Source organism: Theropithecus gelada, chromosome 17 (assembly GCF_003255815.1).
Source record: "Theropithecus gelada isolate Dixy chromosome 17, Tgel_1.0, whole genome shotgun sequence".
Classification (NCBI taxonomy): domain Eukaryota; kingdom Metazoa; phylum Chordata; class Mammalia; order Primates; family Cercopithecidae; genus Theropithecus; species Theropithecus gelada.
Window position 1 is genome coordinate 88,075,984 of NC_037685.1, and position 72,089 is coordinate 88,148,072.

Genomic DNA, 72,089 nt, shown 5'->3' on the forward strand with positions numbered 1-72,089 from the left:
AGAAACCTGAAAAGTAGTTCCTTTTGTGTCTAAAGACTGGAAGGAAGCATGATGGGGCTTCTGGAGTGATAGCGATGAAGGAAGCCAAAATATTTCATCCCAGAATATACTTCTTTGATAAGATGCCTGTTCCGAGGGTCTGCAAACAGAAGTAGCCCTGCAAAGTTGCCTTTTGTGGGAGAGATTTGCATCTGTAGGGAACCTGCATTGAAGTAGCTGGGCTTTCTCTGAGGCCCTTCCCTGTCTAGATCTAGAAAATATCTGAGTCTATAATCTTTAAAGGCCTGACAAAAACATTTACCATCCATTTTCTCTGACGGTTGCTACCTGTAACATGTTATCTACATAACAGGACCACGTTTCCTAGCCAAGCCGCCTCTTCTCTTCCTCCCATATCGTATCCTGCCCCCACAACGGGATTTACTATCATAATCTGTATTTGGCTCTGCTCCCAGCCCCAATTCTTTCTGTAACTTCAAGATGATATAAAAATGTTAACTATCTGGCCATTTCTTGGAGTTCTGATATTTCGTATGACTCTCATACATCTTAAGAAATTCGTGTGTCTTTTCTCTTATTAATCTTTTTTTTTTTCAGTTGATGTTTCAGTGAACTTTTAGAGGGCAAGAAATAAGTTTTCCCATGGCCCTTTGATATTTTTTCTTTATCTGAGGACTGGGCATATGCGTGCATTCAATTTGTGGAAATTTAATGAGTTGTACACTTACGTGCATTTTTGTCTGTATATTGTAATTTGATACAAAGTAATTCAAATCACTAAAAAACTCTTTATTTAAAAATGCAGAAAATAAGAAAAACAAAAAAGAAGTAATTAATACATAAAACATAGTCCAAATATATCAAATGAATATAAAAGGAATAATTTTCAATTATAATATAGAGATAAAATCTAGGAATTATTTTTAAAGTTACAATTAAATCATAAAATAGCAAAGGGGTGAAAGTAAAATAATGTAAAATTATACAAAAATTCTAACCAAAATGAAAGTGGTATTAACTATATTGGGGTTGTCAACAGTGGTACTATTGATATTCTGGACTGAATAATTATTTGTTTTTTAGTGGTGTTCTTGTAGCTTGTTTAGCATTATCCCAGATCTCTATGCACTGGATACCTATAGCACCACCCCTACGCCGAGTGTTGGCAAGCAAAAATGTCACCAGGCATCACAAAATGGCTCTTGGATTACAAAATACACCTAGTTGAGAACCACTGGGTTACTTTAATACGATACAAAATATATTTCAAACAAAACCTATAAATGCACTTAAAGAGAGCTATCGGATAGTGTTAAAATATTTAATTCAGATTTGTTCTTTAATAAATATTTACTAAGTACTTACAACATGCCAGACACCAGGAATACAACAGAAAATAAACAGACTAAGTTCTGGTTGTCATAAAGCTCACACTCTAATGAGGATCAACAAACAATAAACAAATAAATCATTGATAACAGCTAGATAATAAAGTAAAACATGCCAAGTGAATGGATTTTGATGTAGTGAAATGCTGCTTTCTATGAGGTTTTCAGAGAAAAGATTTCTGCAATAAGTTGACATTTGAAAAGACACTTCCAGAAAGTCGTGGATAATAAACAGTGTTTAGAAAGACGGGAGAGAATGGGTCTAAACAAGGAGCTAGACGTATCCCACGAACAACAAAGAGACAGTGGCTCAAGTAGACTAATAGAGAGGGATTTTTTAAATAACAGAAAATAAAATTAGTGAGATTAGTTGGTGAATGGATTTTGGATTAATTGGATGCAATGATTCTAAGTTCATATGTAACTAAAAGCAAAGAATGAAAGTGCATAAAACTTCTATTATCAGAATTCCAAATAAAAATATACAATCCATAACCACATTTAGAGATTTTAAAACACCTCCCTCTGCCATTAAAACTCTAGCTGACAGAACACAGCAAAGATATCAAATTGAATATAAATAAATGTCTAATTTCATGTAATGGACATATCTCTAACTTTGAAAATAGGCACTTTATCCTTTATTCACTTATACTTCTAATGTTGGTGAATAACATTATATAATGTCACCACTAAATTCAGAAATTTAGTTGTTACAACTATTTTTCTCCTTCCTCATCTCCCACATTCTCGTCATTACTCCAGAATCTCCAGAACTGCACTCATAGGCTTCCCATCTTACCTGCCTGTGTAGCAAAATCTCTCATCATCAATTGCCTACAGCGTGGTTTTTGAGCACAAGCTGGTTTATTTGAATTTTTCCTTTCTACTCCCAAGATAACCTTTTCAAAACACAACTATGACTGTGCAACCTCCCTACTCCATCTTTCAACCAAGCCACAGGATATAGCCCAAAGTTAGAGAGTAAACTCCCTTCCTTCTCCTTAGCTAATTCTGGCCAGTTCTTTCTTATTTGGGTCTTAGTTTAAATGTCACATTGTCAAAAATGACTTCCTTTCCACTCTTTAAATTAGTTTTCTTATGAATTCTTCAACCCATTTTTCTGATTTTTTATTCCTTTTTAAGGATTTTTCATCTTACACATATTAGTAAAATCAATTATTTAATGTCAGTCTTTCACAGCAGACTGAAAATGCTGTGTCTTTAGGGACATTTTCTATTTGCTTACTCCATAAAAACTAGCACACTGACTGAACGAATGATCGCTACTTCCGACAATCTAGTGTTATGTACTCCCAACACTCTTGTGCTCACACTAACTTCTCCCATCCAACTACCATACCATTGTCATATTATCTAAATTTGCCAGATTATTTCTTCCTTGTGTGTTTTTGCTCAGGAGTCTCATTCTCCTTTACCTCAGATGCTTTTATGGCTTACATGGTTAGTCTGACAAATACCTGTAAATTTTTCAAGAAAAAATTAAAAATCATATTTTTAATTAAATCATGTGAACTCTCCTGGCATTCATGTTTTTGTTTCCCTGAGCATATTTGTGCTGTCACTTCCATCATTCATAGTTCAGTCTGGGTGTAGGAATCACAGCAATTACTTTAGCAAAGATAATTTAACTTAAAAATTTGTTAACTAGTTACTAAAATAATTGAAAATACAAAAAAAAAAAAGCACAAGAAGACATTTCCTTAGGTAGGGAAGCAGCTACATTTGTTCTTTAATAAATATTTACTAAGTACCTACAACATGCCTGACACCAGGAATTGAAGGATGAAGGAACAAATGACAGCGGTTGTAATGTTTAAATCTTATGAAGCTTGGAGGAGGAGGCCTTCAGGCTGGAACTCAGATGTCTGACAAGATGCGTCTGTAGTGGAGTCTGTGGTCCACTTTCAAGGATATCATGGAAACTTCTAATAATGAAACAAAGTGACACTGCCAAGATGAAAAAGCTTTGCTAAGGCAATGTTCACAGGAACAGGAAAAAAAAAAAAAAAAAAAAAAAGATATGGCATATCTCTTCTTTCTCCTTCCATCTTCTGGTCTCTGTGTATCAGCCTCTACTGGCATAAACTTAACAGGGAGATATTGAACCAAGGCAAATATGGTTTGTAAGGTCTAAGGGTGTATAAAAGTATGTTTAAAAGACACAGACAATAACTGGCGTATACCTCTATATGATAGTGTAGCTATTTTTAGAAGCTTTTCTCCACTCACTTATTCAACCAGTGATCGTTGATACGGGATCTCACTCAAGCAAGGTACAATGCTAAGTACTGAGGGTAGAATGATGAATACTAATTAAAGATTTCTTGTCTTCATAGGGCTTATGTCCTGAGTTTTTGGTTCCATAAACTCTGTGCACCTTTAGTCAGAGGATGTGCCTTTAAAATATACACTGTGTTAAACATAGACTATTTTAAATACACAGAATGTAATGTAGTAAGTTTTCATGACTATAGTGGCCCTGGTCACTTTTTAACAGTAGTTCTCAACTGAGAGTGAGAATTTTCCCACTCCAAGAGAGACTTGGCAATACGTACCAAGGGTCAGCAAACTATACCTTCCACCACCTGTTACTGTAAATAAAATTTTATTAGAAGGCAGTCACTCATTTGTTATATACTATTTATGGCTGCTCTCATGCTGTCCCAGCAGGGTTTAGTGATTGTCACACAGATCAAATGGCCCACAAAGTCTAAGAGATTTATTATTTGACCCTTTACCAAAACAGTTTGCCAATCTCTAGAAGATAATTAGAACTTATTACCAACACGTAAGAAGATATCCTATACATAGACTGTTGTGTTAGGTATGTATGTATGTACATGTACGTCACTAAAATTAACCAGATTGATTAACTGACTTTTCAAATTGACATACATTTCGTATAAGCAACCAACTTCCCTAGAATATTAAAACATTCTAATTTCAATTTATGATCAAATTTAAAAGATTTTCAACCTTTTTTTTTTTTTCAGGACAATTAAGGAAGGTATAACTCTAAAACAAACTAACACAATTTTTTTTTCTTCCAGTTCTGTATATTATTTAGAAAAACTTATGTCTTCTTAACACTAGATAAAATACTTATCTTTTCCCTTGGGGTAATTGAACTTAGTCCCAGGGGCAATAGAACTTAGTAGTATTTGGCAGATCATTTTTCACTGCAGTTCTAACATATAAAATTGTACTTTTGTTCCTCTTTATGTGCCTTCTACACTGCAAGGGCAATATCTGTTTTATTTATTAGCACATTCAGAATTAATTTATCACAACATAATGCAATAAAAGGCATATTTAGCAAACTTTAAATAGAATTGCCATCCATATAGAATCAAAACTTCAGTATAAGCCTGCTAATTTAACAGTAGCTTTAAATTTATTATGATGTGTTAATCGCCTAGGTAAAATAATTTAAATATGTTTCAAAGTTGATACAAAACCATAAACAAAACTAAAGCAAAAATTTCACAATCTGTGTTTCATTTTAGTGTATAGTTTTATATATTTGTGCCAGAGCATCACTCACTGAAAAATATAACTCTCATATAAATAATTTTTGAAATTATACACTTTTTCTGAATCACTGTATTTAACTGTTGTCTATTTAGTTTGTTTAAAATAATATATGATTATTTTGCCTCAAGTTTTCTCCTCTAACACTTCTATTTACTCAAATGTTATTGGAATGATAACTATTTACTCATACTAGTCCAACAATCTATTTTTTTCTTCACTTTGCTTTTTCTTTTTTGTAAGAAAACAAACCAGTAACATTTTTCTCTGTCCATGAAAGAAATATTTTCTCTTTCACAAGTTGTATGAAGTACATATCATCTTTGCCCTTTCAAACAAGAAAAGGGCAAAACCTTTCAAAGTATTTCTTTCTAATTGCATGCATTTTTCTTTATTTTTCTTTACAAGACAAAAATGCAATAAGCTAAACTGCCCTAAAGCTAAAATTATTTTGTGACATTGACCAAATCAAATCTTTCAAGCCACTTGGTATTATGTCATTTACTTTCACTCATTCAACAAAAAATTAGGCTGTTTAGTATCTACATAGTTGAGAAAACATGATATTGCCTTCAAGTGTTTACAACATGGTAAAGAGCCAGGTAGACAAACAACATGTCATAAATTCTTATGCAACAATACAAGGTCAGAAAAATACAGTGTAAACGCTAGATAACTATTTTAAGAGAGTTAGGGTAGACTTGATAAAAGAAACAATGCTTGCGTAAATTGTTACAGAAATAAAGATTTTGGTACTTTTGCAGTAAATACAGAAGATGTTAGAGTCTGATTGTTTGTGTCCCCACAAAAAGTCATACATTGAAACTTAATTGCCAAAGTGATGGTATTAGAAAGTAGGGCTTCTGAAATATAATTAGGAGGTGTGGGTTGAGCCCTCGTCGAATGGGATTATTGTCCATGTAAAAGAGGCCTTGGGAAACTGCCTTGCCTCTTCACCACATGAGGACACAGATAGACGTTATCATCTCTATGAACCAGAAAGCAGGCCCCAACTAGACATAGAATCTTGCCTTGGTATGGAACTTTCCAGCTTCCTGAACTGTGAGAAACACATTTCTGTGTTTATAAGCCACCTAGTTTATGGTGCTTTGTTAGAGCAGCCAAATGAACAAACAAGGGAGGTTCTTCTAGGACATAGGAACAATATGCAAAAAAAAAAAAAAAAATGTACTTTAAGAGTCCATTTGAAAAGTTACACATTTATCCATGTCTCTGAAATATAAGATGCAATGCTAGGAAATAAAGATTATAAAGAATATATTAAATATGACAACATAGGGCATGCTGAGATGTGATTTTATTTTGAAGATCATGAGGAACTAACGGAACAAAGAATAAATATGACCTAAAATGTTATTGGAATGATACAAGCGACAATGTAGAGAATAGTATACGCACACAAAAAAAAGACAATTAAAAGGTTGCACCCGCATGTCTTATTTCGTGGTCAGATTCAAGAGATGAAGAAAAAGACATTAGAATTACTGACAGTTTGCAAGTGTGTTTCTGGCTTGTTTCTGACAGAAGGAAGCAGTGCCATAATCAAGACATAAGTTTGATGGAGAATCTAATATGATGAATTTGATAATTACATGTAAAGTTTGAGGAAAAGTGTCAGGTAGACATCCACTACAGATTATTTATGAGTCTGCGTTAGCATTAGGTGAAGTCATTTTTGTATATGCACTTTCTCAGGAATGGTTTATGAGGAGTGAAGAAGAGTATCTATGATGACACATTGAGGAATATATATATTTATGAGATCTCAGAGGGAAGGCATTGCATTTTTTTTTTTTTTTTTTGAGACGGAGTCTCGCTCTGTCGCCCAGGCTGGAGTGCAGTGGCCGGATCTCAGCTCACTGCAAGCTCCGCCTCCCGGGTTTATGCCATTCTCTTGCCTCAGCCTCCCGAGTAGCCAGGACTACAGGCGCCCGCTACCTCGCCCTGCTAGTTTTTTGTATTTTTTAGTAGAGACGGGGTTTCACCGTGTTAGCCAGGATGGTCTCGATCTCCTGACCTCGTGATCCGCGCGTCTCGGCCTCCCAAAGTGCTGGGATTACGGGCTTGAGCCACCGCGCACGGCCAGGCATTGCATTAAAGAGAACTAGAAGTAGTCTCTGTAGGGCAAAATGAAGTGTTGTTATGGATTACTAACAGGGGACAGTTTTACAAAGAGAATGGTCAATTGAATATATATAGAGAGAAAAGCCAAACAAAGGAAGGAAGGAAAGATGGAAGGAAGGAAGGAGAGAAGGAAGGAGAAAAGGAAGGAAGGAAGGAAGGAAGGAAGGAAGGAAGGAAGGAAGGAAGGAAGGCAGGCNAGGAAGGAAGGAAGGAAGGAAGGAAGGAAGGAAGGAAGGAAGGAAGGGACAATAGATACTGCAGACGAGAATGTGAAGCAACAGGAATTCTTATCCATTGCTGGTGGGAATGAAAATTGACAAAGGCAGTTTGGAAGACTGTTTGAGTTTCTTTCAAAGCTAAACCACACAATCTAACAATAACAATCATAGTCATTTATACAAATGATGTGAAAAACCTACACATGAGTGTTTACAGTAATTTTGCTCATAACTGTCAAAACCTAGAAGCAGCCAAGATGGATAAATAAATTGTGGCACATCCATACAGTGGAAGATTATTCAGCTATAAAGAGAAATAAGCTATCAAGCTAGGAAAAGAGATGAAGAACCTTAAAAATATATTGCTAAGTGAACAATGTCAATCTGAAAAACTTTATACTGTATAAATTCAATCATACAGCTGTCTGAGAAAGGCAAAACTATGGAGACAATAAAATGATCACTGGTAGCCAGAGGTTCATAATAGGGAAGGAAAGGATAAATAGTTGGAGCACGGGGTATTTAGGGCAGTAAAACGATCCTGTATGATTGTGTAATGATGAACACAAGTTACAAGACGTTCGTAAAAACCTATTGAATGTACACCACAAAGAGTGAAGCGTAACGTTGATAATAGTAGTCAATCATAATGTATCAATCTTGGTTCGTCAATCATAACACATGTATCATTCTAATACAACATTTAAATAGTAGGAGAAATCAAGGGGAGGGGGAGGAAAGGGGAATAATATGAGGGAATTCTCTGTACCTTCCTATCAATTTTCCTGTAAAAGTAATGCTGTTTAAAAATTAGTAAATAATATAAAATACTGTCATAAAAATATTGACAACTATAAAGATATAAAGAGAAGTGCTCTAGATTTTTAATGAAAATTACTGAAGAGAGTCTATTAGATTTATATTTGAAGAGTCATTAATGCTTAAATATAGTGTCAAAAAATTGATGGTGAGTACCCACTGCAATATAATAAAATAGTATATATAGATACATTTCCCTATCTGGGAGCTCGTATTAAAATGTTCTATATTAAAAAACAAACTTACAAAAGCTAAATATCAAAAGGAGCAATGACCCATTATCTATTTTACTAAACTATTTAAAACAACTTATTGAAGATATATTCACTAAGACATGTAAATATTTGTTTTCCATCAACGAATGCCTGTTTAATATTTTGAGCAACTAAAAATTTTTACAATTATGTATAATGACATGACAATATTATATTTTTTGAGTTCTACATTTATTGAACATCCATTCTATGCAAACGCAGGGCTCTTTGTGATGCAACAATCTCCTTTTTCTTTTCTTACTCTGTTTTGCATTATTTGAAATACATGCTAATAAAAATAATTCTACAGCAACAGGATAATGACATATTGTCATTCATTCATTCAAAAACATACACTAAATGTCTACCATGTGCCAGAACTTGTTTTTTTGAAGACAAAGAAAAGGAAAAGGAAGGGAATACAAGAAGGAGAGAAAGAGAAAGAAATAGGAAAAAGAAAATAACTTTTCAAGTGTGACAAGAAGTCAAAAGTTTTAGGATTTCAACTTTAAAAAACCTACATAATTTTATGAGTGCTTTCTCTAAATGGTTTCAGAATCCTTATTATAAAATCAGCTGGTAACATTAAAAATGAGAGAGTTAAAAGCTTTTCCACTTGTTAGTATATTTTATTATAGAATTTGTTTTTTTTTCAAGTAGTTTTTTCAAAACTTATACAAGCTATGGTGTCTTTAGTAACTTTTGCTCATAATATTTTAGTAACATTAATTTGTTTGTTATCTGGTTTGGTTGATAACTAAGGTCTCGTTAAATATACCCACACTTTATACATGTTGTTATCTTTTAAAATTAAAAAAGCAATATCAAATCTCTATATAGAAACAACATGACCAAGGAACAAAACAGTTGTGAGTGGTAAAGGATAGAATTTGATAATACGATTACACTGTGGTGACTTTCACTTCTTCCCCCAGGGATCTAAATTTGTTCATTATTTACAACAAGCATTTCGCTTCAAAAAACACTGAGCCTGGCCAAGTGAAGGATCAACAAATGAAAAAACGAACAGCAGAAGAGAATTTTTCTCCAAGAAGAAATCAATTGTGTCTCTCAACTGAGAATCACTAGCAAGAAACTGGTAAACCAACCAATAAGTGGGAAAAGGAAATGTGAGATTATATAAATAAACACACACACACACACAAACACACACACACACAAACACACACACCATGGAATACTACTCAACCATACAAAGGAAGGAAATAATGGCATTTACATTTGCAGCAACCTGGATGGGGTTGGAGACCATTATTCTAAGTGAAGTAACTCAGGAATGGAAAACCAAATATCATATATTCTCACTTATAAGTGGGAGCTAAGCTATAAGGACACAAAGGCATAAGGATAATATAATGGACTTTGGAGACTCAGAGGAAAAAGTGGGAGGAGGATGAGGGATAAGAGACTACACAGTGGGTATAGTGTACACTGCTTGGGTGATGGGTGCACCAATTCCCAGAAATCACCACTTAAGAACTTTTCTATGCAACAAAACACCATCTGTTTCCCCAAAACTACTAAAATGAAAATAAAATAATATCTAACACATAAAAATGAAAGCTAAATGTGTAACGGATTGTAGGGAACAGAGGCCATGGATCTGTAGATCTCTGTACATAATGATTGGTGTCTTCCAATAAAAGATCAAGACTCCCTCAATATTAAAGATTAAGTAATCCCTTTTGAATATTAAAATAACTACAATAGCTCTTTTATACAAAACTGATACATACAAGCATGAAGGTCCACACAGACATATGCACAACCACATATTTTCTGAAGTAAATACTAATTTATTTCTTTTCATGTAATGAAATATTTGTACTCTGACTTCTGATTACTTCCTTCCCAGATGTTCTGCATCATTGCAATTCATACTCTAGAGCTACCAGCTAACTGAAGTTCCCAGAGCAGCTTACTTCTCATATTTTTTGACTCTTCTTTGGCTCTTCTCTGGAAAGGCATTAATCTTCTTCTCTACCTGGCATACACTCCTGCACATTCATCCTATAAAATACAAAGTAATCATTGTGTACTCCATGAAGATTCTGATTTCCCTTAACGTCTTACCCAATCCTTTGTGTTAGTGGTATATTTTTATATCATTTCTATTGGATAGTCTGTGTGTATGAGTGAAAGTGAATTGCTGGGGGATATGACTGCTTTCTTCCTCATCTTTGAATCATTGTTTCCTAGTGAAACGTACACAATGTAAGGTTCACAGCAAATATTTGTTGAAAATAATTAAGAAAATTTCCCACTGTTCAGCACTATACTAAATGTCCAATCAGATGAAAGAGTAAGCCAATTCCAGTGTCTGACAAGTTCTGAGAGCTAATTTTAGCACTGAAAATATGAGAGAAAATCAGTAATTAAGAATTATAGAAATTTTGCAGATAAGAGATTGGTGTTTCAGAACCACGAATGTTTAACAATTTGTCAGTTCAGTATACACTATTCTGAATATTTTAGATACTTCATTATCCTCTGCTTTCTTTTTATGTTTAGCCACACTTTATGAAGCATTGCTTTGTAATATTGTGGTAATAATTCAAAGCATTATCTCTGATGTCCAATATAGAAGACAATCAATTTAAAAATAGATCAAAACAATGGATAATTAATAAAATCAAGTAACTTAAGAATTAACATTCCTCTGAAATATATCAAAGACCTATTTGGTAATAATTACATAGAACAGGCCAATTTGAAGTATACTATATTTAAGTGATAGTTGTTTTAAACATATTCTCCTGCATTTCAACCCATTTTTAGAAAAAAATTATAGTAAGCTTAGAAAGAACTCTCAAAATGTATTAAGGTAAACATTTAAGTGATTTTGTGTTTTATAAGAGTTATATAATGAAGACTTGTTTATTGATTTCCACTAACCTTTAATTATAAAATTAATAACTTCAATAAATAACTGTGAGGTTAGATTAAAACCCATAAAGTAATGGCTTTTTTGTGCCAATATAAGAATAATGCATAAAAAAATGCATGTCTAAATCTCATTGATAATAATTTATAAACAATAACACTGAAAATATTTTACATTTTCATCATGTCATTAAATATTGCTGCACTCGAATCTGGACTGTAGAAACTTCTTAATAAGTTGTATAATTATTGGTGGACATGAAATTTCTAGATATATTATCCTATCCTTTTCTTAGGAGAATGTTTTTAAAAGTGATATTTTGCTTGGAACTTATAAGATTCATTCAAGTATAAGTAAACGAGTTTTGCTACTTCAAATGCTTCATTATATAAGTACAATGAGATACACATAAAATTAATGGCAATTGTTTGTTTTATATGGTTATTTAAAACATATTGAGAACTTGGGGTAGAAAATAAACAACCCTTTTTGCAAAGAGCTTTGACCTTTGACCTGATAAGAATTTATTGTATTATTGCTGATTTCAAACACCTAGCCCCACATCTCCATATGCAGTATGTTTTTCCAATATAACATTTTAAATCTATTATGAATTTTTAGTTATCTGTCATATGTATTCTCTGAACATATTCTTAAAATATATTTATTTTCACAATAAAAATGTGATGTTACTTAATTCACATCCCCCAAATTGTATTTTTCAATAATATATTTTTATATTATTATTATCATCATCATCATTATTACTCTAAAATCGAATAAGAAACCAAAAGTCAATGTTCCATTTGTCTGTTACTGTTCAGGAGGTACTACAATATGGCCATGATGTATTTTGATTTTTGTATGTCTATCATAACCTTATAGTCACTTGTAATTATTAAAATGTTGAACTTTTACCTTACAAAGCAGCCTTGCAGTTATTATCTCAGGAAATGCAATAATTATCTGAAGACTCTAACCACAAAGCTGGTCAATTTTTAAAAAGTCATTTAAATTCCATTTTCCCAGTTAATCTTCCCATTTGTTTATTATAATACAGTAACAACTTTATAAAATCTGAGTATGTCTTCAACTTTTTCGAAAGGGTAGAATTTGCGTGTTGCAACATCATATCTTCCTATAAGACTCGATTACTATCAGATAAATATTATTTACTAGCAGAAAATGTGCATATAAAGTCCTTTATAACTTCTATGATGATGAAACTTTTAACTTAAAAAATTCACATTATTGTATTCTCTTAAAAACTAATACATGAATTTGAAAATGGAGTTAAAACATTATAGAAAATGCTCTATTTTATTATTGAAAATGCAGTCAACATTTTGGCATAAGACATAGAGAACATTTTCTCACTTGAATAAAATATTCATCGCTAAATAAAAATCACATATGTTATTTCAGTTACCTGAAAACTGTAATATAATAAATATAAACAATGTTACAAATCAAGAAAAATACAATTGTATTAGCTATTTGAAGATTACTTAAAGAGTATAACCTATACTCTTTCCTGGAATCTATTTTTTTGTAACTACATGCCTAGCTAGATCACTGCTTTCTTGAATCTCTTAAAACTTGTCATTTCTTTTTCTTTTGAATATCTGCTTCTGCAAAATAAAATAAACTTAAAAGAAAATAGCATATACCTCTCAATCCACAACCTGTTACCATTTCGTCACAATATCTAGGTCCTTGCAATAACTCTCAGTAGCCACCGTCAAATGCTCTCATGAATCATATGTGAAAGGTTTGTAGTGACTTGTGAATCTATTATCATCGAAATTCTACTAACCAGAACATCTTTCTTTAAATTTGTATAAGATAACACTAGTAACTCAAGTAATAATTTCTTTCTCAGGGCTAGGGTAAAAATACTAAGTCTCCTCTTTGCTTGTTCTGTAGAAATCAACTTGCGGAAAAGTGATAGTTTGTAAGTTTCTGGTAAATTCTAAAGAACAGTAATAATATTAAGAGAATCTAAGTAGGTTCAGAATTTTCAAGGATATCAGCATTCATCAAAAAAGTTAATTAAGTTTTCAATTGAGTTTAAACTGACATTCGAAGTAACTGAGGCAGGGCAACAATTTCTTTTCTCACCTATTTGTAAAGGTAAAAAATTATTTGGCCAAAGATATACAGTGTTTTATAAGAAAAGGAGTCAAATTCATAGATATCATGTAAGAAAAAGCTAAGTTTCCTTTGGACTGTTTAGTGCTAAAATAAGAAAAATCCAGAAATTCTCCAAGAATGCTTCTGGAATGTGCTATCCCAGAGAAGAAACTGTCCACCTCCCACTCCTATCATAAGGAAGTTAGAGTCTGGTTTCATTACAAATCTGCAGACCATGGACAAGATAGAGTTCTGCATCTTACCTACAGGTCTAAGAATCAAATACAAAACATCGCCAAAAATATAACTTGCCTTAGATGTGTGTTGTGACCGTTATTTCATTAAAATAGTGAAATATTTGATGATGTTTGAATATAAAATACTAGCCATAGTTGAATGCATATTTCTCTTCCCTTCATATCTTTAATGGATCACAAAATATAACATACCCCGGATTACATGAGCCAAGATGCCCATCCCCCACAACTAGCATAGATGGTTTCTTCATTTCACAGTTTCCACACTCTGCACAGAACCAGCTCCACAAAGATAGCAAAAGGGAAATACCCTTAGTGTTTTCTGTCTATAAAACATATTTTATGAATAGGTTCAAATTGCTTTAATAGTCCATCTTGATGAGTTTGCTCCTACCCTTTAGAGATTACCCCAAATCATGCTAGACTTTACTATAAGATATATGTTATTTACATAGCAGAGCTCTATAGCCAAGACTAAAGTCAAACAAAGGCAAATACATTTTAACTCTGTTACACTCTAAAATAGCTGAAATTCTGCACTATCATCTACCTTTTCCTGCTTGAAAAATACCTTTCTAATTTTTTTCATGAATGCGACCACCTTTCTTATTCGTTCTTCTCTTGGCACAATCATTTTCTTTTATGGATCTTCAATTTTGTGAATAATTACTATGCTAATATTTAACACATATTCCTTAATCTGAAAACTAAGTTCATACTCTTGGGTTTATTCCCATTACTCAGTTAAGAGGAAGAGGACTTATTACATTCAACTTTTGGAAAAGATTTACTCAAAGTGAGGGTCTGTGTTTAAAAAGTTGGAATTTTGCCATTCAAATTTATCTTTCTCTCATTTTATGTAATATTTCTGTCTAAACTATTCTGTCCTTTATTTTTAGTGTTGGTGGTAGTGGTGATGATGATGAGAGTACTGCTCCTGATGGCAAAAATAGTGATAATAGCAATGGTGATACCTTAAGTGACTTACAGAGATTGAGAAATGGCCCTATAAGATTTGAGTCATTATTCTTGCTTTGCTCAGTTCTCATCATGTCACCATTCTGATTCCTGATATTTCTACTTTCTACCTGCAACCTTTTAAACTTTATCATTTCTCATTTTCAGTGACCTCTACCAGCTTTACTGTGTATCCTTCAATATATTTTCAAACATGAAATATGGCAATACTTGGTGATCAAATTTTGAGAAATTAAAAAATAATAATTTTAAAATATATAATAAAAAGGATTTTATTACAGAAAAACATATTTCTTCATCTAGTTCTGTTAATGTATTTCTAATTTTATTCATTTTGGTCAACTTCAGAATGATAAAATTAAATGGCTGATTTAAAGAGCATATTTTAAAATGTTTTTAAAGTAATTCTTACTATTACCAAAAGTAATGTTTTGTGTATGTAATTATTACCCCACAGATTGATATACTTACAATCAATGTAACTTTTATATTTATATAACAGCATACTCATTAAGTAGTTGATGATAAAAGACAAGTATGTAAATATTACTGTTAGAAGATTTATATTTAAAAAATTCACTGTAAGTAAGATAACCCCTCTAGGAAGGTCAGTCTTCTGGGAAATGAAAATAATTTTTAGAGCTAGTATTCGTTTAAAATTGGAATATAGTGGTCAATCAAATAAACTTTAGAATTTAAATGTAGACATGATTCAATTTCCTACTGTGACACTTACTAGCTCAATCATTTGGAGCCAGTTATCTAAATTCTCCCTCTCAGTTTTCTCACTTAAATGGAATAAGAGTAACATCTCATAGAGTTTCTATGAGGATTAAATGATTTCAGAATATCACAAGACATGTAGTAAGCATTATATAAATATTAGTTAGATACAATTATTTTATATGGGATTATATTAAAAAAGAAAGCAACTTAATACTTAGCTTTAGAAGGAAATAATCAAATATATATAGAAAGCATAATACATTATGTTCATACAAGAAAGATTTACAAATAAAAGTGATATTTATCTCATTTCATGAATTTCTGAATATTCAGACATTTATTCATTATTTTATTAAAATATTTATTAATAGTATAAACATATTTTAATTAAAACAATAAAATTGAGCAAGATGTATGAGCATGGCTATCAATAAAACATTTCTTTTTACTTTATTGATATGATAAAAAATATACTATTGTGCTATTTCTAGAATTTAAACCTTCTACTATGAGCAAAATAGAACTTAAATCTTATTAAAAAGACAGCCCCATTTTCATGTTGTGAAACTGCTTTCTAAGCTATTTTTTTCCATAGGTAGTAGCAAGCAGAAAATTGGAAGTACATGTCCATATTTCTCAAACAAAGAATTAATAATGTTTTACTGGCATTCTTACACCTGGATGCAACCTAAAGAAAAGTCTAATTAAGATCGTTCTTGATGATGCAATGATTTCTTTTACTAATTGTGATGCTAACCTCATTACAGCAGCAGCTTTTCTCTATTTTTCTCTCTATAGACTTGTATATATAACAATTAACAGATGTTTAGGGAAACACTTTAAACAGTTCGCATTGGCATGATCATTAGGTTACAACAAGAAGAATTGTTTCTACTCCTTAAATAATGTAGCTACACAATATTTCCTAATTCTGCATAGAATTTTTTTAAGCCTCAGAGTTGAGGTTAGGCTCATACTTGCCTTCATCTGTAACACTATGCCTATCCTTTGGCAACATAACAAAAAATAAGTTTATAAAAAAGACATTTATTTAGATCAGGTAACAACAGCAAAAGGAATAAAAGTATTTCAGACTATATTTCTGTGTGTTAGTTTCATACGTTTGGAAAACTTAATACCTCAATATATACAATATCCTAGTGTGCCCTAAAAGCTTCGTAGTCTAAAAATATAAAGAAAAATGTCCTGGAATCAAATAAAATGTTCACAAATTATTAATATTGTTATTTTAAATTATGCATGAACAAGGAAGTGAAAGTTTAAGAAAATAATTCTTATAAATAATACATAGTTCATGGCACATTTCAAATTTAAGAACATCAGTACAAGCCATCTTAGCTCCTGTCATATGTTAAGGATCTTAACCATAAAAGGCATGAGAATGGTATTGTAGAAAATTAGAGGATAAATCAGATAAAAATTCTGCAGCCTAGACTTTAAAATATATCATATTTTATACTTTAGACTTAAAACATAAACATTTACAGTGCAGATAACGATAACTAAAATAAGTGCACATTTAAAAATCAGATAACAAGAAGAGTTATGAATTATATCTCATTCTGATTTTAATTTGCAATTCCCTGATATTTAGTGATGTCAAGCATTCATTCATGAACACATTGGTCATTTGTACATACTCCTTATGTCTTTCTCTTATTTTATAATTAGATTATTTATTTTCTGGTTATTAGGCTGTTTGAATCTTTTACTTATTCCTTATCAGATAATTTGAAACACTTTTGACCACTCTAAGAGTTGTCTCTTGATTTTGTTAATTGTTTCCTTTGCTGTGCAGAAGTTTTTAGTTTGATGTAATCTCACTTATTTTAATTTGTGTTTCCTTGTGCTTTTGGAGTCCTATCTGGGACATCATTGCGTATATAATGGAACCTGGCATTGTGTATATAATGGAATTCTATTCAACCATTATAAAGAATAAAATCCATGATAACATGGATGAACCTGGAAGACATTATATTAAGTGACACAAGCCAGATACAGAAAAACAAGTACCACATGATGTAACTTATTTCTGAAATCTAAAAATGTCAAACTCATAGTAGTAGAAATAATAGTGATTACCAGAGCCTGGGGGAGTGGAAAGGATGAGAATAGGGGATGTTTTTCAAAGGCTACAAAGTTCCAGTTAAACAGGAGGAAAAAAATTTTGAGATCTATTGCATAGCAAGATTACTGTAGTCAATAATGATGTATATTTCAAAATAAGCATGTAAATTTCAAATGTGCCACTACAAAAAAGTGATGTGAGATAATAGATATTAATTAGCTTCATTTAATCATTTCATGTTGTGTACATATATCAAAAGATAACACTGTACCCCATAAATGTACACTACTATAATTTATCAGTTAAGAATAATATGAATGAAAAAAATCTGAGTGAGTGCTTAGTATGTGCCAGTCTTTGTTCCATGAACTTCACTATGTATTATGTAATTTAATCCTCACTACAATTCTGTGACAGTTTTGAAAGCCTAAGCTAAAATAACAAATTAATTCCCAACATTTAGTGATTGGAGTATAATAAATTAACTTGTTTTTCAAGTAACATTTCAGGTCAATCAAGGCCTACTTCACAGAGTTTTTCAGGAACTCGATCTGTATCATTGTCAACTGGTGGATTCCAAAGTTGTCATTATCATTTCCATTCTATTTAGCTAGAAGGCAGAAATGAAAAGAAGAGACATTTGGAAGGGTTATGGGCCAGGCCTAGAAGTGGCACATATCACTTCCGGGAGATCCCAATGAATGAACAATCCAGCTACAAACTGTGGTACTGAAAGAACAGGGAAGTAGGATCATGATGTGCATTAAGGGAAAGGGTGGTTCAAGATGAGGCTGAGACAGTGATTGATGAAGAATATATCATTCAGGATGTTGTTAACCATATTAAAAGTTCCTACAAGTCATATTATTGGGCTTTTTATTTTAAACATAGTGCACTACGGGATTTTAATAAATGATTTTCTCAATTTTTTTACATTTTAAAATATTCCTCCGAGTTTCTTTAAAATAAATGTTTCATTTCATTACAGTTCTAGATTTATCAAAAATTCAATATATTAATAATAGAGATCTAGGATATCTCACACCCAGGTTTCTCTATATTATGAACACGTTGTATTAGGATAGTAAATTTGTCAAAATTAAGGAAATCCATTTTATTGATGTCTTTCATGATTGAGCTTTTATTATTTATCTAAACACTCATTAACAAACCAATGGTTACATAGATTTTCCCCATTTTATCTTCTAGCTGTAGTATTGCAATAGTTAGATACCATGGCCAGAAGATAACATGAGGGGAAATTGGATATTTCAGGTAGGAGAAATATGATGATATCTTGGAATAGTTTTTTGATTTTGAAAAATGGAAAAATGCTCATATGTAACATATATTCATTTTCTAACAAACTGTTATTGTGTATCTGTATGTTACACAAGGTAATTAAGTGTCAATATAAGCAGATATTTAATTAGTTATGATCATAGCATATGAATGATGGAAGATGAATATGTAAAATTTATCAGGGCTTGTCAAATTACTGTGTTAATTTTACCTTTCATTTGATAAAACGTAGGTTCCTGGAGGGGTAAAAGAAAAACAACTATTTTCTTGGAGAGCAGGGAATTCATGCTCCCCGAGCAGATGGAGGATCCAGCTGATCATTCTTAATTACCTATAGAGAACTATTTATTTCACTTGATGAATTACTGGAACTCTAGTTATTTTATTATCCTTTTCTAGAATTGCTTCCCTGTTAATATCCTTACTGATAACAAATATGTTAAATTTGTGACTTATGTTTTGTAAAGATAGTAAGAGAGAAAGAGAAAAGCAGGAGAGGAAAGATGAGAAAAAGTAGGAAGTGTGAGAAAATTTAACATTATTGTACATAGGTCGCTTATTCACATTATTATAGTTTAATATATTACAAGAAAAGCATCAGAGATATTCAAAGTTGACATTTTTATGTCTATTGGAGAAATATTTATCATTACTTCAATTAATATTCATCAGGTATATGGTGCCTATTATTTTAACAAATTCATACTCAGAGATAGTATTAAGCATTCAATTATAAACACTGACATGTGAAATAAGCAGAAGTATAATGATATCAAAATTACTCAGGAGGAAAATTAATATAGCAAACTATTGAAGAGGATAAGTTATGAACAGAGAGAGGGTTAAGCATCACCTTGAATATTACAGAGAAATATCCTCCAATTTTCTATAGCAGAAGATGGTAAGGAATTTTAAGTGAGGAAAGTTCTTACTCTTTATTGCTTGAGTTTCTCTTTCTCTTGCTCATTCTCTCACGATGATATTGTATATATATCATAGAAAACTGGTAATCTGGAAATGTGAAATGTCACTAATAACCACAAACTCAGTACTTGAAACTCTACCGTCTCCACACATGCATAGCATTTGACAATGTTGACTGATTACATGGGCTTTTTGAACATTTGTTTTTCCTTTTCTTCCGAAGTGCTAATTTTAGCTATTCATCATCTCGGTCTCTGATCAATATTATTTATGGTTTTGTAATAAATATAAAGTGCCAATATTTATTAGGCATTTAGTATAAACATAAATAATTAAAAATAAAAATGACACTAATTTACTCTTACAAGATAAATATATTGGAATGTTTCTTTCACCCACTCACACTGAGTGGTGTCAATTTTCAACATTTGACAGTTGGAAGAAAAATTCTCTTGAGCTTTAATTCAAACATGTTTATTAACAAACGTTTTACGTCAGAGATTGCTATCTTTATTTCTCCATTTTTTAATTTTTGAAAATAGTAATTTAATGAGAACGTGAATATAAAGAGTTTAAGACAGGATGTGGCTCTAATCCGTCTTATAATAAACACAAGTTTTCTTTCCATTGTGGCAACTAGGAAGAGAAGTTTTTCTTGTAGCACGTTCTTATGTGTTCTCTTTCATACTTTTTCATGGTGGAAGGCATAAAAGTAGGAGTACGCAAAAGCAAAGAATTACATGTTTATGTCCTAAAAATTGTATCTCCATAAGAGTGCTGATATTTTACCTTTGTTGCTAGCATTTTTCCTGTCTTCTTTCTTTTTTCTTTTCTAATTTTTTGCCTATTTTAATTTTAATTTTGTCACATGAATTATTTCTCTATTTTTTTCATTTTTTTTTATGCTTAGAAAATCCTTGCATAGCAGTGGATAAATATTTACCTCTATGTTTTTTCTGTTGGATTGTTTGTGTTGTTAACATTAACACTTTATTTTGACTGTTATGTATTGTTTTACAGTGTGTGAAACTAAGTTATTTTAATTACTCATTAATTTTCCTAACAGTAGCATATAAAGTATCTCTTCATCATTCATTTATAATACTGCCTGTATAATTTTAAAAATTATTTCTAGAATCAAGTTATTACGAGACTATTTCATATTATTCCTGTGATGTTACCTTCACCATTCATTATGTACTTGCTCTGCCATCTTCAAAAATATTATCTTCTCTGGAATTTTGTTCTTTGCTTTGTCCTTAGATGCTTTGTGTTTGTTTACTTATTTACTCCATATCACACAGTGTGTTGGATAGTGGGGAACAGAGATGAAAGCTTCAGATACTAGGACTATAATACGCATAGCTAGAGGAGGAATCCTCATAGTCTCCAATTGGTCCATCTGTATGGCTGATGCCTGAATTGGTTCTATAGCTCCCTTGCTTTCCCAAGAATGTTTCTTACTATTCATTGTATTTCATTATATATCTCTACTTGACCATTATTCTGTATAAGTACCATCACATCAACATGTTTTTAAAAAGCATGTGAAATGTATAGTCACACATTGTCTTGAATTAACTCAATACATCTTTGGGCAGCCAACTTCGCCTCAAGTAAAAACATCATTACTAACTTGGTCAAAAAATATGATACCTGAGGGATGAGTGAACACTGTACTTTGACTCCCTCCAATCATGTTCAATTTGGGGTCAAATTTGGGGTCAAAGAAAGTCATCATATACAGTAAAATTTTAAAACCTATAACTACCATCCCTGGCAGATATCTGGAATTCATATATGTCAGCTTTGAATTTTCTGTTTCTTCTAATTACCTAAGACAACAGTTCTCAAAATGTGACCCATAGTCCCTGGGAATTTGCAAGACATTTTCAGGAGTCTGTGGGATCAAAATATATTCATAATTACATTAAGTTTTTTTTTTCCTTTGTCACTATGTGGAAATTTTACCTAATGGTGCAAAAGTGACATTGGGTAAAATTTCTTGCCCCTTGGCACAAATTAAGCCAGTAGCACCAAACCGTTCTGAAAATCATTTTAATATTTACTGCTGCACACTGAGAATTATTTTTTAAATTACTGTTTTATTCTTCATTTAGAATGTCCTTGATTAAAACAGTACAAAACATTAATTTTATTAAATCTATACCCTCAAATATATATTTTTATATTATTCTTTGAGGAACAAAATGGAAGAAAACATAAAGAATTGCTGCTGCATACCATATGACAGTTGTTTTTGGGAAAACACATGAGTGATTATTTGCTTTCTGCATTGAATTTGCTACTTTTTCATTGATCACTGTTTTTATTCTAAAGACTCGCAGACAGCTAGACTTTTCATACTTGGGTGTTTGACAGATATTTTCTAGAAGATGAACCAAGAAAGTCAGTCACTACCATGAAAACAAACAACAGTGCCTAATAACAATACTAAAATGTATAGTTTAAAGTGAGAATTAAAATCTTGAAAAATTTTCATCTGTCACAGCTTCTCAATACTTAAAGACTTCACAGAAAAGATTAGTAATTATATGAATAAATGTTAATTTTGTTCTATATTGAAATGTGTCAATATGTGGAAGATTTGTATAACTCAAATAACATTAAATAAATATTTTAACAGTTTCTCCATTTTAATTTCTACTATAGAGACTATCCACCTAAATTATCCAACCCAACTAAAGCTCTTTGGACTTGTCAGTCTTTACAAGAATGTGAAAACTTCCTGAGATAGAAATATTTGAAGATTGCTAGTTAATGGGATAAAATACAAGTCTATTGGATAATTAAGTAGAGTTCTAAAAGCCTGGCAATAGATTCGCTTCCCAGAAATTCTGAGTGACTCCGTAGATAATAAATAAATCAATTTCATTGAAATGCCTTATCTGTACACAAATACCTTATACTTTAAATGTGCATTTTTTTTACAGTATTCCTCTTTCATGTAATGCTTTCTCCTTTAATAGATACACTTCTATGTGTATTACAAAAAGAAAACACTTTTTAAGTAATACTTGTTTATATTGTTTCTTTGGCCCATCCGAATATAGAATCCTTTACCTTCTCACATATGTTTTCTCAATACATATTTTTCAGTGCTCTTTTGTGCACTGTGATTAGTGCACAAATATTAGTGGACTGTGAGCAATTTGATAGCCAAGTTTTTGTATATTACTCAGTTTTACTTTAAGTTCATACTAAGATATTCAGCACATACTGATTAAAAATAAACTACTGAATTCTAATGGTAAATCCTTCCTAGAACTGAGATTGGGCATCCACATTTTTTGAAAATTTAGAACTATTTTAAAGAAATTAAATAGAATTAAAGATATTTCAAATAGAGAAATAAGAGTATATTTTAGGTTGTATCATTGCTTTATATTCAAGCTTATTGACAACATTCCTCATGCTACTTTGAGGCTATAGTAGTCATAACTTTTTTTGATGGGTAACAAATTGATTTCTTAAAAATATATGCTTGCGAGTATTCATAAGCAATGTGCTGACTTTCTCATTATTTGATACACTCTTCATCCTAGAGTGGCTCCTGGTTGATCTTTGTTTCTAATTATTATAGAAGTCAAAGTATTATACATATCTTCAAAATGAGCAACCTTTATTCTTCTTTCAACATTGATTGAATCAGAATTGCTGATCTGTTACACAGCAGGCTTTATTTTCCAAGGTGTAAATGTAGCACATGTAGAATTTGAGATGTGTTTCTGTAGAAATGCACATTCCTCACAGAATTTTCTTTTTAATATGCATGGGTGCAAATTAAGTTATAATGTCAACAATTTGATGTATATGAGGAAGGCAGTTTTTCAGCTGCATAAACATCATAACAGTTATTATTAAATGATATAGACATAAATTTTTTAGCCTAATATCTATACACCTTTGGTTTGGTGAAGTCCCTTGATTTTTCTCTGGTGAATGCTCGTTTTTCATTCAGTTTCTGTGGTGCTGATAGGACTGACTCACATCTAAATTTCTAGAGCACATGATGCAGGCGTGGCTCATTAGAATATCAAGTGATTGACCACCGGTGATTTAGGGATAGCCAAGGACCGTAAGAGAAGCAAGCCAAACCAAGAAGAACCTTACAGGAACTGTTATCGAAATATTGAGAAAAGGTTTACTTTTTCCACTGAAGTTGCCAAAATAATTGGGTAGAATCCTGAAGCCTTTGATGGTTATATGCTCAGGACTCGCCTGGGAATCACGTCCAAGCGTGACATGCTAAGCCATGGATTGACTTGACTGATTGATAGGTTGATTCCCAGTGAATTATCTCAGCCCATGGATCCAAATATTTCTAAACCCAAAACAATCCTTGAACTTTTTGGTGGCATGAGGTTATACATATATGAGGCTATATATATACACATATATATGTGTGTGTGTGTATATATATGTATATATGTACACACACATATAATATACATACACACATACATATATATATATTTCTTAAAAGTACTTTAAGTTAGGTATCTATGCTTTATCATATATGACTGACACAGTGAAACTAACTCTACTTTTAGCTCACTCTTGCCAGAAATATATCATAAAACAAAAGAATGAATCCACAATATGCATCATAACCCCATTAAGGATATCACTGATTATGTTGTAGACAAACACCGTAACTGAAGCAATAGTATTTCATTCCTATAACACAGGCATACTAAATGCATTAACCTATTTTCTCCCCCAATGACTTTATGTACAATTCAAGAATAAAAATAAATGTCAGTCAAGTTGAAATACAAACTCAAAGTAAATTATAATTACTGGTTTTAGTGTGTCTTTTTATGACAAAAAGAGAAAGGCAGTTTTAGTACAGTGCATCATTAGTTTCTAAATCTTCCAAATAATGAATAAAAGAGAATCCTGAAAAATAATGCATAACTATAGAATGCTTAATATATATCTCTGTTAAACTCTAGTTTGCTGAACTCGAAAGCACAGACATTACCATCAATACTTTTTAGAATTTTATTGTAATTTATTCTAAACTATACAATAAATAAGCCCACATCTAGTTTTTATTACCTATTCTACGTTCATTTTATCATGTATGAAACATTTTGTTATTATTTTAAGCACTGACTCCAATGAGTTTGAGCAAGATGTATGTCACATAAAATATATTGAATTTGGCAAGAAAATTAGTGCTCTAGTTACATTATAAGTAATGCTATTTTAAGATTTGACTTATATACTACAAGCCCTTTATTACATTAAGAAAGTTTCCTTCTATTTCTAGTTTGATTAGTGTTTTAATGATAAAAAGATGGTGATTTTTTTCAAATACTTTTTCAGCATTTATTAAAATAATCATGGGTCTCCTGTCTTATTTATTCTCTTAATGTGGTATAGTACATTGATTCGTTTTCTTATGTTCAACAAATCTTACATTCTTAAGGTAAATCCACATTGTTAAGGTAAATTCTTAAGGTCATAGTGTATAGCATTTTTAATGTACTGTTGAATTCAACTTGCTAAGTTTGTTGTCAGTGTTGGTGGTGGTGGTGTTGCTGTGGCTGTTGTTGAGTATTTTGTGCCTGCATTCATTAAAAAATATATTAATCTGTAGTTGTCTTAGTTTCTGGTATTTTTTTCTGACTTTGGTATCAGAGTAATGTTGGCCTCACAGAAGAGCTTGGAATTTTATTCCTCTTATATACTTTTGAAAGAGTACGAATATGATGGATGTTAATTATTCTCTAAAGATTTGCTAAAATTCAAGAATGAAGCCATCTTATCCTTTTATTTCTAAGACGTTGTTGATGGCCAGTTTAATCACTTTATTTATTATAGGTCTGTTAATATTTTCTATGTCTTTTTGAGTTCAATTTGGCAATTTTTTGGTTTCTAGAAATAAGTCCATTTTATCTAAATTATCTAATTTGTTTGGTTTGCAATTGCGAATATTTTTCTCTCATAATCTTCTTAATTTCTCTAAAGTTGCCAGTAATGGCCCCCTTTTTATTCTTGACTTTATTTTCATTTTCTCTCATTTTTTTCTTAGTCAGTCTAGCTAAAAATTTGTCAAAGTGATCTTATCAAAAAAGCTTCTTTTGGTTTGATTTCTATTCTCTGTTTCTATATTGTCTCTTTCATTTATCTCTATTCTGCTATTTATTACTTTCTTTATTCTGTTTGTGTTGGCTTTAGTTTCCTCTCTGTTTTCTTTTCTAAAGAATTTGAGGTCATTCTTTTTCTTCTTAAATACAGGTATTTACAGCTCAGAGAGTAAATTACACTCTGAGCACTACTTTAGCTGTGTCCACCAGGTCTTGGTATGTTATGCACTTGTTTTCGCTCATCACACTATATTTTCTAAGTGTTTTCCTGCGAGTTATTTTCTGACTCATGGGTTTTTAAAGAAGTATTCTGATGAATTTCCATACAATTATAAATTTTCCAGATTTTCTTCTGCCTTGATTTCTAATTTAATCCCACTGTTTTCAGAGAAGATTCTCTGTAAGAGTGGAATTCCTTAATCTAACCTTGTGGAGGCTTGTTTTGTAGTCTATTCTGGCAAATGTCCACTTGTGCTTGAGAAAAAAATGCATCATCTTCTCTTGTTCAAAAAGTGGTCCATAGATGTCTGTTAGGAGATTTGGTTTAGCGTGTCATCCAGGTCTTCTAATTCCTTGTTGATTTGCTGCCAAGGTATTGTATCCATTATTGAAAATGGAGTAGTTAAGAGTCCAACTATTATTGTTTAATGGTCATAATGGTCATATCTTCCTTTTATTTTGCCAGTTTTTGTTTCATGTATTGGCCCTCTTCTTAAGTGCAATTTTTTTTTTTTTGGGGGGGGAATTGTTAGACCTGTTTGATGAATTGGCCCTCTTATTATTTTAAAATATATATATATATATATATATATATTTTTTTTTTTTTTTTTTTTTTTTTTTTTTTGAGACGGAGTCTCGCTCTGTCACCCAGGCTGGAGTGCAGTGGCTCGATCTCAGCTCACTGCAAGCTCCGCCTTCTGGGTTTACACCATTCTCCTGCCTCAGCCTCCCGAGTAGCTGGGACTACAGGCGCCTGCCACCTCGCCCGGCTAGTAATTTAGTAGAGACGGGGTTTCACTGTGTTAGCCAGGATGGTCTCGATCTTCTGACCTCGTGATCCGCCCGTCTCGGCCTCCCAAAGAGCTGGGATTACAGGCTTGAGCCACCGCGCCCGGCCTAAAAGATTTTATAAATTTCTTATGTTGAAGTATATTCTGTCTAGTATTTATACAGCCATTCTGACTATCTGTTGATGATAAATTAAGAATGCATATATAAATAATTGAAAGCAACCAATAAAATAATAAAATAAAATAAAAAAGATTGCCAGGAAATATAGCAACACTACAGAATAATTAGAATGTAATAATTAAAATAATACATTAACCACGTTGTTAACAGGAAAGAAGAGACATATAAAAAAAGTGACCAATAGAGATTAACTTGCAAAATAATATAACTAACTAAACTATAACAATAATTACATTAAATTTAAATAATTAAATAAAATATATCTTTGCCACTTAATTGAAATATTGATTACTTATATGTTATATAGTAGATGATATAAACTTATATAATTGTAATTTAAATTATAATCTACTGTATAACATTTAATATAGAATAATTTATAGAGTATATAAATATATTTTCTAAGTAATATATATTTAAATCAAGTGGCAAAGATATATTTTATTTAATGTACTTACATAAGTAAAAATAAATAGTATAAGAATGTATAAGAAATATACCTATATATTCTAAGTCATCTATATTTCCATCACCTGGCAAAAATTGTCAGAATGGACAGAAAGCAAGAAGACTGACTATGAGCCAGGAGGAAGGCCCTTACCAGAAGTCAAATCTACCAACACATTCGTCTTTGACTTCCGAGGCCCCAAATACGTGAGAAGTAAATGTCTGCTGTTTAAGTTACTTAGTCTGTAGCACTTTGTTACAGAAGCCCAAGCTGACTAAGACAGGGCTTAGCCCAGGAACTCAAGGCTGGTTTATGATTCAAATACCAATCAATCAAATTTGCCATATTTGCAGAATAAAATGCCAAAGATAAGTTTATTCTAACAGAGGCAGTAAAATCATATGAAAAAGATATGAAACATTTTTGATATCTTAGAAAACTAGGCAAATATAGAAGAATCTTGTTTAGTATGATAACAAAATATAAACAGCATCTATCATCATATTTAAATACTCTAATGGTCAATTTTATATGTCAACTTGTCTAGACTATAGTTTACAGTTGTTTGTTCACTACCATTCCAGATATAAGTGTGAAGATATTTATCACATGTAATTAATATTTAAATCAGTAGACTTTGAGTGAGGCAGATTACTTGCACTCCATAATATGGGTGGGTCTCATTCAATTATTTGAAGTTCTTAGGAACAATGACAGAGGTTTCCCAAAGCAAGGAATGGGCCTCAAGGCTTCAATATTAAATTTTACCTGAATTTCCAGCCTGCTGGCTTGCCCTGGAATTTCAGACTTCCCAGATGCATAATCACATGAGAAAATTCCTTAAAATATCAATGTCACTCTCTCTCCCTCTCTCTCTCTCTATGTGTGTGTGTGTGTGTGTGTGTGTATATATATATATATATTTGTGTGTGTGTGCATTTCCTAATGGTTCTCTGGTGTAGCTTCTCTTATACAATAGTGAAATACCAAAAGGTTTTCTTTCTTTTTTTCTTTTCTGAGATAAGCAAATTAAGAATATTTCCTGTTTCTTTATTTTCATTTAACTGTCTACTTGAGCTCTTAGAAGTGTAATAAGGAAAGTTTTTTTAAAAAAGGCATACAGATTGGAAAAGAAGTGGTAAAACTTTCCTTATGCACAGAGTATACAATTTTCTATTACAGCAAAATTATGTAATAAGAATATAATGAGAAGCACATTAAATGTCTAGTAGTGACATTAAAAAATAAAATGAAGCAGGTGAAATTAACTTGATAAGATACTTTACTTAATGCAATATATCCAAAATACATCTCATCTTAAAATATTTTAATCATTTTATCTTACTGTCTTTACAATCTAATGTATATTTTACACTTAGAGTTGCATCTCAATTTGGACTAGCCCTGTTACAATTGGTCAGCAGCCACATGTGGTTGAATGACTGCAGTATTGTGCAATTCAGTGCTTGAAAATTCTAACAAGTTTGAAAAACAACTATATAAACTAATAATTAAATTTGGTAAGCTCACTGCATACAAAGTGAACAAGACATTTGTTGGACTGCAAATTCATTTAATTAAGCAAGCTTTCTATTGAATTCCAACTTGGAGAATTGCAAGTGTGTGACATCAGTTTCTTTAATGTTATAGTTTGTCAAAATGTGTTTCTTTCTTTCTTTGAAATATATTTTATTTTGGGCCAATAAGATGAGGGATTTACTAGCTTCCTCTGACTCTATGTTACATGTTAATGGCTAACAGATTAACACTTCACCAAGATACTGAGTGGGATAATAGTACTCAATATAAAGCAGTCTCATGTCAACTTTCTCCACTAGTTATCCACACAAAATCATAAATCATTTAGAATCTTTTAAAACTACTCAATAGAACATTCTCTAAGAGATAATATACCAAAAAAGTAGTAATATTTCAGATTTTAAAAAGAACTATATATAGAGTATATTTATCAGAGTAAATGGATTCTATATCTTAACCAATAGGGACAAAACATATGTAGAAAGCATGAAAAGTCTTGAAGACTATAGCTTAATATTTTAATAATGCAGTTACTATATTTTTGATATACAAAATATTTTATATTTGTCTAGATAAAATTTATTCACAAAACACTTATAGAATTAATTTTTACTTAAATTAGATAAAAATATATTGTTCTACATCAGACAAGAAGATATTCAAAAATGGTAAATTCAACTTTCACGCAACTTATAACCAACTGAAATAATCTCAAAGAACACTTTCAGATCAGTTTTTTTCAAAGCACTAATTTGCAATTATTTATTAGTGTTCCAAAACAAGTGACTTTATGTTTAAATGACATATATAGAGAGAAAGTATCCATTTTCTTTTATTGGAATATGTCTGTGCATTTAAAAAGCTAAAATGAATTTTGATAATTTTACTTTTTAATGTTTGTGTGTACATAGTAAGTTTATGTATTTATGGGATATATGAGATATGTTGATATAAGAACACAATGTATAATAATCACATGTATCTTAAATCTACAAAAGAAAGTATGCAATATTTCCCAGGCTTATTTTACAAAAATGTTTTTTGACTAAATCCTTATGAAATTCCATGGGAACACTGTTTATCTTAACAAATGTTTCAAAAAATTGCCTAGAATATTTTCTTTTATCCTTTAAAGAATTTAGAATACATTATTTATTTATATATATACATATACATATATACACATATATACATATATACACACATATATGTATACACATATGTACACATATGCGTGTGTGTGTGTGTGTGTGTGTGTGTATTTGGGATGAAGTTTCACTTTTGTTGCCCGGGCTGGAGTACAATGATGCGATCTCAGTTCACTGCAACCTCCGCCTCTCGAGTTAAAGCGATTCTCCTGCTTCAGCCTCCTGAGTAGCTGGGATTACAGGCATGTGCCACCATGCCTGGCTATTTTTTTTTTTTTTTTGTATTTTTAGTAGAGATGGGGTTTCTCCATGTTGGTCAGGCTGGTCTTGAACTCCCGACTTCAGTTGATTCACCCATCTTGGTCTCCCAAAGTGCTAGGATTACAAGGATGAGCCACTGCGCCCAGCCTATTTATATTTTTTATAATTTTTATGGATATATATATATGCATATACTCATAAAATTTATAAACTATCTTAACTTTTTTAGTTTAAAAATTTGGACCAAATTAACCAAGCAAAATATATCAGCAGTCCATGTTCAATATTTGCAAAATATACTAAAATAAATAAAAATATTGAACAAAAAATTTTAGCCAAATTTAAAATAAAATTTCAGCAGTTACAGTATTTTTATAAACAGGCCAGTTAACAGATTTTTTTTTAGTATTTCCGTCTAACATTTTTGCTGTTTATATTGTGTTTAGATTTTTTCCATCTGGGCAGTTCAAAGGCCATTTTTATTAAGCTTCCAAAAAATAATCAGTTTGATTTTCAACACGGACTCCACATAAGTAAGCTGGATATTGATGTTTTTACAGTTTATTGATACACTATTTTAGTTTAACAGAAAATTAATCAGACATAAACATTGTAATTGCTTAATAAAATTAAATTATTCAGGTATCTTGGGAATGCTATAGTGTTTTAATAACTAAATAAATAAAATTAGATCAAGTTTCTTTGACATACTTGGAATATTTTCCTCCATAGAACTAACCAAAATAGTACATGTAATTATAATGATCCTTTCAGAACAGAAAAAAAAACATTCACAATTTCAGAAAATGGTTTTAAACACATGGGGTTCCATCTGCTACCTGCTCCACTTTTAAAGTGCAAAGCCCATCTCATGGTAGCGTTCAGCAAGATGCATTTGGAATCTGAGACAAACCCACATCTGTCAGCTCTGGAACAAGTAGGTAGAATCCTCTGTAGACCATGTATTGTCTTCCCTGGCCATACTACTCTCCCATCTCCGCAATAAAATCTGCCTTAATAGCTTGCCACAAATTACTTAATCATACTTATCTTTATTACTTTGGAATAAAGTATCAATATCCAGGAGGCTCCTATAAAATACAAATTTATTATCTGAAATATTCACTTAGTGTCCTACTTGACACCACTCAGTATTTTAGACTAGCATGTCAATTCTTAAATTTGTTTACGAGTTGTTTGGACCCTTAAAACTGATTAAGGTTCCCAACACAAGCTTTTGCTCATATAGTATATGGCTATTTATATTTAGTATTCGATATTAAAACTAATAAGGTTGTAAATATTTATGTGCTAATTTTAAAATGGCAATAACAAGCCCATATATAAACATAAATATCATATTTTTAATGAAAAGATGTTTTTTCAAAAAAATATGAGAAGAGTGTCACTGCTTAACATTTTTGTAAGTGTCTTTATGTCTGGATTAAAGAAGACAAATAAATTGTCATATAAGCTCTGATTTCAACCTATTATACTGTTATCACATCATGCGACTTCAAAAAACACCAAACAATTGGAGTATTGTAAGAATAGTTTTGAATTGATGTATACCCTAGAAGTATTGGTCTGGAGTCTCCTCGGACCCACCCACCAGACCCTTCCATAGTGGATGTCAAGTCAAACTGTCTGGTCAAGCCCACAAGAATGGTCCTGGACAGAAGGACCTGAAGATGTCAGTGGACAGCAGGGAAGATATGATGAGAAGAACCGAGGTTTTGAAAAGCTCCTAAGCCAAACTTCACTAATTTTATGAATTTTGTCTGAGCTAGCTCTTTCAAATATATTGTTAATTATTGAGATAAGATGATTTCTTGACCTTTCTTTTTATTAGATTCATTTCTTATATTGAAATTGAATTGCCACACTGAAATTATATGGGTATATTTTATCAGTCTTTTCCTACACTATAATAATATTGGCACAAAAAAAAATACTGACTGTAAAAGATCACAGGTCTTGTAGCATGAATTTATTTTCTCTCCCTTCAATTACATTTATTTTCAGAACACTGCAACCAAGGGGGTGCCATAAAAGTACTGAGCCCAACTATGAATAATTGTTTTTCTCTTAAAAATAATCCACTTTTAACTTCAGAGGGTATAAAGGCTGAGACAAAATAATAACTCAGTCACTGAGATTCAGAAACCACATACTTCAACATGTTTATTATTTTTCTTTATACTTCCTTTATTTATAGTTCTTTATATAAAAATAAAATATAAATTAAATTATATACTTTACAAGAACATATAAAGAACACAATATGGACAAATGAATTCTATATTTAAATATTGTATTTTTGTACACACAACTGCATTTGGTTCTATTGAAAGTGATTATTACAGACATACAACCTGATTTTAAAGCACAAAATCTAAGAAATAAAATAAGATTTTAATTATACATAAAATATATAGCAATCACATAATTTCACCAATGTAAACAAAATTATATGATACAATATGGCTTTAAAAGGAGCTAGACATAATATTGTGATATAACTGAATCTTTTTCTGTATAAAAACTGCAGTATTTTTCTTAAGAAAGGAAGATATTTCTAATTGTGTTATGTCAGAGTGAAGGAACAAAGAAAGAATACAAAGAAGAGTATTTAAGATGTAGTTTTAGGTTAGATATTGACATTTGACTGAGATTGTCCTATTTGTAACTCAAATTAAATAAACACAAGATGGTTTTCATTAAAAGAAAAAAAAAAAGGTAAGAACATAAAAATATATTAAAACACAATATTGGGAAAGGTTATTCTATGGAGATGATTGTATACTAAATACAGAATTGCTTCAATGAATATAATGGCAGTGGTTGAAAGGAGAACTGTTAAGGTCAAATTTGGCAAAGGGTTATTGCACAAAATTACACAATGTAGATAGGAATAAGAAGAGCACTTACAGCTTGTTCCTGTATTTCCAGAGATAGACCTTCCACTTTTGTGGAAGGTTTTAAATTACCCTTTCAGGATAAACCCAGACAGTGTGTTGCTGGGTGGGAAAGATCTCAAGCATCCACCAAAATGTGGTCAGGCTAAGTAGTTTCTGAGGTCATTAAGGACCACACAAGAAAGACATTTCTCCCATCTATTGTGTTGCACTTCTATTATACAGTCCTGGATAAAGAAGAAAAGAAAAGCGTGTGCCTTAGCAAGTGAAAGTATGGTTTTAGAGGTCTCCTCATCACCGAATGAAGGTGGTTGTACATGTGGGCCACTATAAAGCAAATTCCTGCTGAAACAAAGAGCTACCACTGGCCGACTAGCAATCAGCTCATCTGTTCCTTAGGCTTACTGAACCCTAACCTAGTAGACCAGGTACAGGTTGTTACTGAAATTTACTATGAGGTATGAAAACATTCCATAAAGACATCAAAATTTGGATTTTAGTTCAGAAAAGGAGAGAATCTGCCTTTGTGGAAAAGCCCACCTTGAGCTTACTAGAAGTTACGCATCAAAATAAAAGTAAAGCAACAACTTAATAACTTTTTGTAAGAAAATACAAAACTTATTTAAGAAAAGTACTTTATTGGTGTGTGACTTTTTTCTGGTATAAATTCACATCAGATGTATAATTATTTCTATTGTTCCTACGTTTGTTAACAGTATTGTTTGGGGACACAACATGCTTTGGTGTATATAATCAATATTGTATTATCGTTCTTTTCTCTCCTAGGCTTGGAAACTTGGAAGAAACTGCAGAAATAATACCACCATTTTAGTGTTCCCATTTGTTCACCATTCTTTTATTCTTTCCCATATATTTCACATATGGTGCTCCATATTTTTAGTAGCAACAGTGCAGGTAACATATACTTACAACAGGTGTTCATGAATAAAACCAAATAAAAAGGTAACAGCTCAGAGTCTGCAGTAGAATAATTCCCACTGTTGAGTTCTCTAAGAAGCTATGTAGTTTGTTCCCTACAGCTATTAAGCAGTGCAAACACATGGAAGACAAATAACGATGCAAAGTATTTCTATCTAATCAAACTCTGGAGATGAGAATCACATCTTTGTATTCTCAGCAATTGTTTAGTTAACATACATTTAATAACAGTGCATATTACTAATCCTCATATTTACACTAGTTAATTATTATTTCCATTTTCACACAAAATGAAATTCCCAAAAGCAAAAAAGCTGATAAAACAGAACTTAGGTGTAAGCTCAAATCTTTTTTACTGGCACTTTTTAAGAAAGATTATTCTTCGGATTTCATCACAGGACTTGTGTTAATAGCTGAAGAATTATATTACAACTATTGTGAAGACAAAAAACATTCATTATAAATATGAGATACTAATTTTCAAAAGAGTTGCAAATCACAGTAATAAAAATCATTCCCTATTAGTTCTTCCTAATACCTTACTTGATTATTATTTTGTTTTCACTGTGTTTTAGTCTGTTTTCTGTTGACAACAAAATACCTGAAACTGGGTGACTAATGAGAAATGAAATTCTCATTAGAGGGAAGGGCTGCATCTGATGAGAGCCTTCTTGCTGCTTGGTTCTCGGCAGAGCTCTGAGATGGCACAGGGCATCCTACGGTGAGGAGGGTGAGCATGCTAGCTCAGGTATCTCGTACTTTTACAAAGCTGCTAATGCCGTTCCCATGATAACCCATTAACTCATTAATCCTTTAATACATGAATCAATGAATGGGTTCAACTTTTAATATTGTCACAGTTGAGATTAAGTTTCAACATGAGTTTTGGAGAGGACATTCAAACCATAGTATACTGTTTTGTAATAGTGGCCTATAATCTGTAGCACATGACTAACATTTCATAATTCATATTGTTTTTTACCTGACACATTGTATGGGCCATGCATCTCTAATAAAGCTTTAAGCTTTTAGAGAGTGTATGTGCTTATTAGTCTCCAAAAGCCCTTAGCACATCGTTACACATGTAGTAGTGTCTCAATAAAGACAAGCTCACTAGCAAAATATAGTCAAAATTTAAAGCATGAATTTAAAAATGGCATGCTCACTGTAATTTATAAAAACACCAACCTTTTCATCACTAGAGCAAGATTAATAAATGAAAGCACTTGGCAAAACCCCTTCACATAGATTTATAAGACACATTTATCTTGCTATTCTCTGTTTAAAAAATCTATGACCAGGTTAGTTCAGATCTAACCTTGAACAGAAGTTATAAAGAGGTATTGCTATCTTATACAATAAAATAACAAGTAGATTTCCATTAAATATAATGGATTCAGTAAACATGAATTTACAAACTCTTTGAGTTATGCTGAATATATTACCCAAAAGAAATCCTAATAAGAAAATTTCAGGATCGTAAACAATGTTAATTAAAGATCTCCATTCAACATATCTTAAAGCCGGATGTTAAAGTGACTTAATTAAATAAATGAAATATTTCCAGCAAAAATTAATTATCTTACAAACTTGTGAGAGAAAAATATATACCATATTTCCTAATTTTCATTTTCACCATGCACTATATAGAATCATTTTGTTATTTTTCTTCAAAGTTATTTCCATAGTGCCTTATCCAAATGAATTCCAAATTCAGTCTTCACGGATTCTCCTCCCTTTCTAGACTTTCTACTGTAACTTCTAAAACCTCATTTCCATGACAGCACTCTCCCTTGCACTCATTGTGTGTGTATGGTTTCCTAACATTGTGTGACAGTGAGCAGCTATTCCTTGTTCATGTTGACTATCTGTAGATTTTGCAATGTGCATAGTTAACCAATGTATAAAGTTTGTTTAATAAATTATTTATTTGTTGTATTTTGGACAATCACTTATGAATATAGTATGGAACATTCCTTATTTCTTTGGCTCAAACAGCTTTGTTGAGCCTGGTGTCAATAGTACATCTAGTATTTCCATCTTCTTCATGGAAAATTTCTGGATCTCTCTGAGTTGTCAAGGAACATGCTTCTTGAACCCCACTCCATAAGTGCATTTATGAGTATCCTCTGATCATTCTCTTGTTGATGGCAGAAGAACTCTTCTTTTTATCCTCACCCTTGTTTGCTGGAGCCATTTCGCCTGGCCCATACTAGAAAAGACTCTACCAAGCACTCTTAAACCTTATTTTTATTTTATTTTATGAAACCTTACTTTTACACTTTGAACCTTGTTGAAAAATAACACTTAATGAAATCTGTTTTTCCTTCATTGTTCAACATACTTAAGTGTGAAGAGTTAGGATTGGACCTCTATGCTCCTAAATGACACTACTACTTTACATTTTTATTCAAAAATACATATCAAAAAATTCTTTATGATTTTAGATATTTTGTGAGGGCCCACCTTCTATCTCCATTAGTTCCTGCTGATTTCCAACTGACAAGCTAACCTATTTCTTTTATTGAAGATTTGCCACTTGGCTCTGCATCTTCCACAACACATCAAGAAAGTTAATATAGTCTCTTCAATATTATGGCCTGCCTGCTTTGTAACCCCTATATCTTCTTTCCTTTTCCTGTGCACTTTGTTCAGCATCTTTTTCCATGTACTTTGCTATCACCCCAAGATTTTCTTTCTCTGAAGTCACTTAGGTAATCCTGTCTCTTCCACTTTAATCACTCAAGTGCTTTTATCATTCCTACATTTTGACATTAATATTAAACTCTCCTTCTCATGAATCTCTCTACGTTTTCCTATCTCTCAACCACCCTTCACTTCTCTCCCTGCGGCTCATAATTTAAACATTTTCCAGTCAGTAGTCCCAAATCTCTTACCTGCTATCTATGTATGCTATTCAACTGCAGACCCTCTACCAGACTGAATTCCACCATCAGTCAATTGTCTGCTAAGGATGTTCTGCTTAAAAACTGCTCTTCTAATTCAGACCCCTCTCCATATTTAGAGTAATTTACTGTGAAATGCAAATCTTATCACATTTCTTTCCTACTTCCAACTCACCAATGTCTTTATATTACTTTTAGCAAAAAATCTAGAATCTTATATGTCCCAAAAATATCTTTAGGATTCAAAAATCCCCTTGTGACATAAACTCCATCAAACTTGCAAATTAATCCTTTACCATTGACTTTACTTCATTACTTTATTGCTCTTTAAAACCTTTTTGTTTACTTCTTTCTATATCTTTGACTGTATTATGGTTTCTCTTTACTTCTCTAGATCTGAATTACGCCTAATGTCTCAGCTTAAGCATCAGTCCTTCCAGGGAGCCCTACATTTCTACCCCACACATTGCACCATAGATACCTCTGATGTATGTTTATATAACACTGGGTATAGCTCATCTTGAGGCACTACAAATGTTCTTGTTCAAATGCTTCTTCTCCTCACCGGCTTCTCATTGTTGCTTTAAGACAGTCTCCCTTTAAAAATTCCAATTTTGATGCTCATTTATATAACTTAGGATACTGATTGTCATTTAACAAACCCTATTAACTCCTTAACTCTGACCAATTCATTTCATTCATGGCATGATTATACCAATTTACATATTTTTAAAAGAAAAAAATAATTTAAAAAGAAAGAGAAATAATCTGGCCTTTGCATTACATTCACTTGTCACCACCAATGATAATAGAAAATTGATTTCAACCACTTGTTCCCCAGATCATACACTAAAGACCTTGTATGACCTTGTATGAATTTGTGTAAATTAAATTGCCTGCATACTACTCTCTGACTACATCTTCCTAATTTTCAAGTTTACTCTTCCCAGTATTTCCAACAATTCTCAGGTCCCTCAAGACCTCCAATCCATGATCCAATAACCTTTTCATTGTTTTTCACTCGTGGTTTCTTCTATTTCTCACCTTGCAATAGAAATCCCTCTAAAATGTAAGCTAAATGATTCACTTCTCTCCAATTACACTATCTTCTGCTCACACTTTTCAGTCTCGATGACTGCCATGCTATTTTCCAAACATGAAGGCATAGTCCTCCTGGAGGGCCTTTAACATGTAACTGCCTTTTTTCTCACCTGTTCCTCAAATATTCACTTAACTAAGTGGCTCACCTGTTCTCGTCTTTTGTTTTGTTTTGTTTTTTTCCCCAGCCCTCATCTTCTCAATTAGTCCTACTTGACCAATCTATTTAACAAATCTTCCCATCCTGCATTTTAATTCCTCCTTACTATAGTCTAATTGTTATTTATCTTTTATTTAATAGTGCATTTCATTTTCTAGCGTACTATATTCTAGCATATTGTGTAATTTATTTATTTCATTTTACTTTCTATTTCCAATAAGGTTAGGTGTCTACATTTTGACTGCCCTATGTATCTCAGTGTCCTCGGATAGTGTTTGGCACACAAAAGGCAACTGATAAATAATTGTTAAATAAGTAAATACCTAATTCTTCTAATTACTCCCTTGCTTACACTGTATGCTCAGTGGCACTTTTATTATACTGTTAAAATAAAAGCAAAAAGCATCATCTTACATCTATCCAACTTTCCATACCCAGTCCTGTGTCCATACATGTGAAGGATTACAGTAAGCTTCACTTTTAATTCCTGACAACAGACTTTAAGTGAGCTCTTGATGTTGCCCAGTGAGCATTTCTAATTCCATATCCATAGCCCTTTTATTGTCCCAGGTTCCTAGAACACTATTTCATACCTCTTTCCTCCCCAGACTGTAGCACATCCTTGCCTAAATTTGCTCCACTCAGATAATTTTGCTTCTTAGTTCAATAAGATCATAAAATACGCACCTAACCTTACTGGAGACAAAAAATAAATAAATAGAAAGGAACATATAAGAATTCCAGAGTTCATATATACCCTTTTACCAGCAGCAACAGCACACATTTTGATTACCTGACTCTTAACACACACGACACATCCGTGCTCTCACCTAAAGCTATCCCCCTATACATGCATTAAATCCTTTCTCCTTTTATGTATTAAAGGAAATCACTCCACCATCTATTTTCCGTCTTATGTTATAGTTTTTTAAAATTCTACTGAATTATTCCACACAGACTGGAAGAAAGATTTTATTTCTCACATTAATTTTTAAATTGACCGAACACCTACCCTTCCCCTTCATCTAACCGTGGGACGACCTTCTCCCACACAGGGGAAATTCTTAAGTAAGTTGTCCATATTTATGGTATCAAATTTCTTTTCTTCATTACTTCTTAAAAGCAGTACAACAGACTTCTATTTAGAAAATATCTTTGAAACTATTTTCAAGACAAAAAAATTAACATATCATTAAATCCAATGTAAGTTATTTTCCTCATCTTACTTGACCCATCATTAGTTTTGACATAATTGATCACCTCTCCTTCCTACCATATTTTTTGTATTTCCTGTATTACTACTCACTTTTTTCTTTTTTTTTTTTTTTCTTGGTAAGTTCCTCCTGGTATCCCTCACTCCTAAGAACTTGAAAACCCCAGGGCTCAGGTCTTGTCTTCCTTTCTGTTTACCACTCTATTAATACAACCAGTCTTGTGGTGTTACATACTAGCTATGTACTGCTCCCCTCCTAGTTCTCTGTCTTGAGCCTCTGATCCATATACCCAACTACCTACTCGACATCTTCTCTTAAATGTCTAGTGAATCAAACTAAACACATTTTAAAAATTAAACATTCTTTCATTCAAATTTGTCTTTTTTATGAACTTACAAATTTCAGTTCATAGCAACTTCAGTTTTTCGGTCACTAAGGCAAAAACCTTTGAGTGATAATGACATCTTCTCACCACTTTCTATAACCAGTCTCTTGGGTGATAATGTTGGTTTTATCTAAAAATTTAAGCAAAGGCCAAATAATTTTGTCAGCTATGGAATTATATCCCTGATTTGAGCAACTGCTTATCATCTATCGCCCGAATCACTGTAATAGCCTTATACCCTCTACAGTTGCTTTTACTCTGTCTCTTTCAATCTATTCCATACATTCCAGAATTATTTTTAGTCGCATAAAATTTACATGAATACATCACACCTTAATTGTATAAGTCATGAATTTTGTTAAATGTATACACTTAAATGAGCACTACCTCATGGAAAATAGAGAGTAGTTATAGCATCCCATAATGTTCCTTTTTCTAGGCAATCTGCGCTCCCCAGGCACAGACTTTCAGACTTTTCTGTGTTGTATTTTCTTGGTTTTATCTAATTTTGAACTTTATAACATAAATGAATTAATATGCAATGTGCAACTTTGTCTAGCTTCTTTTGCTTCACACAATGTTTTAGATATTTATTCCTACTGTTTTTATAATTAGTAGTTCATTATTTTTCACTGCTGGCTAGTATTCTATGAATGTAAGATTATTTATGTATGCATTTTCTTGTTTATGAGTATTCAGATTGTTTAGGTTTGAGGGTATAAATGAATAAAGTTGCTATGATCACTCATATACAAGTCTTTTTGCAGAAATATGTTTTTAATTCCCTTTGATAAATATCTAAGATTGAAATAACTGACTCTTAGGATATGTATATGTTCAACTTCAAAAAATCAGAAACACCGTTTTGTTGTTGTTGTTGTTGTTTGTTTTTTATTTTACTTTAAGTTCCGGGATACATGTGCAGAACGTGCAGGTTTGTTACATAGGTATGCATGTGCTGTAGTGGTTTGCTGCACCTACCATTTTAAATAATGTATCACTTAACAATCCCAACAGAAATCTCTGAGATTTTGAGTTGTCCCAAATTCTCACCAATATTGGTTTAATTTAGTCAAACTGAAGAATGTTAAGTGACATCCCACCATTGTTTTAAGATTCATTTCCTTGATGACTAATGGTCCTTAACAGCTTCTGTGTGCTTTTGGTCATCTGAAAATCTCCTTTTGTTAAATGTCTCTTTAAGCTCCGGCCTATTGTTTCATTGGACTGTTTGTCTTTTGTTATTAATATATCAGACTTCTGTCAGATGGTTCTTTGCATATAGAACCTAAGACATTTGCTCACCTGATGGTAGCAAAAAAATATGCTGCTATCCTTTATTCTAAAATCTATATGGTTTTAGATTTCAGAATAGATGTAGTAAGAGAAAGCAAAAGAAAAGTCAGTATGACTTGGCTTTGGCTTTACAGCTGTGATAATGTAATTGCTGCGCTCATTTAATTTTTTGTGAGATATGAGGTTGGGTTCATAAATCTTTGGTTTTTGTTTGTTTGTTTGTCAGCCTTTTTTTGCCCAGTTATTGTAAGACCATTTGTTGAAAAACTTTCATTTCCTCATACAATTAACTTTGAACCTTTGTAGAAAATTAAGGGAACATTTGTATTAATTTTCTATTGGTGCTATAACAAAATGCCATAAACTTAATGGCTGAAAACAACACAAATTAATATCATAGAATTGTGTAGATAGGATTCAACCTGGGTCTTCCTAGGCAAAATCAACTGTTGTCAGAATTGTGATTCTTTTTGGAGGCTGTAGAGGAAAAACTGCTTCTTGCTTTTTTGGCTTAACGTTGTTTGTGTCATGATCACATTCTCCACCTTCAAAGCCAGCAGGGGCAAGTCAATGCTCTTACCTTCGATAGTCACATTTCTGTCTTCTGTTTTCTTCTTCCACTTAAGAAGCATTGTGATTATATTGGGCCCACCTAAATGATCTGGGATAATCTCCCTATTTTAAAGTCAGCTGATTCAGAATTTTAATTTAGTCTGCAACCTGAATTCTCTTTTCCTTAGTGATAACATTTTCCTAGATTTGGGAGATTATGATGTGGAAATCTTTGGGGAACCATTATCCTGCATAACATATTATGTATATGTCAGTCTACTTTTTGACTTTCTGCTCTGTTTCATTGATCGATTTATGTGTTTTCACAACAATACTGCACTGTTTCTATTACTAAACTTAAAATACAAACAAGTATCAATATTTAGTAGTTAAGTCTTTAACACAATTCATTAAGACCATTTTATTTATTGTTGGTCTTATCCTTTTCCATATAAAAAATTAATTTTTCAATTAAAACACTAAAGCTTTTTCGGGGTTTGATTGCATCACATTGAATCTATGAATTAATATTAGGAGAATTAAAAACTAACTAAAATGAGGTTTTTGAATATATTGACATGATGTATTTCTTCATTTATATGGATTCTCTTTAATTTCTCTCAGCAACATTTAATATTTTCAGTGTAGTATTGTTAAATATCATTTCTTAAATTTGTTCCTAAGTATTTTACTTTTTGATATTATTGGAAATGGTACAACTTTTACAACTTTCTTTTTATTTCCTTGCTACTAGAATAGTGATTGAAAGCGGTATATCGACCCTGTGTTCAGCAAGAACACTAAGTTCACTTCTTGTCTTAATATTTTTGTGCTAAATTACTTAAGATTTTACGTATGATGTACACAACTATGCATATCATTGCTAATAGCAACATTACTTATTCCTTTCTTTTTTGATTTTTTGAAGTATAATTGATACATAAAAATTGCACATATTTAACATATTCATTTTGATGAGTTTAGGCATGTGCACATACCCATGTTGCTATCACCACAACCAAGATACTAAACATATGCAAAACTTTCAAATATATCTTTGTGTTCTTCTATGTGTGTACACGTGTTTTTGTTTTTGTTGTTGTTTTAGTGGTAGCAACATTTTACATGAGTTCCATCCCCTTAATGTATTTTAAAGTGCACAATACTGTATTGTCAACTATGAATACTACATTGTACAGATCTCTAGAATTTATTAAGCTTGCATAACTGGAACTTTATACCCATTGAGTAACAATTCCCAATTCCCTGTTCTAACCAGCTCCTGGCAATCACTATTTTCTGTGTCTCTGTAAAACAGTTTGATTATTTTAGATACCTCATATAAGTGAAATCATGCAGCATTTGTTCTTCTGTTACTGGCTTATTTAACTTGATGACCTCTAATTTAACCCATGTTGTTGTAAATTGAATGATTTCTTTAATTTTTAAGACTCAATAATATTTCATTGTGTTTATATGGCACATTTTCTCTGTCCATCCGACAATAGACATTTAGGGTATTTCCATATCTTGACTTTTTTGAGTAATGCTGCAGTTAATGAGAGAATGCAGATATCTCTTCAAGATCCTGATTTAAATTCTTTTTAATATATAACTAGAAGCGGTATTGCTAAATCATATGGTAGTGCTAGTATTTTTTTGTTGTTTTTGTTATTTTCTGAGGAACTTTCATTCTATATTTAATATTGGCTACACCATTCCTCATTCCCACCCAACAGTGTATAAAGGTTCCCATTTCTTCACAACCTCACCATCACTTCTCTCATCTTTTTTATCATAACCATCATAACAAGCATGAGGTGATATTTCACTGTGGCTTTGATCTGCATTTTACTGATTAATAATGATGCTGAACACCCTTTCATATATTTGGTGGCCATTTACATGTGCTCTTTAGTTGAGGGGAAGTCTATGCTGGTCCTTTGCTCAATTTTTTAATTGGGGTATTTGTTTTCTTGCTATTAAGTTGTAAGAGACACTTCTATATTTTAGATACTAATCCCTTAACAGATAGATGTTTTGCAAATATCTTTTCTTATTCTGTAGGTTTCCTCTTCACTTTGCTTGTTTTTGTTTTTGTTTTTCTTTGCTGTGCAGAAGCTTTTCAGTTCAATAAAATCCCATTTGTTTATTTTTGGCTTTGTTGCCTGTACTTTTGGTGTCGCACCCAAGAAATCATTGCCAAAACCAATGTCAAGAACATGTTCACCTATTATTTTTTAAGGAGTTTTATAGCCTCAAACATATTACAAATCTACAGCAATTAAAACAGTATTAAACAAACAGTATTATTCAAACATGTACAGTTAGCTGATGTTCAGCAAGAATGACAAGAACACACAATGAGGTAAGGAGAGTCTCTTCAACAAACGATGTTGGAAAAACTGAATATCCACATGCAAAAAATGAAATTAGACTCCTACGTTATATCATAAACAAAAATCCCCTCAAATGGATTAAATAATTACTTATTTTTTTCTGATATTTATGCTAATTATTTTCTTTCTCTGTTACACAGTCTACCTCCTGTAATGTTTAATATAGCGTGCAAGAATTACCAACAAAGCCTTTACCTCAATCTTAGAATAAAAGCATTTACTGTTTCACAATTAAGTATAAGGATAACTTTCGGAGTTCCTGATGCTATTTATGAGACAGAGAAAGTTACCATTTATTCCTGTTATATTTGTCTAAACAATTTTTACATTAAATAGTCATTGTCTTATAATAAATATGAGAAGAGTGAAAAATATTTTTACATACTCCAATGTTTACTACTTTTGGTGATATTCATTTCTTACTATGAAACTGGGGTTCTATTTTATGTTATTCCCCATCATACTGAAGACCTCTTTAATATTTTCTATACTGTAGGTATAACGGCTAGAAATTCATTCAATTTTTATGTATGTTTGCATGTTTTTGCTTTTCCTTATGATTTAAAAGCTACCTTTACTACATAAAGAATTTTGGACAGACTTTTTTAAAAAGCAGTTTTAAAATAGTTTTTCGTTTTCTTTAAGTCTCCATTGTTTTGCTGAGAAGTCATGTTTTCATATCATGGTTCCCCTGTATGTAATGCTCTTATTTTCTCCTCTGGCTGCTTTCAGAATAATTTTTCTACTTGATTTTAGTATTTTAACTGTAATATATCAGATGTGGATTTTCTTTTTTTGTGTGGGAGAGGCATGGAGTCTTCACTGTCCCCCAGGCTGGAGTGTAGCGGCATGATTTTGACTCACTGCAACCTCTGCCTCCTGGGTTCAAACAATTCCCCTGCCTCAGCCTCCCAAGTAACTGAGATTACAGGCATGCACCACCAAGTCCAGCAACTTTTTGTATTTTTAGTAGAGATGGGGCGTTTCGCCATATAGGTCAGTCTGGTCTCAAACTCCTGACCTCAGGTGATCCATCCGCCTAGGCCTGCCAAAGTGCTGGGATTATAGACGTGAGCCACCGTGGCCAGTCTAGATGTGATTCTCTTTATATTTACTCTGCTTGACTTATGTAGAACTTCTTGGATCTGTATGCTAATGTTTTCAATAAATTTTAGAATCTTTTAAGCATTATTTCTTCAAAAGCTTTTTAGTCCCTATTCATGTCATTGCAATCAGACCATTTAAATATAGTTAAACTGAATAAATCATCAATAATTATATGCTATATTTATTAAAAATGCTCTTTTATAAATTTCCTGAATCTTTGTGTGATGGTTGCCATTATTCTCTGTGAAATTTTTCTTCTAGTTCCATCATTTCTGAAAGATCACTTTTTCTCTGGATTCTTCTTCAGTCTTTCAAACCTTCATTCTCAATTTCTGCCATTAAATATTTTTTTTTCTTTTTCATTTGGTGATCTTTCTACATAGATTACTTTTCTCATTGCTACTTCATCTAATCAATCATCAAGACTTGTCAATTCTAATTTCTGACCCTAGTATTATAACTTAATTCAGGCCCTCATTATTGTGAGCTCAACCATTATTAAAGAACTGGACTTCTTTTTTCCAGTCTCATTCTACTGATACACCTTCAAGTGACATATTAGCAAATGCAAATTGAACCTTCTCTTTCCACATTTTTAAACTATTAACTATTTTTTTTCTATAACCTAAAAGATGCTGTTTAAGCTGTTCAGTCTGGAATTAATACTCTTTCTAGTGGTGACCCTATCTACCTTTGCACTATGTATATGTAAAATAAAGAAGCTGTATTCTTCTTTCCCCTCTGTCCAAAACTGGCTTTTTGAAAATTGTTTACCCAATTACTTTGTATTTTTTCTTTAAAGAAATATATGCTGTCATTTACTCAAGGAAATCTCTTTGTACAAAGTTTTTTATTCTCTACCCCATTTGCTTCACTTTGTACTGAATAGCATGTTTGCATTTATCAGCTTGATAATATTAGTTTATATTTGTGTACTTTCTGGTATTTTCTCCCTTTCATTTTATGTCACCACTGCTTAATAAAGCCTTTGGGATTCTGATGGAAATTTATATTGCATCCTCTAGAGACTTAGCAAAAAATAGCAGAAGACACAACCACTATTTATTCAAATTTATGCAGGTATTTCCCTACACGGAAAACAGAAAATTTATCAAAATTAATAAATGTATTTTTCTGTATCTTATATTTATTTTATTTTTATTTTTTTTATTTTCCTTTTTCCTCCCCACACACAGTAATACTCTGTAAGAAAGTAATTAAAAAAAAAAAAGAAAAAAAAGAAAGTAATAAAAGGGCTGGGCGCAGTGGCTCACGCCTGTAATTCCAACACTTTTGGGAGGCTGAGGTGGGCAAATCACTTAAGGTCAGAAGTTCAGCATCAACCTGGCCAACATAGAGAAACCCCATCTCTACTAAAAATACAAACATTTGCCAGGCATGGCGGCACGTGCCTGTAGTCCCAGCTACTTGGGAGGCTGAGGCAGGGGGAATCGTTTGAATCCAGGAGGTGGAGGTTGCAGTGAGCCGAGATTGTGCCACTGCACTCCAACCTAGGCAACACAGCGAAACTCCGTCGCAAAAAAAAAAAAAAAAAAAAAAAAAAAAAAAGATAATAAAATATATATTTATTTATACAAGAAACTTATACATTTCAACTCAGTATTCTTTTATTTCTTAAATTAGTAATTAGGTAAGATTGAAGTAGCTATGATCAATGGCCTAAATATTTCCAAACAAAGCACAGTATGGGACATAAATTATATCCTTTAATGCCTTTCTCCCCAAATGTCCCTTAAGTTAATCTTAAAATTTTAGTAAGAATTTTGATGATATTTTTTATCCTCATATTTTAAAAATACTTTCAAAAATTATTTGAAAACATAATTGACTTTTTTAAGCTTATGATTTTAGGTTATTCAATATGATAAAAATTAACTGAGATGATTAAATAAAATGTTAACAATATTTAGTATTTTCTGTAATACACATCTCAAAGTTCTTCAGTTCTAAATTATACTATTTTAACTTAGTACTTCTCGTAAAAATATCACAAAAGCTAATGGTGCACATCTTTTCTCTACTGCCATAACTCAATCTGAAGAATGAATTTAAAACATGTATTTACTAAATGTCATAGAGTTTAAAAAGATATACTAAAGATTAACACAAATACCTCTATCTTTACATTAAGGACCCACATTTTTACACACACAAAAAAACTGATTCATTTGTCTTTTAAAAGGCAATGTTCATTTTTCTCTATACTTGTTACTAAAAATATTTAAAGTTAAAATTATGTGAAAATAAGATAATGTGGTTCTTTTTATCCACTTCTAAAATGAATGAAGGTGTAAATATACTGAATATAATTTTGTAATGGTTGTATTAACCCCCATGTACATTTTTATTAATCATTTTCTTTTATGAATATTATATTGACATTAAGAAATAAAGTTTTTCTGTATATTTTCTTCCAGTCACAAAATTTTCTTAGTGTTGGTACATGTTTTGCCTTGTTTAAACATGTTCTTATGAGGGCTTTGTGTTCCAGGTACAAAACTGCGTCAACAAAATATTTACTTCATGGCACACACAAGCATTTTTCAGGAGGAGGAAGGAAAAATGTTCCAAAATACGTAATTTCAAAAAAAGAGAATGAATTAAAATATTCTCCTTGTCCAAAAAAAATTCCAGGCACATAAGGTTCATAGTTTCCCCCAATGTTTAATTCAAAAGGGTGCTTTAGCTGGGCGTGGTGGCAAGCACCTATAGTCTGAGTTACTTGGGAGGCTGAAGCCAAAGGATCATCACTAGAGCCAAAGAATTCAAGTCTAGCCTGAGCAAGACAGCAAAACACCATCTGTAAAAAAATAGGATGCTTTACAATTAAAGAGCTTACTATTAAAATTATTTCAATGTTATCGACTTTGGGAAAAAAGCTAAAATAAAAATATACCTAATAATATAATTCATATAAAAGTTGCTTTCATGTTTGAAATAGACATTTCTAGAAAATAAATACTTATAATTTCTCCCTAAATTCCTAGACAAGAAGCATTTAAATATTCCTAACAGGAATAAAACCATTTTTTAATTAAGAAAGTAATAGACACATTATTCTTAGGATTGGCCACATTTTAACAAATAAAATTCTGTTCCTGCAAAACCAAATAAAAGTATTTTTTTTAGTAAATGCCTCTAGAGACTTAGTAAAAAATTAAAGAAGACACAACCTCTACTTACTCAGTTTCATGCAGGTTTTCCTCTACACATTTAACAGAAAAATTATCAAAATTAATGAATATGTTTTTCTGTATCTGATTTAGTTTCTAAAACAAATGTAAAATCATTTAGAATAAATAAAATGAATACAAATTAGGTAAAGTAAATTTCCAAGGAAGAAATACATTTTTTAAATATCTTGATAATCAACAACAGAATATAAATTTTACTTCTTAGCTATAATTACTAGTATATTAAAAAATAAGAAAAGATATTTGATGTAATTATTTATCATGAAAAAACTATGATGGTATTCTTGATAAACCTTTAAAATTTACCGTTTTTAAAATCTTAAAGGCTAAATGTCCTATACAATACCTGTATTGTTTTTAAAGGCATTAATATGTCTTTGTCTAAATGATTTTCTCAATTGTGAAGTCGTCAGTGTTTCAAATAGTGTTTCACTAGAAGACCAATATATTTTTTTCATTGATTAATTACCAAGACAGATTATGTAACTGATTTTGAATGGTGAAACGTTACGCTTTCTACAGGAATATAATTATTTTTGATTTGGGAGGTATATATTGATGTCTTGAGATATAAATCTTTCAATATGTCTTTCTCAATTTCTTTGTTTTTACCCCTATAACACGCCTACTCTATAGTAGCCATCTATATGCTAAAAAAGTTTGACTTCCTTTGGACTTTACTTCTTGTTATTTTATGCCCATATTTAAATTACATGAGCCTAGGGTGAATGCATATTTTTGTAGAAATTAGTAAGTTGTGTGGGGGGGGGGTGGGTGTGTGGGTGTGTAATGGTGAGATGACTTCTTATAAAACATATTTCATATCATCACATTAATGAGACAAGAGGTAATCTAGTATTAATGTAGTTTATACTTTTTTTTTTCCTTTCTTTTTTGAGATAGAATCTCATTCTGTCGCCCAGGCTGGAGTACAGTGGCAGGATCTTGGCTCACTGCAAATTCCGCCTCCTGGGTTCATGCCATTCTCCTGCCTCAGCCTCCCAAGTAGCTGTAACTACAGGTGCCCATCACCATGCCCGGCTAATTTTTTGTATTTTTAGTAGTGACGGGGTTTCACTGTGTTACCAGGATGGTCTCGATCTCCTGACCTTGTGATCCTCCTGCCTCTGCCCCTCAATGTGCTGGGATTATAGGTGTAAGCCACCGCGTCTGGCCCTAGTTTATACATTAAAAAAAAAAAAAAAAAAACATTTCCCCAAGTACTTGATTCTCTCACTGTGCTCATTGTTAGGTGGTTTCAGCCAAGCAGTAGAGAGTGCAGAGAATTCCATACAATAGAGAGTCCATTCCCATTGTCAATTTTTATGAATTTCTAAATATGATTATATCCTGTGGATACTTAGAAGCTCAGATTATTGAAGGCCCCCCAAAATCATCACAAAAGCAGAATAAATAAACGATTGTCAGGCCTCTGAGCCCAAGCTAAGCCTTCATAAACCCTGTGACCTGCAGGTATACATCCAGATGGCCTGGAGCAACTGAAGATCCACAAAAGATGACATTCCACCATTGTGATCTGTTCCTGCCCCACCCTAACTGATCAATTGACTTTGTGACAATAAACCCTCCCCACCCTTGCGATAATGTGCTTTGTGTTATTCCCCTACCCTTGTGATTGTACTTTGTAGATACACCCTCCCCACGCTTGAAAAGGTACTTTGTAATATCCTCCCGTGCCCTTAAGAAGGTACTTTGTAATATTCTCCCCGCCCTTGAGAATGCGCTTTGTGAGAGCCATCCCCTGCCTGCAAAAAATTGCTCTTAACTCCACTGCCTATCCCAAACTGATAAGAACTAATGATAATGATAATCCCACCACCCTTTACTGACTCTCTTATCGGACTCAGCCCGCTTGCACCAAGGTGATTAAAAAACTTTATTGCTCACACAAAGCCCATTTGGTGGTCTCTTCACATGAATGTGTGTGATAATGATATTTTCTATGTATAAATATCTTCCTTGGATTTGTTGGTGGTATTTAAATAAATGGAAATATTGAAAGTCATCATAGCCAATTTTTTAGCTTTAAATATATAGATATATGTATTTTATTGCTAAAAAATAAAAAGCAGTGTAATCCTTACAATACAGCAGATATTTTGTAATTTTTTTTTAGTAGCTTATAGCTTCAAGTAAGCAAACAGGTAGAAGAAAGAAAAGAATGTTGTAATAAATTTATTGTAGCATTTCAACCTACAATCTTTTAAAAAGATTATTAATGTTGGATTTTAGAAACAAAATTTCTTCCACAAAATTCTCTATCTATAGAGTGCAAGAACATCATTGTTTTGAACCCGTTTTCTGGGTTCCCAATCCCGACTATTAAAAGTACATTTTTTAAGACAAAAAGACATATATGTTTTTGGCAGTATTGTCTACAGATTTAAGTTATGCACACCTGCCCAAACCTTCATGTAAAAATAAGATCTAAAAAGTTCAAACTATTTTTAATATGTAGCCATGAAAATAACTCTCCCAATTCATGTTTGGCAAAAATGCATTCAATTTTTATTTGTAGAGACAAAATGAAGATTCCTCAAGAAGAAACTCAGAATTGAATGCATGTAATGTGGAGGTGCTATTGAAGATGTGATTATTATATAGGCTCTACAACTGCTTCTTTCTTTATGGCCCACATAAACACAAATAAAATTATTGTCTGAAATATAAGCCAAATTACACATATATATTATTCTTCCCCACAGAAAAATTTTTATGTGTTAAATAAAGTGATCTCAATTTGCTAATGGTCTCATTTTAAAGCTATGTATTACTACTTGATGTCTACCTATTATCAATTTAAATCAATTTAATAAACTGTCTTCAAAACTTGTGAGTTGGCCCCCTCCCTTGTTTATGATAATTTAGAACAGTTTTGATATAATCATTCATTCACCTTCACAGTTCCCACATTAAATTGAATGACTCAGTTGATCACTAACTAGCAATTTGTCACCTGATTTTCCTCTTTGCCCTATTCAAGACAATAGAAAATGAAAACATAATTCATATGCAGCAACAACATCATTTTCTAAAAACTGTTGTGCATTTCTCCTTTCCTTAGAAACACTCACCTGGGCTGTGATGTGCCCTTCTCCTTTAAAATTTATATCAATTGCATAATTTGTGTTTTTGAAGATTGATTAAGATGGTATGATGGTTAATATTAAATGTCAACTTGACTGGCTTGAAGAATGCAAAGTAATTTCCCTGGGTTATCTTGAGGTTGTTGCTAGAGGAGACTAACATTTGAATCAGGGGACTGGGAGAGGCAGACCCACCCTCAATCTGGGTGGGCACCATCCCCTTGGCTGCCAGCACAGCTAGAAAAAGCAGGCAGAAGGTGGAATGAGCAGACTTGCTGAGTCTTCTGGCCTTCACCTTTCTCCCATGCTGGATACTTCCCACCCTCGAACATCAGACTCCAAATTCTTCAGCTTTTGGACTCTGGGCTTACACCAGTTGTTTGCCAGGGGCTCTTGGGCCTTCAGCCACAGACTGAAGACTGCACTGTCAGCTTCCTTACTTTTTGAGATTTTAAGACTCAGACTGACTCCCTTGCTCCTCAACTTGCAGACGGCCTATAGTGGGACTCACCCTCGTGTGAGTCAATACTGCTTAATAAAGTCCCCTTTATATATACATCTATCCTATAGTTCTGTCTCTCTAGAGAACCTGACTAATATAAATGGTATATGTAAAAATTTTTAGAACACACCCATGAATGCAAATTCATTAAATTTGTATCTCTTCTTTTATTTCTCAGTTTTTTATCCTAAAACCATCCATACACTAGCAAAACAAGTTTTCTTACTGATGTCCTATTTCACCTTTTATTCATACAATTGCAATTTTGTTTAGATTATTTTAGACAAAATAGAAAGTTATAGAGTCCTGCTATAAAGCAATTGTTTGTGTTATAGCACATTTTTATAACATCAATTTTACTGTTCTTGTAGAAATGACTGTTAATGTACTGTTTCAGCTTAGTGTAGCCATTTTTCGTAATTTGTCATTTCAGTCAATTGCCCAGGAAACCAAGACAATGAACTGAGATATGTCACCTGCCTGATATTCCACTGCAAGTTTATGACAGAATAATTAAAATCTACTTCAGAAATAAAATGCAGAGTTTGGCAAATTCTGTTACAGTTGCACCCAAATGAACAATGAGGAGAAGACAAAAATCTAAAAGAGGGAAAAAATTCTTTATCAATTGTTTGCTAAGATCTAAATCGTAGCATTACAGACTTCAGGGAAGAGCTGCCCCACTCTGTCAATCAGGATGATGGAAGTTGATCCTCTCAGAGTGGTTTTTCTGCCTGGTATCTCTTGGGAGATCTTCTTCCTTAGCTCATCAGTGAGATCTACAGATGTCAAGAAAACATATTGTCTGGAAGCATATTCTAACCCTGAGGGACAATTTAGCCTTTTCTACTCTAGCTCAAAGCCTTCTCTGAAGCTCCTTTTGGGTGGTTTATGCCCTGGGGCATTAGAATTGAAGAAAACAAGTAACAAGGAAAATTCAGTTTCTCGGTTTTCTCGCAACTGCCTGGCAAATTGTATTGTTAAGATTAAGACAATCTAAGCAATACGGTATTTAAAAAATTGAGGAGACGAACAAATAAACCAAGATGTGTACTTTAGACGGAAGCCGTATTTTAAATAATACATCAGAAAGTCATAATGTCCGTAACATTAGCAGTAACATCTCTGTGCTATCATGATAATGGATATCTCAGTTACTGGAAAAAAAAAATAGTTCTCTGTAAAGTGTGAATTTTACAACTGAAACCACACATTAACAAAAGGAATGTGAAAGGAGATGGAGCAAGATAGGCAAAAGGAACCCTCTGCAGAAACACCAAATTGAACAACCACAGAAATGCACCTTCAGGAAAAAACAAAACTCAGGTGAGCAATATCAGTACCTGGTTTTAAAATTATGTCAAGGAAAGAGGCACTAAATAAAGTACAAAAGATGGTTTTGAATTGCTGACATCACCCTTCCCCTATATCCTAGCAGCAGCTCTGTGACAGAGAGAGAATCAGTGTGTTTGGGGGAGGGACAGCGCAGTGATTGTGAGATTTTGCATTGGAATTCAGTGCTGTCCTGTCACAGTGGAAAGCAACAGAGGGAGAATTCAGCCAGTAAACACAGAGGGAGCATTTTGGCAGTCCTATCTGGGGAAGAATCAACCATCCTAGGGATCAGAATCTGAATTCCGCCTGACCCCATCACCACAGGTTAAAGCACTCTGGGGGCCTAAATAAACTTGTATGGAAATCTAGGCCACAAAGACCCAGGCCTGGTAACATGAAACACAGTTGATTGGAAAACCTTTGGGCCTTAAATGAACGTCAGAGATAGCCAGGCAGTGCTCCCTATGGACTTATAGCAGTGGTGGACATGGGGAGAGACTCCTTCTGTGTGAGAAAATGAGAAGGACAAGTGGGAAGGACTTTTCTGCTTGGGTGAAGCTCAGTTACAGTAGAATAGAGCACTAGGTAGATTCCTTAGGCTCCTAACGCCAGGCCACATCTGCTACATGGCATTTCTGGACCTGCCTTGGGCCAGAGGGGAGCTTGACACACTGAAGGGAAGAACACAAGCCTGGCTGGATTCACCACTTGCTGACTGTTGAGCGCTTGGGCCTTGAGTGAACATCAACAGTAGCCAGGCAGTTGTCGCCACACCTCTTGGGTGAGACTCAGTGCTGTCCTGGCTTCAGTTCTGATCCACTGCAGTCCCAGTGGTGGTGGCCAGAGGGGTGCTTGTGTCTTCCCTCTGCCAGCTCCAGGCAGCTCAGCAAGGAGAGAGAGACTCTGATCGTTTGGGGAAAAGTAAGGGAAGAGATCAAGAGCCCCTTCTGGGAAATCAAGGAAATTTTCTATGATCTTAACCAAGATCACAAAAGCAGTACCTCCATGAGTCTCCATGAGTCTGTAACAATGTTACTGGCCTTGGAGTACACCCTAATGCAGATATGGCTGCAGTGACCAAGGAGATATATCACAGCACTCAAAATTCTATGAATATTTGGAAAGCCATCCCAAAAAGAGAGGCATAAACAAGCCCAGACTGTGAAGATTACAATAAATACTTTAACTCCTTAATGCCCAAACATTGATGAACATACACAGGGATCAATACCATGCAGGAAAATATGACTTTACCAAAGGAAATAAATAAGGCACCAGTTACTGATCCAAGATAGACAGATATATGACCTTTCATACAGATAATTCAAAATAGCTGTTTTTAAAAAACTCAGTGAAATCCAAAATAGCCCAAAGAAGGAACTTAGACTCCTATTGGATAAATTTAACAAAAAGATTAAAATAATATTTAAAAATAAAGCAGAAATTCTGGAACTGAAAAATTCAATTGTCATACTGAAGATTGTATCAGAGTGCCTTAACACCAGAAATGACCAAGCGGAAGACAGATTTAGAGAGCTTAAAGAATACTATTTGAACATACACATTCAGAGGATACAAAAGAAAAAACTTAAAAAATGAAGCATTCCTACAAGATTTGGAAATACCCTCAAGAGATTAAACCTAAGGGTTATGGACTTTAAGGAGGAAATAGAGAGAGCGATTGAGGTGGAAATTTTATTCAAAGGGATAATAATGGAGAACTTTCCAAACCTGGAGAAAGATCTCAATATCCAAACAGAAGATGATCATACAATGCCAAGTGGATTTAACCCAAAAGACACTATCTCCAGGTAGTAAATCAGCAAATTCCCAGAAGTCAAAGACAAAGAATGTATCCTTAAAACACAAAGAGAAAAAAAAAAAAAAAAAAAAAAAAAACATACAAAAGAGCACCAACACATCTGGCAGTCGAGTTCTCAGTGGAAACCTTACAGCCAGGAGAGCATAATACAATACAATAATAATATATTCTTCAAACATAAAAGAGAAATAAAAACTTTCCCAGACAATCAAAAGCTGAGGAATTTTATTTACATTAGAGCTGTCCTACAAGAAATGCTAAAGAAAGTTTATGGTGGGAAAAAAAAAAGGACTTTAATGAGCAGTAGGAAATCATATGAATGTACAAAACTCATGGGTATTAGTAGGTATATAGAAAAGCACAAAATATTACAATATTGTAATTCTGGTGTGTAAACTACTTATATCTTGACTGAAACAACTAAAAGATAAACCTGTCAAAAACAATAACTACAGCAACTTTTAAAGACATAAACCGTGCAATTAGATATAAATAAAAACAATGAAAAGTTAAAAAGCAAAAGGGATAAAGTTAAAGTGTATAGTTTTTTGAGTGGCTCTTTGCTAGTTTATTATTAACTGTTAAGTTGTCATAAATTCAAAATAACAGGTTATAAGATGTTATTAGCAAGCCTCCTGGTAACCGCAAATAAAAAATATACAAGTACACAAAAAAGCAGAAAGCAAGAAATTATAATACAACAAAAAATTACCTTCAGTATAAGGAAGATGGGATGAAAGGAACGAAGGAAGATGATATCACAAAATCACAAGAAAACTGATAACAAAATGACAGGAATAAGTCCTTACTTATCAATAATAACATTGACTGTAAAAGGACTAAAATCTCCAATCAAAACACATAGACTGGCTGAATAGATTACAAAAAAAAAAAAAAAAAAGTCCTTAATGATCAGTTGCCTTCAAGAAACACACTTCGCCTATAAACACAAACATAGACAGAAAATAAAAGAATGAAAAAGGATATTCCATGAAAATGGAAACTAAAAAAAGAGCAAGAGAGCTATACTTACATCAGAGAAAATAAATTTCAAGACAAAAACTAAAAAAAGAAACAGAATATGACCATAAATCATGAAAAGATTACTCTGATAACAAAATCAATCAAAGACAAATTTAAAAAAGAAAGCTCCAGGTCAATATTTCTTATAAACATTGATGCAAAAATGTTCAAAATAATACCTGCAAATAAAATTCAATAACTGATTAAAAAGAAGATTCATTATTATCAAATGGTGTTTATCCCAGGGATGCAATGGTGGTTCATCATACTTACTCCAATGGTGTGATACATCCTATCAATGGAATAAAGGGTGAAACCATATGATAATATCAATTGATGCTGAAAATTCATTGGATAAATTTCAACATCACTTTATTGCAAAAATTGTCAAAAATCTCAGTATAGAAAGAACTTACCTCAACACAATAAAAGCCCTATATGACAGATATACAGCTAGTATCATACTCAATGAGGAAAAACTGAAACCCTTTCCTCTAAGATCTGGAATAAGACAAGGATAACCACTTTCATTTGTGTTATTTAACATAGTACTGAAGTTTCTAGGTAGAACAATCAGAAAAGAGGGAGAAAGGGCATCCAAATTGGAAAAGAAGAAGTCAAATTATCTTTGTTTGCAGATGATGTAACTTAAATTTGGAAAAACCTAAAGACCCTACCAAAAAGATATTAGGACAAATTCTGTAAAGTTGCTGGATACAAAATCAATGTACAAAAATCAGTAGCATTTCTTTATGACCACAGTGAACAATGTGAAAAAGGAATCAAGAAAATAATCCCTTGGACAATAGCTATGAATAAAATAAAACACCTAGTGGTAAATTTTATCAAAGAAGTAAAAGGTGTCTACAATAAAAACTATAAAACATTGATGAAAGAAACTGAAAAGGACCCACACAAAAAAATGGAAAGATATTCCATGTTCATGGATTGGAATCATCAATATTGTTAAAATGTCCATACTACCCAAAGCAATCTATAGATTCAATGAAATCCCTGACCAATAATAATAATAATAATAATAATAATAATAACATTCTTCACAGAAACAGAAAAAAAAATCCTAAAATTCATGTGGCACCACAAAAATCCCAGAGTAGCCAAAGCCATCCTGAGCAAAATGTACAAACCAGAGGAATCACATTACCTGACTTCAAATTATACTGCAGAACTATTTTAATCAGAACAGCATGGTACTGGCATAAAAACAGACACATAAACCAATGTAACAGAATAGAAAACCTAGACCTAAACTCATATATCTACAGTGAATTCATTTTAGAAAAAAGGAGCCAAGAACATAATTGTGAAAAGGAGAGTCTCTTAATTAAATGGCACTAAAAAACAAAACAAAACAACAACAACAAAAAACTGGATATTCACATGCAGAAGAATGAAACTAGACCACTATCTCTTCACTTATTAAAAAAAAAGAATTAAAAACTTAAATATAATACCTCAAACTATAAAACTACTATAAGAAAACATAGGAGAATCTCTCCAGGACATTGGTATGGGCAAAGATTTCTTGAGTATATCCTACAAGCACAGACACCCAGAGCAAAAATGGACAAAATGGATCACATCATGTTAAAAAGGCTCTGCATAGTAATGTAAACAATCAATAAACTGAAGATATAACCCACAGAATGGAAGAAAATATTTGCAAACTACCCATCTGACAAGGGATTAATAACCAGAATATATAAGAAGCCCAAACAATGCAATAAGAAAAAATTCTAATAATCCAATTTAAAAATAGATAAAATTTCTGAATAGACATTTCTCAAAAGAAGACATACAAATGACAAACTGTTGTATGAAAACATGATCATCATTGATCATCAGAGAAATATGAAGCGAGACTACAATGAGATATCATCTCACCCCAGTTAAAATGGCTTTTATTCAAAAAACAGGCAGCAACACAAGCTGGCAATGATGTAGATAAAAGAAAATTTTTGTATACTGTTGGTGGGAAAGTAAATAGTACAACCACTATGGAGACTTATATAAAGGTTTCTCAAAAACCGAAAACTTAAACCATCATATGATCCAGTAATCCCATTGCTGAGTATATGCCCAAAAGAAAGAAATTATATTCAAGTGATAACTCCTGTATCCCACAAATATATATACTATGTACACATTAAAATATGACATGTACCTCATGTATACACTATACACTATGTACCCATAAAAAATTAAAAAGAGGATATCAGAAAGTTGTCAGTTGTAAGTCTTTGTGTATATTCTATAATTCTTAGAAACACTGGAATATTATAAATCATAACCAAAAAAAGAATTCAATTAACAAAAGCAAGCAAAGTTTTCTGCTGTGAGGACTAGCGTGTACTAATATAAACATTTAAACTCTTCCCATTCAGGCTAAAGTTTTCACAAAGTTTCCCAGGAGACGGGTAAGGAGAACGAAGGAAAAATATTAAGTTTCTGAGGCACTTTAAATCTTGCATAAGACCAGAAAGCAGTCTAAAAGGTATTCATGTGAAGAAACATAATCAGTGGTTAAAGCAAGTTAATTAGAAGATAAGAAGAACTTTCTCTGTCAGTTACTTGAGTAGAGTTGACATAACTCATACTAGGTAGCCTGTGAGCTATTAGCTGAAAAGTGATAATCATTAAAAACAAACTATGTGTTTAATAACGATGTTTAAAAACTATAATGTCATTACTGGCTTCTTTGTGAGGGAAGGATTATTTTTAACTTGCATCCAAAGAAAACCACTGTTTAAAACCCATACTTGAACACAGGAGCACAACATGGAGGCAGAAATCAGGGTTCTCAGAGAGAGTAAAAAGTAAAAACTACTTTTAGAAATAAATTTTTTAGTAACTATATACAGATTTTTAAAAACTGACATTGGTGGGAAACAAATTGGTGTGATACGCAGCATCAAGACAATCTTTGCAAGAGGTTCCGTGAAAAAAGAAGTGACCCCATATAGCATGGACCTCAGACTAGAGTATCAGCTGATAAGAATTGTTATCTAGACCAAAATTATAACAATTTCCTTGGATAAATTTGACTACAGTCAGATCAATTTCTAGTGATGAGCTATTACCAGTCGCAAATAGAACCCTACCTGTAAATTTGTATTGATTGTTAGATATATCCTTCCATAAATGTATAAGCTCTTATTTCCTTTATTTTTCAAATAATCCTTCTGTTGTCTTATCAAAATCTCCAATTAATTATTTAGTGAATAACTGAGTAAATGAATGAATAACAAGTACTCAGCTAGCTCTATTTTTTTTTTTTCATTCTCTTTCCTCATTAACAATAGAACCTGACGATGCAGCCTGTACAAGAAGTTAACAACATTTGAATTTCACAGTGGGATATCTTCAATTTTATGTCTTTTTTTCTTTTGTAAAGAAAAAGATTTTTTTTTTAATGGAGAAAAACTTTTAACACCACACAACAGAATAACTGACTCCTTCCTCTTTATAACACTGTATGTCAAATTTATCACAACATCCAAGTTCGTTTTTCATTCTTAAATGCATTCTTTCCCTATGTTTTCATATTTCCACCAGTCTTGAGTTAACCAATGATCTTCCCATTTTGCTTCTAAAGAATTGTAAGCATCACCAAACAAATATCTGTAACTCACCTTTATATTACACACAGTTTGGGCTTTTAAAACTCTGCTTTCCTACCTCTTCTCTGTTCCAAGACCTTATTTAATCAGCTAACTTCTCACTGATTGAATCAAAACTCATGAACCATAATTTATAGTTGTATTGCCATATCTCTAAACTTATTTTTCAAGTTGTCCCCTTTACTTAAGCTAAAACATTCACATTTGGTAATTACCATATGTTATGTGAAACTGTTTCCTCTCTGAGTAATCCAACCGATTTTTAAATTTTATTTTTAAAATCATTCTAATTGCAAGCTGAAGAATAGATTAGAGAGAAGTAATAATGACAGTAAGAAAACTATTCACAATACAAATGTCATAGTAGGGAAGAGATAAACTAAAGCAATGATGGTGAGAGTGTAAGAACAAAGACAGTAAGACAGTAAGCCTCAATAGTAATGTTACCTTCATTGTTCAACATTTTTTGAATGTAATGTATGCTATTATTTTTCATTTGCTTGATTCTCTAGACACTAATTGTTACTTTTCTTCAAAGTTATTCAGAGTAATAGTAAAACCCCTTGTTGGACGCATATGAAGTAATAGATTTTTTCTTTCTTTTTGGTGTTTGTGATAGTAGGGAACTCGATCTCCTCCTAAGCACCCATTCTCTAGCAATCTGCAGTGATTTTTCAGACGGATGTCCAAGCCCATTATGCTGGAGAGTTCTTGCCATTCCCAGTATATATTTCTTCTTCTTGTTTTATTTGCTAGATTTTGTTTATTTATTTGTTAAAGTAACATTACCCAAGTAGCTTTTAGAGAAAGGAAGCATGAGAGGCAACATTGTTGAGAGTGGCATTTGTAGAAATGTCTTTATTCTATGCTGACACTTGATACCTCATATGAGAAGATTATTATATATTGGAAATAAATGTCCTTTGGATTTTGAAGGGTTTCTTCAATGACTTCTAATTTCCAGGGTTGCTTTAATAAAGTAACACCATTATTTAACATGATTTTGTCTGTGTATGCTTTCTTTCTCTCTGGAAGTTTTTAAGATTGTTAATTTTTTCTCAGGGGCTTTGACATATCAATATAGTCATTATTGATGTGTTAACATGGGTATTTTAAAATTCTTTATCCAGGTACCCAGTGTGCTCTTTGAATTGAAAATTCCATGTCTCTCAACTTTGAAAAGTATTCTTACATCATTTATTTCACAATTTCCTCCCCACCAGGCATTCCCACAATTGATCTTCAAGTTTTGCAATAATTTATGATTTTATGAATTTATATAACTCTGTATTTCATTTTACTTTCTTGGAGATTTTCCAAAATGTCTTTTCACCATTTATGTTTATATATTTTTATATTCTAGCAAATTTCAATTAAAAACACCTTTTCTATTATCTGATTGTTTATTGTTATTCTTGCTGTAAGAATTAAATTTCTTCTGCCTTCTACTTTATATCTGTTTTATTCATGTCCACTTTTATTTGATATTGCCTTCAAATGTGTCACAATTCTTAGTTGTACTTTCATAATAAACTATGAGGCGTTAGTGTACTCTCTGGAAGTTCTGTGAGCCTGGTGGGAATCGTGAATGAATGAAGTTCAATGTAGAAGATTAGGGAATGGCCTCCAAATATCACTACTTGCAAATCTTTCTCTTAATCTGTCATTGGTCTTTTATTGGCTCCTGAGGGGAATTCAGCTTGCTCTTGCCCTAGTCTTCTAAGCTTCTATGTGTGTATATATATGTGTGTGTGTGTGTATATATGTGTATATATTTGTATATATGTATATATGTGTATATATATGTACGTATGTGTGTATATATATATGAATATATGTGTGTGTGTCTGTGTATACATATATGCATGCACTAGGAGTCAGTGTGTGACAAGGGGCTGCCACTGTTACTTAATACGGAGAATTTGACTTAATCTCTCCACCTTTAGTGCAACACGAGAAAACTTTTTTGGTCCTACCCTTGTAGAAGAGAGGACTTTTATGTTCTTGTGGCATAAAATCGAGACTCTATAGATCAGTAACTTCAGAACCTATCACACTTTCACAACCTACCACCCTTTCAGTAGGTTCTGAAGTTACTGATCTACAGTCTATGATTTTATACCTCAAGAGCATAAAAGTCTTCTCTCCTACAAGGTGGATTTCGGTGGGGTTGCTTTTTTAACAGATCCTTTCTCTTTCAGAACTCCCCCCACTTCCATACTCTGAGTTCCTAGTGCCTCTACTCCACACACACGTGCAGGTTCTGCGTGAGAGATTGACTTGATTCTCATGGGCTTCCCCTCTGCCAACACTTAGGTTTCAGTTTCACCTGCTCTGTCAGTGACCACTTATCTCTCAGTTTTTCTTTTGGCAACATTTATTGACATTTATGCTTTAAAATTTTGACATCCAGTTGTCTCTTCTCTTCTTTATTCTTTTGGATATATTTCTTTCTAATATCTAGCTCAGGCATTTTAGTGTTTTAGTGTGCTTTGTTTTTTGGTAGGAAGCTGATATCATCTTCATCTTCTGTGTTTAGCCAAAAGTCCAGGTGCTGTATTTTAAATGGAACACAATTTCAATGAACTAAAATATAAAGGGTGTGAAGGAATTCAGCAATGGAAGAAATCACCTGGGGTAGGATCATGTAACACAAACAGGATTGTGATGGTGGCATGAGTATGGACAGTTGAGGGGCTTATGATACTACTGGTGTCCTAGATAAGTATTACTGCACCAACTGGGCTTACAAGTACAGTTCATTCAAGCCGAAGTTCTAACACCAAAAGCTTGATAATTTTGGCAGATTTCAATCTGTGAGCAATATTCAAATATTACACTACTTAGAACAATGTAAAATATTTTTTATAATAACTCTCCCCCGAGAGAAATGGTTACAAGAATACTTAGGCTTAGGACATTACAAATAAAAAGTCCTAGAATAGCCTTGAAAAGGTAGTACTGAGATTTTTGTTTGTTTGTTTTTGTTGTTGTTTTTTTTGACAGAATTTTGCTCTTGTTGCCCAGGCTGGTGTACAGTGGTGCAACCTCAGCTCACTGCAACCTGTGCCTCCATGTTCGAGCAATTCTCCTGCCTCAGCCTCCCAAGTAGCTGGGATTTCAGGCAGGCACCACCATGCCCAGCTAATTTTCGTATTTTTAGTAAAGACGGAGTTTCACTACATTGGCTGAGCTGTTCTCAAACTCCTGACCTCAAATGATCCACCCACTTCAGCCTCCCAAAGTGCTGGGATTACAGGAGTGACCCACTGTGCCCGGCCAGGACTTTATAATCTCATTATTGAAAAGGAATATACTAGGGCATCAATATTAGTGTTATAACTCTAATTTTCCATATGAGCCAATTAGATAATCATCACCAGCATGGATTAATTCAACAGTCTCTGAATTGGCCTTTGAATCCAATCTTATCCGTTTTAAGTTATCCTACATGCTATAGCAAGAATATTGTCATAAAGCAGTGGTTTACAAACATTTAGAAAAATATATGAGCAAGCATTTCCAATAAATGTGTACTTTATTTCCTGAAGTATTACATGGAGGATAGTTATGATTTTAGTGGCTTCATGTGCATGTGACATAAATAGTTGCATAGGACCCCATATTTAGGAGCCTCTTGCCTTTGGCTTAATGCTTACCTTTTGCCATTTTTACACTGGTAGCTTTTGAATAAAAGGCCCCACAATTTTGTTTTGCACTGGGTCTTGCAAATTATGTAACTACTTCTGTTCTTACATCATATGGCTGCTGTAAGAACTAAAAGAAACAGCACAAGTAAAGTGTCAGTACAGTGTCCTGTAGATAGTAATCCTTCAATAAATGTCGGCTGCCAGCCTTATTACTATATTTAGTTATTGTTGTTGCTAGCATTATTAATCATACTACTTTAGTCAGTATCACTCAGTTATGCTATGCTCATTATTTACTCTTTCTTCAATGCACAAGCATTATTTTTTATTATGTGTTAGATACTGTGCTAGGAAATATATTAAAATCACCTACTTATCTGTATTTTCTATTAGACCATAACATTTTTGAATAAAAGGAGCTTATCATGTTAATTTTAATAACCTCACGCTTACAAAATATAGTTGCTCCATAATTATTTGTTAGAAAAATAAGTGTCTGAATATTTTTGAAAGCATATTATAAGCTATAGTACCATATAAAATTATGACTACTTTTATTATTCACTTATTTGAGCAATTATGTATTCAGTGACTTATTATTTAGCTTGCACTTTGGTTTTGCCCATCTGTCCTCCCTCTTGGTAAATATTGCTAAGAGCATGGTCCTTTTAAATATTGTAAGACATCATATATGCTATATCCATTATGACTTAGGCAAAATTATCAAATTTTTAACACTTCAAATTGTCAGGTTATAATGAAATAGGTCATTGAGGCTATTGCATTCTCCTACAAAAATGAAATCCCTCAATTATACCACTAGGAACACATCATTTCTACTAATAACATGATGTCATGTTGTCCAATGATACATAGAACTTAAGTAATTATGAAACTTTAGATTTCTCCTACCATGATGTACAAATATCACATTATATTTGTGTTCAGTCTCTTAAGAAGATGGTTTCTGTCACAGCAAAGAAAGAATAAAGGCCATTTTGCTTTAAAAGCATTTTCTATTCAGAAGCTCAACATTTAACTTTAAATATCTCCACTTAAAAAAAGGGTCCAATTAAATTGAGAGTTCTTCCAAAACTCAGACTTATTAGAAATATCAAGAAATTATCACCCAGAAATCTGAATTTTTACCTTCAATTTTTAGACTCTATATGCTCAATAGTTCATACAATGCTGACTGACACGCTTATAAGGTGTTTTAATTCTCTGCACTGGGTAAAAGATTATACCTGAATTATGTAGATATTACCATTTAAGAGATTGCAATTTTCTAGAAAATATTAATTAGGTGTTGCTGCACAGGAATTGGTCTACCTGAAACTCTTCCCCTCCCCCCCCCCACCCCGCCAACAATTATGCCACAGAGTATTTAAGGTTTTTGCCTTGGAAGTGAAACATAGCTGGGATGGAATTCTGAATCAACAGTTGACAAGCTATACTGGCTTAGGCAAGTTATTGAACTACTCTGAGCCTTTATGTTTTCTCTGTAAAACAGAGCTAATAATACCTTAGCACAAAGTTGTGGAGATTAAATGAGATGAAGTACATAAAAAGTACTGAACACAATGCCTACCAATGTTAATGCTTTACTCTTGATACAGTTGTTATTTAAGTTCCAGTTCTGTGAGAAAGGCAGTAAAAGTTTTGAAGCTAAGAAAACAAATACAGAACTTGCAAAGACTGTAACCACTGGTTTGAATCTAGATAAGACATTTAGAGATAAGAGAATTAGAGCTTTACTGCTGATGTGCTGGCATTACCTGGCATATTGTGATGAGCTAAATAACAACAGCAACAATAATAATAATAGCTACCATTTACTAATGTCATATGGTGTGCCTTGTGTTTTATACTAATTGTTAGGAAATCTTCAAAACACCTTATTATGCAGCAGGAATGTGTGGATAAAGAAAGAGAAGTTCAAAAATCATTCAAACTTTAAAAGGCTATTTTTGAGACATTCCAGAATGAATGAAAATTGTAGTCAAGTTCCTAATCAAGTGAAAGTGGGTTGAAACCTAAATGAGGCGTGATACATCTGTGATTATAATTTATTTGGCAATGGATGCAGGGGGTGGATTTAGAAAGAAAATCTGTTTTATCTGTCTGGGTTTATAATATGAAGATGCTAAACTTGTCATAAATAATAAATGGCTAAAAATATACTGTAAAGGAGAACAAAAAGTTAAATTCTTATTAATTTTAACATTTAATTATTAAAGTGAATAAATAACATTTTTTCTAATTTATGATAAAAAAGAATACTGAAAACCACACACTGCTTACAGCAGGTACAAATCAATATAATCGTTTTAATTGTATTGAGTATGTGTCCAAAGAATATATCTTGTTTTTTTGTGTGCCAGGGACTATATGTATATGTAGAGGCAGAGTCACCTATACTGGTCAGCATTGACATCTGTTGTCAGCAGTGTATTGTGTGTGTATATGCATACATGTATGCAAAAGACCATTTAATTTGAAATTCATTTTAATTAAATTTTTCAAAATTCACTATTTTAATAATGCAAGTTCCCCATTTTCTCCTCATATTCAGATGTCTAAAACCCAATTTTAAATTTAGACAAGGAACATGAGTTGTTGAATTTCCAGAGGAAATCAGCAATTCTGGACTCTTTGCAGACTTCCATTTTGTATTAAATGCTTACTCGGATTTTTTTTTTTATAACAATGAAGTTTATTTCCTTGCAAAGAAAAGTGGATGCAAGTATGAGGTTTTGAAGGAACACCTTGAGTATCCATAAGGCAAAGCCATGTACTGTGTTGCAGAAAATTCTATGAATGCACCAAGTTTGTAGTAGTCCTGGTTGAAAATTTGTAAATGCCATATTTTTAAAGTTACTTTTCAGTTACTATTTCAAACAGAATTGCAAAATATTTTCATTACCACGCAACTTGAACAATGCTAAATATAACTGAGAAGAAATGTTCTCTTTTGTCTGACCATGTGGGTAATAAAGAAATAGCTGTTACAGCTAGTCTTAGGGATAGATAAAAATTCTTATAATTCACTTCCTCCTGAAGCAAATCTTTAATTGGCTAAAAGTACTTGTGATAGCTTTTCATGTATAAAGAACGATAATTTTCCACAGTGACATGTTTTCAAATTCTTCCAGTGATCACAGTAGTATAAAAAGAGAGTGATTGAAGTCAGTAATCTGTATAAATGAATTGTAAATTTATTTCTAGAAAAGTTTTCATTAAAAATCAACTATGCTGTTTGTTCTAAAATAATAGCTAATTTTTAAAAATAAATAGCCTTGCTTTGAAAATACTTATTTTGACTTGTGTATATATAATGCCCATATTTTTAAATTTAACGAGTCTTTTTTTGTTGTTGTTGAGACAGAGTCTCGCTCTGTTGCCCAGGCTGGAGTGCAGTGGTGCGATCTCGGCTCACTGCAAGCTCCCTCTCCTGAGTTCACGCCTTCTCCTGCCTCAGCCTCCCGAGTAGCTGGGACTACAGGCGCCCGCCACCATACCTGGCTAATTTTTTTGTATTTTTAGTAGAAACGGGGTTTCACCGTGTTAGGATGGTCTCGATCTCCTGACCTTGTGATCCACCTGCCTCGGCCTCCCAAAGAGCTGGGATTACAGGCATGAGCCATAATTAGTCATTTTTTAATTCCTGATCAAGCAAATATTAGATGGAAGACTCTATCTTGGGTGTTAAATCTACAAAGCTGAATAAAACTTTGCTGTCCTCAATGGGCTCATATTTAAGGGGAAAAATGGTAAACAAAAAATATAGCTCAAGTATAAAACAATAAGCCTTAACAAAATACATAGATTTTGTGTAAATGGCACGAAGAAGAGACTTGGTTGTTAATATTTTGCTCTTTTGGCTAACCCATATAGGTGGCCAAAGAAATATCAAGTAAATGTAAAATGTAAAATGAAGAGTCATTTTGAAACAAGTTGAATTACTTGTGAGGAGGCAGTCCCTCAACTCTCAATTTAAGTCTCAAATATGACTGCAAAAGATTATTGCAAGCAAGCAAATCAGTAGCCACTTCAAAGGAAAAATGATATTCAGTCTATGCTTAGAAGTCATCTGCAGTTTTCAGTTAAACTTGTATCTTACTCAACTTATTTTGGTTGGAGTCTGTAGTTACTTTTGGTATATTTAAGATCCATACAACATTGGGATGAAACTGCCTACCATATAGTTCTGCAAACAAACATTTACTAATAACACTCCCCTTAATACAATAGAATACATCATTTTGAGAAAATAGTCTCCAAAAATATTTTGTGGGATTATCTGTTAAGGCTAACTATATGCCTCAACATATTTTGGACAAATTATCATGAATACTTGGAGAAAAAAAAGGGGGCGCATGTATTTATTTCATTGTATTAACTAAAGGAGTTTAGTTAAAATATTAAGGGAAAATACTTTTAAAAACTGTTTTTGTTTTTTTGTTCTGATACAGGGTTTCACTGTGTTGCCCAGACTAACCTCAAACTCCAGGGTTCAAACAATCCTCCTGGCTCAGCCTCTCACGTAACTGGAATTGCTCCACATCCAGCCTAAAATAAATGTTTAATAGAAATAAAGTACAAAGGGCAAAACTATCTCCTCAGTGTGCTCACTAGGAAACTATCTTTGCTAACATTGTAGAAATGTGTATAGCCAACTACAGGTCCACTTACTAATTGTAAAGGGAATTTTTAAAGAAAAAACAAGAAGACACACGCTATGAGGAAACATTAATTGGTAATTGATAATTTTAAAACTTAGAAATCATATTTATTCATGCTTAAAGGTGCCATATAAAAATAACAAAACTTGGGTTGGGTGCGGTGTCTCATGCCTGTAATCCCAGCACTTTGGGAGGCCGAGCCAGGCAGATCACGAGGTCAGGAGATCGAGACTATCCTGGTAAACATGGTGAAACCCCATCTCTACTAAAAATACCAAAAAAATGGCCGGGCGTGGTGGTGGGCGCCTGTAGTCCCAGCTACTCAGGAGGCTGAGAACTCCATCTCAAAAACAAACAAGCAAAAAAAAAAAAAGAATAACAAAACTTGGATTGTCCTCCTATATAATAATTGTATTTTAATCGCTATGGATTACTAATTGCATTTCCTACAAGGCAGAATACTAGACATTCCTTTTTCCGTAGAACATCAGAAGTAGAATTTTGTTTTGTTTTTAATAATCTTTTGTTTTGTTTTGTTTTTAATAATCTTGGATAAATTGGATAAATGGTGGATTAAAGGCTTTCAACATGTTTCAACTACTTGGAAACAGCAAAATAGTACATAAAGATTAACCCTGTGGACTTTAATTCCAGAAGAAAATTGTGAATCATGAAAGACATCACATATCTCAGAGAAGAGAAGGTTAGCAAATGGCCCCTGTGATGACGTTGGTTGATAAAAAGATCTTGGTGCAGATTAGTCATTTCTGCTTCATACCTAGGCAGATCCCCAGGTATTTGGAATACCCTCTCATCTGGTTCAGCAGCCTGAGCTGCCACATTCTTCCTGACCATAGATCCTGGTGCAGCAATTTCTTCTCTGCTCCACTACCCGTCAGATCTTCAGGCATCTGGACTATCCTGTCTTTGAATTAGAAGTTTGGGCCATTCCCCATTCCTGTGCAGAGAACTTGGAGTTGAGGTGGTTTTTCAGCTCTATATGTAGGCACACCTTTTGGCATTTGGTGGCTGCCGACTGGGTTCTCCCTTGGCACTGCTGCTTGTGCCTGCCATCAAGTGACCTGTAGGCGAACTGGACTAGCCTGGCCCCTCGGACCTAGGTAGGGCACTCAGACTACTGTATATTCCACAAATCAGCCCATTATCTGAGGCATGTGCCAGTAAACAAGGTTCATGCTATATACCCAGTTACACTGGCCTCAGCTGTCTCTTACTTATAAGGCCATCAGTGGGCTTGTAGGCCAAACTGCACAGCCCAATATAAAACCTGTCAAAAGAAGTGCATAGAGCTATAGAAGCAAAGCTAAAAGACTTTACCCAGCATTCTCTAGAGTTGCACCCCCTAGGGATGGGGAAAAATGGAAAAGGAAAAAAATGAAAGTATTACAGAGAAAGAAAGAAATTTTAAAAACTCTACCTGCATGAAAATAATTACAAAAATTAGAAATGCCAATGTTTTCAGATGAGAAGGAACCAGTGGCAAGAATTTTTCCACCATGAAAAATCTGAGTGCAGTGATAACATTAAAGAATTGCACTAGCTGTCCAGCAATAATCTCTAACAAAAATAGAAACTCAGAAATGAAATGTAAAGAATTTAAAGCATGGTTTGCAAGGAAGCTCAATGAGATCCAAGACAAAGTTGAAAATAAACACACAGACATTTTTAAAGAACTCCAGGAAATTAAGAAAGAGATGAGTATCTTACAAAGAAATCAGTCAGAGCTTCTGGAATTGAAAAACTCATCTTAGAAATTTCAAAATCTAACTGAAAGTCTTATCAACAGATTGGACCATGCGTAAGAAAAAAATTCGGAGATTGAAGACTCGTCTTTTGAATCAACCCAGTCAAAAATAAAGAAAAAAGAATTTGAAAAACTGAATAGTCTGCAAGAAATATGGAATTACATAAAGAGACCAAACCTACAAATTATTGGCATGCCTGAAAGAGAAGGATAAAAAGCAAACAACCTGGAAATCATGTTTTAGGGACTAATTTCAGAAAAATTCCCTAATCTTACTTGAAAGTTAGACATTCAAATACTAGAAATCCAGAGTATCTCTTTGAGACACTATAATGTGAACATCACTAAGGCATACAGTCAAAAGACTGTCCAAGGTCAATGCTAAAAATATCTTAAAGGCAGCTAGAGAAAGTCAGATCACATACAAAGGAGACCCATTGGCAGATTTCTCAGCGGAAAACTTACAACCCAGGAAGAATTGGGGGCATATTTTCAGCATTCTTAAAGAAAATAAATTTCAAACAAGTATTTCATTTCCCCCTAAAGCTTCATAAATGAAAGAAAAATAAAATATTTTCCAGATGAACAAATGCTTAGGGAGTTTATTACCACAAGAATAGTCTTAAAAGAGATACTAAAAGGAGTTTCATACGTGAAAACAAAAGAATGATACCTGACATCACAGAAACATACATAAGTACATAGCTTGCATACCCTATAAAGCAATCACACAATAGAAACTACAAAACAAGTAGCTAACAACTTACAACTTTGTGATATCATCAAAACCTCACATATCAATATTAACCTTGAATGTAAATGGCCTAAATTTAAAAGGCACAGAGTGACAAGTTGTATAAAAAAAAAACAAGACTCATTCATCTGCTACCTTCAAGAGATCCATCTCACCCATAACAGCACATATAGACTCAAAGCAAAGGAATAGAGAAAAATCTACCATTCAAGTAGAAAACAAAAAAGAGTAAGGTCATCATTCTTATATCAGATTAAACAAAGTTAATACCAACAACAGTAAAAAAGATGAAGAAGGGCATTGAATAATAATAAAGTATTCAACAAGAGGACTTAAGTATTCTAATTATATCCACACCTGACCTTGGAGCACCCGGATTCATAAAACAAGTACTTTTAGAGGTAAGAGAATACTTAGTCACACAATAACAGTGGGGACTTCAATACCCCACTGAGAGCACTAGACAGATTACCAAGACATAAAACTATGAAAGAAATTTGAAAATAAACTCAACACTTGACCAGCTGGACCTACTAGACATATAAAGAATACTCCATGCATCAAGCAAATGATAGACATTCTTCTTACTTGTTCACAGAGCATACTTCAAGATTAGTCAGATGCCAAGAGAAAGAAAGAAAGGGTATTCAAATAGGAAGAGAGGAAGTCAAATTATCTTTGCAGATGACATGATCCCTGTATCTAGAAAACCCCTTTGACTCAGCCCAAGAGCTTCCTATGCTGATAAGCAACTTTAGCAAAGTCTCAGGATCCAAACTCAATGTGCTGAAATCACAAGCATTCTTAAACATCAACAACAGACAAATAGAAAGTCAAATCATGAATGAACTCCCATTTACAATTACCATATGCAGAAAATAAAACCTGGACCCTTCCTTATACCTTACACAAAAATTACCTCAGGATGGATTAAAGACTTACATGTAAAACCTAAAACTATAAAAATCCTAGAAGAAAATCTAGACAATACCATTCAAGACATAGGCATAGGCAAAGACTTTATGATTAAATCTCTAAAAGCAATTGCAACAAAAGCAAAAATTGACAAATGTAGTCTAATTAAACTAAAGATCTTGTACACAACAAATGAAACTATCATCAGAGCAAGCAGACAACCTACAGAATGGGAGAAAATTTTTGCAATCTATCTGTTTGAAAAAGATCTCATACCCAGAATGTACAAAGCACTTAAG